The sequence below is a fragment of the Pituophis catenifer genome, unplaced genomic scaffold (genome assembly GCF_029215685.1).
Source record: "Pituophis catenifer annectens isolate HBS135680 unplaced genomic scaffold, rPitCat1.0.hap2 SCAF_8, whole genome shotgun sequence".
NCBI classification, from domain to species: Eukaryota; Metazoa; Chordata; class Lepidosauria; order Squamata; family Colubridae; genus Pituophis; species Pituophis catenifer.
This window is the reverse complement of record NW_027256888.1, coordinates 60,297,230-60,369,318: the sequence shown is the minus strand read 5'-3', so window position 1 is coordinate 60,369,318 and position 72,089 is coordinate 60,297,230. Positions and strand designations below refer to the sequence as shown.

The window sequence follows — 72,089 nt, the reverse complement described above, 5'->3', positions numbered from 1 at the left end:
TTAGCAATTTACTTCAAAAGTAAACAAATAACAGCAAACACGGGAGGATCATAAATCAACACAAAAGTCTCTGAAAAAGCAAGCCTGCTTAAATGGTTTGGCTTTCAGCAGGAGAGAAATCCAAAATCCAAAAGTTCAGAGAGCCAAGTCAGGTTAATCAGCCAGTCCAGGCTCAGAATTTCATGAGCAGAATCCACAAGAACATCACACAAGAGCTGGAGATCAGTCAATTGTTTCCAATGCAGAAACATGGGTCAGAGCTGTCTCTGAAGTCAGGCTGCAGTCAGCTGTCTTCAATTACTAAGGCCTCTCCCTGTATTTAGCAACAAGCCACTTTGAGCTTTTTTGAGCTCTGCACTCAATGCACTGTGTAAGGGGACTTGAGGACCAAAGACCAAACTCCAACCACTCTTGCTGCCCTGTGCTCCACAGGCTTTCATGCTCAATTAACTTTTGTTATCTTCTTCCCGCTGCTGACAAGGAGTACCCAGTCTGGTCCTATGTGAGGCAACTGTTGACCGTTCTAGCCGCTCTTCCTGAAGGTGTGACAGGGCTTTGGAACTCAGGCTGGCAGAGTGGCTGGGGTTTGTGCTGTGGCAGCTGGCTGCAGCATGGATCTTGAGGCAATACTCTGTGGCGCAGCACTGAGGCAGAAGTAGAAACCCAGTGGTGGTGGCAGATGGAGGAGATTACTGAAGGCTACGGGCCTCTACTTCAACCCCAGGACACTACTGTCAAGTGCAATAGAATAGAATAGAATAGAATTCTTTATTGGCCAAGTATGATTGGACACACAAGGAATTTGTCTTGGTGTACGCTCTCAGTGTACATAAAAGAACACATACATCTGTCAAGAATCATAAGGTACAACACTTAATGATAGTCATAGGGAACAAATAAGCAATCAAATCATATTAGGAAATAGGCAATATAAATCGTAAGGATACCAACAACAAGGTTACAGTCATACAATCATAAGTAGGAGAACTGTGTAGAGCAGCCAAAAGGGCAGACATAGAGGGGTGGGGAGGGGGTGAATGGATTTGCCCCTATGGTCATATGTGCAGATATACTGCCAAGTACCTAAATTTTGATCATATGACCACTGGGGTGGATGCAATTGCTATAACTTTGGGAATGGGCATTTGATTAGTTGTCCAGTGCCTCCATAATTTTGAAGAATTGCTGAATGAATGGACTAGTTGTTTATCAGTGTTTACAACTAATCCTGATAAAACTTTTCAGATAGTCACACATAGTCTCAAGGGCAATAGTCCCCTGATCAATTATTTTCTAATAAAAGCATCCAGATACGCCCATTGGTGCTTGCAGGCATTGTGCTCTATGCATACAGGTTCTTAACTTACTGATTAGTTTCTAATGAAACTTTTATCTTGAATTAGATTGCAGTTTTTTATTCTAAAGAAACAGAGGTTGAAAAAGAATGTTAATAGAAAGCTTTTGTTCTCCAGAAAATTATAATGTGAAATCAAACTTCAAAATGCATACATTATTTTGCCTATAATTAGTAAGAAGAGAAAAGTATAAATGTTAAGTCCTAAATTACAAAGAAAACTTTAAACATTTAAGCCATTTTTTATTCCCACCAGGGAAGTGGGCAAACCTTTACTCTGTATTTTTTCTGTCCAAACATACTTTAATCTGAACATAATTAGATTTTTCTTTATATTTGATATTTAAGGGATTTGCACTATTCTTCCTTGACAAATATGTGTCCTATTATATTGGTCACTGTATATTTTTATGGTGACCATATTTTTCTTTGAAAAAAATAAAGGACAAATCTGAAAAAGGCACAAATCTGGAAGAGGTTAATATGGATAAAAAGTCTTTATTTATAACTTTGCTTTACAAAGGAAAATTCAAGAGCAAAACTAAAAAAAACTTCACAAAAATGTATATTCAAATAAAAATATCTAAACTCAAACAGTATATGTAAATATGTAAATTCATTTTAAAAAGACAATTCAGTTTCTATATTTTCCACATGAATGTGAAAGACTGCATTAACTGATAGTATTTGTATAGTAAATGTTAAATGACAAAAAGAACAAATAATGAGTTTTTGAAAAATAATCCAAAGGATAAATATAAATAAATCTAAAGATTTCTGAAATAAAGGACTACGTTTATAATAAAAAGACATAGTGTCATCATATATATCTTGGATACATCTTTTTTGTATAGTTGGGGCTTCCCAATTCTTGCTTGTGAAGTTTTATCCTTAAAGAACTCCATTTTCAGGGACAGCAATAAAATGGTAGGTTTTTGTGGTGTACTTAATCATATGCTATAATTCACAGTTCAAATATATTTGAACTGACAAATATATGAAAACTCTATAATGAGAATTAACAGGTATCATACCTGTGCCTCTTTGGAAATTCTGAAAGTTTTGGTAGTATTCTGGAAAAAGATACAAATGTAATTCCAATTAAACAAGAACAAATAAATCTTCAAAACTGAATAAGTTTTTATTTATCTATGAAATTTGGAGAACACCCAATTCTTGGAGTTGTGGTGTCCTTTCCTGTATCATTAATAGAATGTATGTAGCCAAGTCTTAAACCATATTCCTTTCTCTTTGCAGGTTCCTGAAATCATCTACCCCAATTTTTTTTTTTTAAGTTTGATACAGCAAACTGTTTCAATGACCTTCTTCTGGACAAAACCAATCTTTTATGTAATGGTCAAAAGAAATTAGAGTAGAGTAGAGTAGAGTAGAGTAGAGTAGAGTAGAGTAGAGTGTAGAGTAGGGTAGAGTAGAGTAGCGTAGAGTAGAATACTTTATTAGCCAAGTGTGATTGGACACACAAGGAATTTGTCTCTGGTGCATAACCTCTCAGTATACATACAAACAACAAAGTAGTACAATCATAAGATACCAATAGGAGAAAGTAGTAGAAAAGATGAGAAGGATAATAGAAATACAGTCACACTACATCAGAGGTGGTATTCAGCAGGTTCTGACCAGTTCTGGAGAACTGGTAGCGGAAATTTTGAGTAGTTCAGAGAACCAGTAAATACCACCTCTGACTGGCCCTGCCCCCATCTATTCTCTGCCTCCCAAGTCCCAGCTGATTGGGAGGAAATGGGGATTTTGCAGTATCCTTCCCCTGGAGTGGGGTGGGAATGGAGATTTTACAGTATACTTCCCCTGCCATGCCCACCAAGCCACGCCCACAGAACCAATAGTAAAAAATTTCAGCATAAAGTCTAATGGATTTTACCAAAATTTTGCTTACCAGGAGCAATAATTGGGATATGAGTAATTTTACATTATCTGAATTTGAGTCAAAGTATTTAATTTTTCATACTTTGGGTATTCATAGTTTGGGTATGATCATTTGATAGACTTGTCCATCATTAACCCAACTGTAGTTTCTTCTGATAGCACACTGAAGCACTAACTAAACAGATTTGTTGGTTTCTACATTACACTAAAATGAGCTTAGTTTGTCAGTCGTTGTGTTACACAGAACCAGTAAATGACAGGCTTCTAAGCTAGGGCATTATGAGAAATTAGAATGACAACATGCCAAATTAGTTTTTCAATCCACTTATAAATATGTGAACTGATGGATCAAAACAGGTACAGCTGAATATAACTTCTGCTTTAAGCTGTGTTTCTTTGTCTGAGCCGCTTGCTTGATACATAGCAAGAACATAGCACTTAGAAATAGGTCCCGAGTGTGCTATTTCTTTGTTCTTTTCTCTTCCTTGTACGTGTACTGAAGTAGTTTTTATGGACTCTTAACGTAAAGCTCCTGGATTTCCACACTGTGTGTGCTTCCTTCACATTTAATGCTGCTACTTCTCCATTTTCCATCTTACCTACCTACCCCTTTCAAATAAGTTGCATTTGAAGTATATGTGAGGTTCAATTCCTGCATTCCACTTATCAGTTTCATTCCTTAGTAATGGCTACTAATCATATTAGACTTCCTTCATTAAAACTTCTAGGTCTTGGTTTTTTCCAATAGTCAATGTATTTGAATAGGCTCACGGAATCCCTGAGAAACATAACATGATCTGTTCTTCCCTGTATTTATGTGTTTATTATTGGGTGCATTTGCAACCTGTGAGCCTATCCCAGTTCCAGATGTGTGAAACTTCCATAAACCATCATGTGTTGACAAATTCTAAATATTGCAGAAATATTCAAGAAAAATATCCACACCAAAAATTTAAAAATAATTACTTTATTGATTAACTGATATATCATTTGATATATCAGTTATCAATACTTAATTTAAAATATCAGTAACTTAATTTGATAAAATATTCTAGAAATTAGCCTAAAAGAGATTGCAAGTTAACAGGGACAGGCTGACGTTGTATATGCCTTCCTATGAGGTTTTGGTATTAACCATATTAGATGTATGAGGCAATCTCTACAGAGATGTTGGATATTTATCCTACGGTTGGGTAGGTAATATATAGAAAATCTATGTTTGTGTCTTTAAATGTTATAGGAAGAATGATTGGCTGTGCTATTATCAGGCAGCCATAAAAGTAGACAGGAAGCCTGGGAGCTCCTGCTTCTGTTATTTGATGATTGATCTTCTGAAGAGGGACTGTGTGTGACTGAAGAGAACTGTAAGCAAACTATGTTTTATGTTGGAGAGTGATTATTCGAAGACGTGTTATCATTGTTTTGAGAAACCAAGTTTGTTTTTTCACTAAGAGTAAAGACTGTTTGTTTTTTCACCGTTCAGAGTCTGTGAGTATCTGTGTGTTTAACCAGCAACGTATCTCTTTGCTGTCCGGTCTGTTTCCTACTATGCAGAGGAAAGTTTTACCCACAACAAGAGAGATTCACATGGTGTTCATATTATGGTCATCATAGTACCAGTATCAAGACCATATCTCTCCAGGCCAGTAGTACCTTGGTACTCAACTGCTTTGAAACTCATTAAATTTGGTGCTCAAGGCATTTTGACATGAAAATTTTGTCCTGGTAATTATTGTTTATTGGTACTCAAACCACAAGTTAGAACTTGTCGGTGTTGGCTGACTTGTGATTCATTACATTATTCCTTACAGGAAAATTTTGATTGGTACTCATCGTTTTTTAGTATTCATCGCACCTCCTGGAACCAATTAATGATACATACCCAAGCAGGGGTGAAATCCAGCAGGTTCTGACAGATTCTGGAGAACCGGTAGTGGAAATTTTGAGTACTTCGGAGAACTGGCAAATACCACCTCTAGGTGGCCCTAGAGTGGGGTGGGAATGGAGATTTTGCAATATCCTTCCCCCAGGAGTGGGGAGGGAATGGGGATTTTGCAGTATCCTTCCCCTGGAGTGGGGAGGGAATGGAGATTTTGCAGTATCCTTCCCCTGCCACGCCCACCAAGCCACATCATTCCCACCAAACCACACCCACAGAACCGATAGTAAAAAAACTGGATTTCACCCGATAGCAAGGTACCACTGTATTTACTTTTAATTCTGGGATTTCTTCTATAATTACTACTTTGCTATCAGTTTTATTCTAGTATCCAGTCTTCATTTTATATTATTCTTATAAATGAAGGCAAATATACATATCCTAGGATATTGGATCCTGCTATATTATTTTTGTATTGATTTTTCTGTTTTAATGCTTTAGACTAAATTATTACATAATTTTAATTGGGCAATATATACACACTATGAAAAAAAATAAACATTTAGCAATTTTATGTTACATCAAGCTTGGATTCGGGTATTTTGGTGGTCATAAATATTCCAATGAACTTTTCTACAGTGTTATTTTAAAATGGATGATTTGTGTTCTTTTCATAAAAACCCCATGCAAAATCAATAAAAGTTTTTAATGCCAATTTTAATAAATACCCTCAATGTTACTTCTGCAGAATCCATTACTTTCATTCTCTACACTAAAACTATAAACTGCTGGGTAAATTGAATACAAATACTCCTTAAAAGTATGCATGCATTCCTAATTCTTTAACTTCACCACTGCAGGAAGGATGAATTGAGTTGTCAGATATTATCTTAATGATGTCATGAAAACAAAGCCATTATACTTGATTTCAGCTCCCCAATCTGGTACTTTCCAGTAGTATCGAACTACAACAGCCATAAATCTCAGCCACTATAACTATGGTAGATGTACTAGGTATATGTATTTTTCCCAATCTAGTACCTTTCATTTGTGATGAAATTCAACTCCAGTAATTCCAACTGTGAAGAATGTTGATGAAATCTGACACACTGGGTTACAATCTAATTGCTGTACAAGGCATATATTTTAGGACATTTGTTCCAGGGCATCGTTCTGTAAAGAGAGGAAAATATGTTAACTAAATAGCATGTTATTACATACTGCCACATCAAGGCTGTTAAAGAGAGACCAAAACACTACTTTCTGTAACAGTTATAGAAAAATACATTAGATATCCTACACACCTGCTTCTATTTATGGAATTAAGAGAGGCATACAAAGTGTGTGTATGCGTGCACACACACACTCGCTCACGCATATGCATATATATGCCAACCACAAGTTTACTGATCAATATCTCTTTAATTTTCTAAGAATTGCTCAACAAAGCAAACAAAAACAATTACAAAAGGTCAATTTATTTGAATATGCCTCCCAAATTCCATCAAGCATATCTGAACTGCCTGAACTTCCTGATTTTCCCACACTTGACATTAGGACAAACACTTGTCCATCATCCGACAAACGTTAAAAATAAAATTAAATTTAAAAAATAAAAACAATAATTAAAAATAATTAAAAACAAAACAAACAAGCAAAACAAACAAGCAAACAAAAACCCTCAAAGGACAGACTGAATAGACCACTATATCTTTTTCTGCTCTCAGTTTTCTCTGTTTCTATTCTAACCACATTTATAAATTAGGAAAATATCACTCTTAATCAGGTACCAAAAGTATTTGTAAAGTTGTGTGAATTAGGCCGTCAATCCATTTTCATCTTTTTAAAAAAATAGAATATGGTTAAACAGAAAATACATAGTTTGACCTCAAGTACACTAAATGGCTTGAGATCAATTTAAATTAAAGACCAACTCTTCTTATAATACAGTATCCATAGTTTACAAAAATATTTTAACAGTTTCTTGGTATTAACCAAGAGCCCCTCGAGAGAATCTTAAAACATCAGCCATAAAATAGAAGAAATTTTGGTTTTAGAATATCCAATGTTTATTTTCCATTTCCTGTTTTTATTACTATATTATTTATAATTAATTATTCCTGCCTCCTGGTCTGCTATAGCTGCCCAGAGTCACTGTATTAGTTAGATAGGAAGTATAGAAATTTAATAAATAAAAATTTTATATCTATCCTAATACATTGATACATTTTACCATGTGATGATCCTAGTATCTTGGTAAAATATCTTTTAACATTCTGATATATTTTTGCATGTATATATCTTTTGTTATAGTACTAGTCACGATGGTCATTATAGTACTGCTAAGAAAATGAACATCTGTAAATGTGACCTTTATGTTTTATTATTCCTTCAGTGTCTCCTTTATTTGCAGCAGAATTGTTAAGAGTTCTATGGTACCTTGAAGGCAAACCAGTTTTATCATGCTGAAATTCAGGAAAGCTTATATGATGTAATAAAACTGATTTTTTAAAAAGACTTTTATAAACAAACGTATTTGTTGCCACTGTTGTTATTCTGAAGATATTACATTAAATTATTTTTCTGGATTTTTAAAAGATGGGTAAAATTATTTATTTAGTTATTAGTTATTTATATATAATTTCATTTGCTGTAAATGAGCATGATATATCATGATTCTTAAACTACATAAAATATACTAACAGTTGAATGACTTATTTTTAAAGCACAACGTATGTTTCCATAGCACAGACACCCAGTGAATGGTTGGAAGGTTCCTGAAATATAATTCAAAATTAATATAGAAGTCCAACATTGAATTATATCTGAAAATGATAAAAATGGATTTGCATTCCAGTGTTAATGCACACATTAAGATAATAATGGGAGATTCATACATAGTTGGAATGAGCATTTACTATTAAGATGTGCATTTCCTATTTTAGTTATATAAACATTAAATGATAGCTACCTCAGGCAACAGATTTTGAGCACCATTGAAGGGCAATAAATTGTAATTAAGTTGTCATTATTGTTCTCTTAATGTACTTGCTTCTTTATGCCCAAAATGTTGATTAATGGCAGATCTGGATATCTGGTCTTCCTGTTGAATTCAGAGTTTGAACAGGCAAAATATTTTTAGATGTACTATTTTACATTACTAAAGCATAGAAAGAGAGTAGATACCAAAGATGTAATAGCATTTTAAAATTCTGATGACCATTTTGGCTTTAGATAACATGGTAAACCAAAAATGTTAATGAGCTGAGTGTATTAGGGGTTAAAATGACAAAGCTGTCTTATTAATATGTTCTGCAGCTTTGTGATTTGTGCAAACACTGCTTTTTACTATTGTGTGCACATTTGTTGTTAGGATTGAAAAGCCTGTTAGTAACTTTGGCTCCCTTTGTCCTCAAATATCACTGATTATTAATATATTTCACTTTCAATTGCCAGTCAGCAGCTACACATTGCTGATTCATCCTGCCTCTTTACAGTACATACCAGCAGAAATAGGATTGCAGTTCTTGAGAGAACATGTCTCAGAGGGAAGCATGCAGTATTCAAGGTCTCTACAGGCATTCATCCTGAACTCATGAGGCTTAAATGCATGGTGCGTTGAAGCTTCATACCCAGTATCTGTTCACATTCATGTCCTCTAGAAAACATTGTGCTAAATTTCGCAGGGGAGATACTTTACACATTTTCTTGTGGGCAGCAACTGTGATAAGGCAGAATTCCTGTTCACTAAAAGACTTGCACACACTACCAAATTAGCTAATGGAGATGAGTATACCACCACTTTATCTCAAATTCCACATGGCTTTTTAACCAGCCTTTTTGAAACTAAGTATCCTGCTCCGTTTTGGACTACCCTCCATTTCCGGTTAAGACAAAAAAATGTAGATTTATTCCATCTCATAATATCCATACTCTCCATGAGTTCCAATCTTTGCCCAACCAGACCTGATGCTAGCTATCATCAAGATTCAGTTTACACATAATCTGGATTATTTCATTTTTAGCCTATTTGGTTATTGCTCTCTCATTACATTTTTCGATATATGTGTGTGTGTGTGTGTGTGTGTGTGTGTGTGTGTGTATATATATATATATATATATATATATATATATATATATAGAGAGAGAGAGAGAGAGAGAGAGAGAGAGAGAGAGAGAGAGAGAGAGAGAGAGAGAGAGAGAGAGGGAGAGAGAGAGAATTGTAGGGCAAGAACTTCGTGTCCAACCTGCTTACAATTTAAATTAATAATTCCAGCATAGATTTATTTAGTAAAAAGCAACCTAAAATATTACCATTGGTGCATTTGGGAAAAGCAAGTGGACCTGCTGCAGAGCATTTAAAATATGAGCACAAATGGGAGGTCTCAGCTCAAGGAAATGATCAACCAGAGGTAATATCATATGGTTAGGGATCATGGAGAATTTAAAGGGTGAATAGGTTTGCTAATTCTAGCTGCTTTCTTCAAATACAGATTATAGCTAAGTAATGTTTTACACATTACAACTACAATTATCTATAAAGATTCCCTGGGAATTCGTCTCACTGGGTCTGTTTGTACAGAATAGACAACCAGATATAACCATGGTTTACTGCATTAACCCATTTGCCAGGGTGTACTAAATACACTGAAGCATGAACTAACCACAGTACTACTGTTGTTGTCTCTAAATTCTCAACCATTGCAGGAAAGGCATGCAGAAAAGTCTTAATTTTTTGTTGTCATCTAATGGTTGTCCAGAGTTCTACAGCTGTGATCTGTTAAAATATAAACTTAACTAACTTGATTTGGCAAGCACACTAAACTATAAACCAAGCACATTTTAACCATGCATATTACACAAACCCAGCTATCTGATTGGGTTCAGATTCTGATACATAAACCTCTGGTGGTTGATCTCAATTTCTCCATGGTCTTTGATTTTATTCTTGCAGGCAATTCAGTATGCATGTAAGGGGAATTAGAACACAATTCAGTTCTGAGCAACATATGATTTTTCCATTCTTTACAATATCCCACAGCAATAACTTAATATGCTTTTTTCAATTGCTACAGAGAGTAGTAGAGGGATCCATTTGAAAGGTTTGGCTGGAGTGTACATCAGAAAAGGACCCCCCCCCCCCATTGGACAATAAATAACATTGTGGATACAGCTGCACTCATGATGGAACCATCTCATTTTGGGAGGTGTCTCTCTGTTCCCGCACCACAATCTAATTTAGCAAAAATCCTTTGGGTCTTCCTTGTAGATTTTAGAGAGAGCTGGAAGGACTGCTTGGGATGAACAAACCAGAAAGATAAGTGCTTTACAAACATTCTCTTCTATTAAATGAATGGCTGGTTCTCCCTCAACAGAAACTAGAATTTGAAGTTCAATGCTTCTTGAAAGCTCCAGATTACAGAAGGCTGACTTAATAGTTCAACAATGGACAGTGCTTTATAGCATTCCTTTTAATTTATTATAACAACAGCAATAAGTAAACAGTTTAAGTCTTCAATTCCTTCAATTCCTATTGGATTTATATCATTGTGAATGTTCAACGCTCATCAAAACCATGTTAAAGCTTTTATAGCCTTGTCCAAATAAAGACACATTATTTTCCTTTTAACATAATTGTACTTCTTTGATTTTTCTGTGAAATACAAGATATGGCATAAAATATTTTGGATAAGAGGATCTAAATTTACTATAGTTGATATAAGTGTACGCTAAATGAACTTACCTATTCTGATCAATACATAGTATTTCATATTTACAGCTATGAATGATATTTTAGTAGCAAAGGAAACATTGAGAAGGGTAGTGTTTGTTCAACAAACTTCTTTTCAATGCTGAATTTTCCTTTTGTATTACAGAACTGAATGGGCAATCATCTGTCTGTCTACCATAGCAATAGCACTTAGACTTATACACTGCCCCATAGTGCTTTACCGACCTCTCTAAGCGGTTTACAGAGTCAGCATATTTCCCCCAACAATCTAGGTCCTTATTTTACCGACCCTGGAAGGATCGAAGGTCAACCTTGAGCTTGTCAGGATCAAACTCCAGGCTGAGGGCAGAGTTAATCTGCAATATTGCATTCTAACCACTAAGCCACCAGTGCCATGTTTTTCTTCACCGCTGTGGGGAAATGCAGTTTATTCGGACACATGCTGTATAATGTGTTTCAAGTTTATACTGTTTGGGAAAATAATACATTTCCTTTAGATCCTTAATTCATATTTAAACATTTGTATATTGAGATTGTATATTGAGGCTTGATCTTTTGATTGATATTCTGGTCCCCTTTATGCTTATCTGTCCTTTGAAGCATCTTAGATGAAGGAGAAAAAGCTATATTCTGTCTCTTACCAAGTCAAATTGATCATGAAGGACAAATTGATCATGAATAATTAAAGTTGTATTTAAGAATATCATTATATGTACAGATAATATAGGATATAAACTTTTTTAAAATTTAGCAAAATTCCTTATTCATAGTTAAATATAGAATGACCACTCAGTTCACCAAAGGGATATTTTAAAGGCACACAATCTTGTTTTCTTTTTTAATCCGTTTTACTCTTCCCAACTATCACCAGCTTCTTTTCTTGCTTCTACCCTCCCAATTGTATTGTCACTAATTATCACACAATACAATTAATGTTGTATCATTACTATCACTAATTATTTATCTGATAGGCAAGTGAGCTTTTTCATCTCATTCCAACAGAAAAATATTTTCATCATAAGCACATTAATAAACAAATATATGGGTTAATGTTATTTAAAGTATATGTCTTTTTCTTCCAGTGTTGCAACTGTGTCTTTTTTCATTAATATTTTATATGACTTGGATGTTTTACAATTATATATGAATATATATACTTACACAACAAGAACTATTTTAAATTACGTATGTATGTATGTATGTATGTATGTATGTATGTATGTATGCATGTGTGTGTTTGTTTGTTTGTTTGTTTATCAAATTTGTAAAGCCACCTATCTCACAGAAAACACTCCAGGTGTTCTGACCCAGCTCCGGACCCCAAAGAACACAGCACACACAAAGTCTGTTCAAACCTTAGTTTACTGAATAAACAACGGCTGTTAATTAATTGCATTAACAGCCGCCAAGAATTAAAAGAATAACTGAAAGCTTACTATGGTTGGCAGAATGCCCAGAAGCAATTTGCAGGAAGCTGATAAGCAAGACAAGACACGAAGGTATGTGAACTAAGTTGTTCCTTGCAAATTGCTTCAGTCGGCGTTCCTCCTTAAATAGGCTAAGGGAGTGGCCAATTAGCCCCAAGCCTTACTCTCGAGGAGACCTCCTCCTGAGGAGCCACTCCTGCCTTTTGGCAGCTCTGCATGCCCGTGCATCGAGAAGAGGCTCCTCCTCTTCATCCTCATCACTTAAGAGAGCTTCTGGAGGTTCTGAAGGCCCTGGCTGAATCCCCGCCTCTGGCACCACATCTTCTCCAGCCTCCTCATTGTCCAACTCGAGTGCCAGCTGCACAGGCTGCTGACGCAGCACCACACCAGCCTCCTCCCTGTCTGAATCAGCTATTAGCTGCACAGGCCGCATATGGGCCACAACACCAGGCCTTTTATCAAAACAATCAATACAGTCACTTCACTGGCTCTACCACACTTCTTTTGACCATTGGCAAATCTTGTCATCAAGGCCTTACAAAAAGCCAGCAAGTTTGGGCCAATTTGATCTTCTGATGATGTTTCACAGGCTGGGTGCCATGGCCTAAAAGGTTCTCTTCCAAAGATGACAAATAGCACTTTTAGGTTACATGCAGCCTTATGCATTAAAAACCCCTTTGAAGTACTATCCTGACATCCTTAAAACTAACTTGTAAAGTAGGCCAGATTGGGAAGAATGAGAAATAAAGTCAAAATCTACTTTTGACATAGTATTTCCAAGAGGAAAACATCCTTGGGAAAAATATGAAAACTCTCCTCACCGAGTTCCTGATTCTGGCAGACAAATCATAAACAGATAAAAAGGAGCAAAGAGTAATTTGAGTAGGTTGGATTAGAATGCGGGGGAGGGGGGAGGGAAGAGGATTAAGCTGTTAACTGTAATGGGGATTCTTGTATGGTCTTTGTCCTCTGATTCATTGCTTATCTTAAGATGGGGTTGGGCAGGAATAATAGGTATTTAGGTGACAAAACTATTACAAGGATAAAAGTCCATTAATTATCGAGATGCTGGATTGAGAGTTTCTGTTAACTATTTAGTAGAAGCCATATCTGAGATGAAAATTTATGATATTGTCTGGTTAAACATTCAAACAAAAACTTCTTTAAAAAGAGAAGGGGTGTAAAATGCTACATTCTGTGACATTTTTCTGAACGGATGAATTCTAGCAAAAATGAAGTCACAACAGTACAATTGTTAATTTCATTCTCAAAAAACCATGGTGCTTCTCCTGCATTCTAATGTGGTGCTTATTCAAAGATCAGTCTAATATCTTTCTGGAAGTCTTAATAACTTTAAAGCATCAATTGTATCCATTTATAGTATTGCTCCAGTTATGCCACTCTGATTTCATGAAAGAAATGCCTTTAGAAAAATAAATTGAATTAGCTTCAGTACAGACTAATAGGAAAGTTTGATTTTGAAAAAATTGAGAAAAATACTTAGATTGAAGATTTTGTATAATAAATACGTTTTGCTTTTAAAAACTTGATAAGGGTTACTCTTTTAATTTAATTTCATGTTCCACTAGTATATGATATTTACACTAAGAAAAGTACAAATTCTGATAATTTAACAGCAATTTATTTTCGTTGGCTTGGATGGTAACAAGCTACAATTTTAAAAAAAAACTTGATAACATTTTTTTTCTTTTAAAATTATACATGAAATTTCTAATACTAATTATAAATTGTATATGTTATTTAGTGAAATAATATTACTTGTCTGGAAGACAATTAAAATCCACTAAATAATTGGCATTTGGGGGGAGGGTGATCACTGGCCCCCCAAATGCCAATTATTTAGTGGATTTTAATTGTCTTCCAGACAAGTAATATTCTCAGATATTATTTTCCATAATCTGCTTCCAGAGTTTGGACAAATCCAGTAGAACAGCATGGGATGTGTAGTAGTCAAATGAGAGGAGAAAAATGATTACAGTAAATGATTGCTGTTTAGAGAAAGAAGACCTTCTTTCCAACTGATCAAACTAGTCCTTCTGATTGAGAGATGATGATCAAAATACAACTTTTTGTGCATTAATGTTGGATGATTAAATGGATATACTTAATATCTCTCAGTCCATATTATCCAACCATAATTTTAAAGCCTATCAATGAAGTTTATGAATAATCGCCATCATGTGATATCTGTTAGAATTGTACCTATATACCGGTACTTGACTCCAAACATTTTTGTAACTTCCATGAACAGGTTTCCAACACAGGCAATGCCAGGAGAGGAAGCCTACATTTGCAATTAAAGGGACATTGCAGTTAGTTAATCCACTGTGTTTTAATACAATATACTGGTTGGACATCTCAACATATTATATAAAATAAATACAAATTAAATACTCTTGATACTGTGCAGATTAGGTAAAAAGTTTAGGTCATGATACGATATGTGTTTGGTTTCTTAAAATGTTGCCCAGGGGTGAAATCCAGCAGGTTCTGACAAGTTCTGGAGAACTGGTAATGGAAATTTTGAGCAGTTCGGAGAATTGGTAGCAGAAATTTTGAGTACTTCAGAGAATCGGCAAATACCACCTCTGGCTGGCCCCAGAATGGGGTGGGAATGGAGTTTTTGCAGTATCCTTTCCCTGGAGTGGGGTGGGAATGGAGATTTTGCAGTATCTTTCCCCTGCCACGCCTACCAAGCCACACCTATCAAGCCACACCACACCCACCAAGCCAGGCCAACAGAACCAGTAGTAAAAAAATTTGGATTTCATCACTGATGTTGCCTCATCCCAGACAACTGTGGTTTCTTCAGTGATATCTGAACTACCACAACTAAGGGTGTGCAAAACAATCAGTACAGTTAGTCCTCACTTACTGACTACTATTCCAATTTATTTTATTTTATTCATTTATCAAATGCATATGCCATTCATCTCGCAATGCAAGGAAACATTGAGCTGTTTACAACATATGACCATTTAAAGTTACTATAGCACTGAAAAATGAGATTTCTGACTGGTCCTCAAAGTTGTGGCCTTGCAGCATCTCCATGGTTATGTGATCATGAATCAGGCACTTGACAACCAGCACATATGGTCACATGACATTGTACTTAATGACCACAAATGATTTGCTTCACAGCCACAGCTGGAATTGATATACCTACGTCACCATATAGTCATGTGACATTTCATTTTAAAGATGAGTCATTTAGTAATGGAGTTGCCAGTCCCAACTGAGGTCAGTAAGTAAGGATTAGCTGCACAGATAGTTCTTGGCTTACAACAGTTCATTTACCGATCATTCAAAGTTACGACGACACTGAAAAAAGTGACTTAACCGAAGCAGCATCCCCATAGTCACATGATCAAAATTTGGACACTTGGCAGCTAGTTCATATTTATGATGGTTGCAGTGTCCCAGGGTCATGTGTTTACCTTTTGCAACCTTCTGACAAGCAAAGTCAATGGGGAAGCCAGTTTCACTTAACGACCATGTCACTAACTTAACAATTGCAGTGACTCACTTAACAACTGTGGCAAGAAGGGTCAAAAAATGGGTCAAAATTCACTTAACAAATGTCTCGCTTAGCAACAGAAACTTTGGGCTGAATTGTGCTGAGTTGAGGACTACCTGTATAAAGAACGCTGTTTCTACAACCAGCAGCCTCAAATAAAAAAAATATAGGTGACTGGTTCAGTTAGGTTTACTTCCAAATGAGCCGCCACTTCCTGGGAACTTGTTTGAATTATCCTAGTGACTAAGAAGACCCTGGGTTCAAAGCTGGCCCTTTTTCTCCTGAGGAAGCCAAAAGGTGATTCTGCTATTCACTACAGGTAAAGAAGGCTCTCCTCTACCTCACCCAGGTTGCTATGATCACCTGTTCAGGTTACAGATGGAAGGCAGTTGAGGTAAATCCTCTGGGGTTGCTAAGCAACCATGAGGCACATGTCCTGGCCCTCTGGGAGCAGGCCCTTGGTACTGGGCCTATCCATTGGCCTCAATGGCTGGCACAGCAGGGCAAAGCAGAACCAGCTGCGACACTAGGAAGGCCACATTAAAAGGAGCCTGTGACCCACAGAGGGGTGTGTATTTCCAGTCCTTAAAACCCAAGAACTACATTTATTCTTCTCTCTTTCCGTTTCGGGCACTGAAGTGTCGTTCTGTATTTTATAAATTGTGCAGAATGGCTGAGCCATTTTTTTGAATGCCAGGGTTGTGCCCGAATTTTAAAGTGTATATGTTAGTGGTAACACTTTTCATTACAAAAGTTGTCTCACTTCTTGTATTTAGCCAGTTTCTCTTCATTGCTCAAATGTAGTAAACACTGAGCAACATGAATGACAATGAATAACCAAATGAAATTAAATGGTGCAAAAAGTAAGGTTCTATATTTAGGCAAAAAACCCAAATGCACAGGTACAGTATAGGTGGTACCTTGCTCAATAGTAATAACTGTGAGAGGGATCTTGGGAGTCCTCGTGGACAATCATTTAAATATGAGCCAGCAGTGTGCTGCAGCTGCCAAAAAAGCCAATACAGTTCTAGTCTGCATTAACAGGGTGAGAATCAAGATCACATGAAGTGTTAATACCACTTTATAATGCCTTGGTAAGGCCACACTTGGAATAGTGCATCCAGTATTGGTCACCATGATGTAAAAAAAAAAAACATTGAGATTCTAGAAAGATTGCAGAGAAGAGCAACAAAGATGATTAGGGGGCTGGAGGCTAAAACATATAAAGAACGGTTGCTGGAATTGGGTATATTCAGTTTCATGAAAAGAAGGACTAGGGGTGACATGATAGCAGTGTTCCGATATCTCAGGGGCTGCCACCAAGGAGAGGGAGTCAAGCTATTCTCCAAAGCACCTGAGGGCAGGACAAGAAGCAATGGATGGAAACTAATCAAGGAGTGATTAGCAATCTAAAACTAAGAAGAAATTTCTTGACAGTTAGAACAATCAGTGGAACAACTTACCTCCAGAAGTTGTGAATGCTCCAATTCTGTAAATTTTTAAGAGATTGGATAACCGTTTGTCTGAAATGGTATAGGGTTTTCTACCTAAGCAGGGGGTTGGACTAGAAGACCTCCAAGGTTCTTTCCAACTCTGCTATTCTATTCTATTCTATTCTATTCTATTCTATTCTATTCCAACAATGCTCCATCTTTGTTGATTTTTTTTAAAAAGGGGGAGGCACTATTCCTACATCTTTGAAAACATGGGTTTGGGGGTCTGGTGATACAATAACAGTAAGAGCTTAATTTAAATATCTGTATGCCCAAGAATAGCCCTAACAAAGTAAAACATTAGTATCTGTATCATATCTACTATATATGCTATTCTCATGTTTGTGAAATAATTGAATAAATACACAGTGTTATACAAGCCTACCTAAATTATCTTCTGCTATTCAGTGGGGTTTACATTCAAGTAAGTATACCTGGGAGTGTATCGTTAATTTGTTTCTAATATAGCAATTATTTTTTTTATTGCAAACAGCTTTGTCATGTGATGCACTTTTCTTTTTGATTCCATAATTAAAAATGTAGGCTAGAGGAAGGGCAGCGTTCAAATTGTTCAATACTTCTCTGCAAGCAGGAGCTAAATGGCCATTAGGTACATCTTCCTGAGCCCTACAGCTAAATTATTCCAGAGTTTTGATGGTACAAACTTATTTGTAGCTAAGGAAGTTTGAAGGACAGGGAAAATACACGGGATTCGGGTGAACTCTGAGCTGGGATGGTGAGGAACAGAACATTTCTAAAACAGAGCAGCAGCATTATTAAACATCAGATTCTGTCCCTATTTCATGCCAAAAGGTTTTGTCTCTTTAAGGTGGCTTGTCAAAGGGGCAAAGAATTTTGCAAACAGGCTTCTCCACCTTTCTCTCCTAAATCGAATGGTTAATTAGGAAAAAAAAATGAAGTTTTCCCACTCGACCTAATTTTAATACCTATGCCAAATCTTCCTCCTCCCCACTCTTCTGCTTAGAATGGGGCTTTCCCCTCCCCCGCCCCTTTTTATAAATAAAAATAAATAAATATCCGTTCCTCTAGAGGTCTTTAACCGGTTTTTCAAGCCCGGCCTTCGAATGTCAGCGGCGGCGGCGGCAACAGCAGCAGCAGGGCTCTAGAGTGAGTCACTGTTTGGAAATGGAGTGGGCGTGTGTTTGAATGTAAGAGAATGAATGATGTCAGGAAAAGGCTGTGGTAGACAGGGGAGGTGGGGACAAGCAAAGAGCATGAAGCTGGCTGAAAACGGAACAGCGGTTTCGGGAACAGAAAGGGTTTGCTCGCCTGTAGTCTCTTGTCTTTCTCTCCTCCTTCCAGGAGCCGCTCTCAGGAAAGCTGGAAAGCTCTCCAGCTGTTGCACGGCCGGCCTAACGGTCCAGACGGCATTCCCCGGAGGCGGGGAGGGAAAGGTGTGCCGACTAGAAGTGACGGGGTGGATGAAAACTGGGAGCGGAAGACCGGGTGGGCAAACTTTCTTCTAGCTGTTTCTCCTTGCGGCTATTAGCCCAGAGGTAGGAGTGTCCCTGTTTGTAGCCAGAAGGAACGGCAAGTACTTTAGAGCCTGGAAGCTCTAAAAAGAACTAGTTCATGCTGGGTTGCTGGAAGGCTTTGAGTTCCTGCTCTGAGGCTATTGCCTTCGTTTAAAAAAAAAAAGAAAACAAAAGAGGTAAGTTCAAGAACTTGATGTGTCAACCAGAGGTTTAATTCTGGGTAAGGAAAATTGATGCTTCAATTGCTCAGTGTGTTTTCCCTTTAAAGAAAAAGGCAAAGAGCAAATCTTAGGTTATTGGCAGATAGCAGGTTTATAACAGATTTTTTGGCTGTAACATATATAAGAGGAATTCTCCTAATGAGGCTGACTTCCAGAGAAGGGTTTTTTTTTTTTTTTTACAATTTGCTGTGTAGGTTAAAAGTTGTGAGGAACTGTCAAGTATGTTTTCATTAAGGAACTTTCAAAACAGCCAGAAACTTCTTGTTTTGATCTTATTGGTACAAAATATTATAAAAAGTTAAATATAGACGTTTCCTTTGGAAACCTCTCTTATAGGTAAAAGTGTTCAGTTATTGTGAACTAATTCAGTTCTAAGACATATCTTAACATTCAATTTATTTTCAAGATTTTGGCCAATGAAGAATTTGTATATTATAATGGTAAAGGGACAATAGGAAATAGCGATTGTGAGCCTTGATTTTTAGTTTGTTAAAATATAAGCACTAATAGCAATGTTTGCCATATTACCGTGGTTTTTTATATAATGGACATATTTGGAATATATAATGGTCCTAGAAAATGACCATGTGTCCTTAGAATAAAAACAAATGACTCTATATTTTCATGTTAGAAAAAGTATAATTGAAAACAGCTAGTTGTTAGAATTTTCTGTAGATTGACTTGACTTGATAGACACCTGGAAAGCATAGACAGTGAGTTTTGATAAATGTTACTTGCCTGAAGTCAACTTTCCCCAAGTACATGTACTTAGTGTACTATAGTGTGCATCTGAGAAAGGAACCTGGAGATAATTCATTCTGTAAAAGTCAATAAATGGTAGTTTGGAATGGCTGGAGAATTGCAGCCTATGTGATAAAATCAGCTGTATGAGGAAGAACACTATAAAAATAGGTACATATATAAAAGCAAATAGGTTTCCTGTTACTTTGATGTGTGTACCTTGAAGTGTTATCAGGCTATTCTCAGAAAATACAATTTTTTAAAAACAAAAAAATAGCTTAGAAAGTACACTACTGATGTTTAACTCATGTTTAACTTTGGCTGTTACATTCTTTTCCTAACTTCATTTAATTATTTTAAAAATATCTGATAATGCAAGTTAAGCATGATTGTTGCCTTACTCTGTACTTTCTTTGTGGAAAATATAGATGTTCCAGTCTACAATGTTTCTACAGTGGTTATATGTAACAATTAAGTGCAATATTGTTAATTCTTCTAGTCATTATTTTTTAATTTAATTGTTTAATTGCATTATATAAAAATATGGCATTTGCTTTAATTGACATAATACATCAGTTTATTTATAGATCCTCTGAAATTTCTCCGTTTGGGTTGTGCAAACATACAATAGATTCAGTAACAATTGTAATGTTTGTCAAAGTATGAATATCTTTAGATTTCATTCTACCATCCTACAGAAATAAACATATAGCACCCTTTTATGAGCATAGGTAACGATAGCCAACCACTATTTTCTAAAATATTTTCATACTAGAAAATTAAAACCTCATCAGTTGCGGAACTAGGATCCAGTTATGTCTTTTTCATCAATAGAAACACTAAGAGATCACAATACATTTCCTCATGTCCTTAAATCTTCTGTGGAGGTTTGGGAAATCTGAAGCAGGCCAAGGAAAACAAGAGAAATTCAGATAGGAAGAAAAACTCCTTCCTTTCTCTTCTTAATGCATTCTGGATTCTCATTCTTTTTTAGGCCAAAAAAAGAAGCACATTTGATTCACATTTCAAAATTCATGGCTCCATGTAAACAAGTCATCTGACGTATATGAAAGGGTAACATGAGAAGAAGCCCATAAAGGTGTAACCACTGAAAGCAATCATAGTTACAAAAATGGATATGTTCCTGGATAAGTGGTTTGAATACAGCAGCCAAGTAGACACTCTAATGCTTTAGTTCTGCCAGCACCAACTGCTCAGAAAGAATGGAAGCATAGTTAGTGATGCCAACTTTACGTATATTCCTCTTCCCCCCCCCCTTAGAAATATATATTCAGGAAAGAGAGAAAGTAGATGAATTACCTAGAGAATAACTCATTAACTATCACCAGCAGGAAAATGCTGATACATGAAATCAAATCAATTAAGGCTTCATGTGATCGGTTCTGGCATTACAGGATCACTTTCTTGAAAACACAAAAATTGATTCTAAACGTCAATGTAATTGTTAAATAGCTAGTATTGTGTTCATTTTTTTAGCAATACTATTTTTCTTGACAGTTTTAACAGTTTTAAAACTCATTTATTTCAGCAGTCTAATGAAAGTGTGAAGTATAAAGAAAAAGAATGTCAAGCATTCTGACATCTAGGTAGAAATAAGATGCAAAAGTGTAGCTCAGCTGAATGGATTTAGGCAAAAAATAAATAACAGGACGCTCAAAAATTCTCAGTCCAGGAATGTGTATTTAGTATCACAACCAAGTGCAGAAATGTTTTTTTATGCAAATACTTCTTCATTATCCACCAAGCATTCTCATTTAGTTCCTTATTTAGTGGGAAATAGAATAAACAGCTTAATTATTTTTTTAAAATCTTGCTAATCTTTTGTAACTCACCAGAGTTGTATCTGTAGATTGTAAGCCACCACCTGATTCTCTGGATGTATCAAGAGATAAATGATAACAGTTTATTCATAAACAAGGTATTTATTATAATGCCTTCCTATTCACTGATAAAATAATCGCAAAGCAGGGAAACAAATTTATAAAAACAACTATTTTATAAATTGTTTATAAATTAATAAACAGTGTATAATATTAATAATAATTAATATTATTTGACATCAATAAATGTCAAATTGAGCTCAGCTGTAATTACATGGACAGATCCATATTATTATTATTTTTGGCAACAATAAGGAAGTGGTTTGTTACCATCTTTTGAGATGTTTTTCAGTTTGCCTGCCCTCTTGTATCTTGATGTTCTCCCATCCAAGAACTGCAAGTAGTGTCAATTTACCATCATTTGTTCAGAGATCATTTGAAATTATGGCAGTGCTGAAGGGAGTAATGACCAGTCCCCAAAGCTATGACTGTTATAGCAATCCTGCAGTCACATGATCAGACTTCAGGCACTTGGCAGCCTGCTTACACTTATGACTGCACGGGTACTTCAACTCCCACTACTGGAGTAACTGTCCCCTGTCTATGACCTTTTGGCTCCCTGCATACTGTGGCCCTTGCTGCCCTAGATGATTTTCACTGTCGTCTTGCTCCAACTGCTGATGAGGCATCCCTGCCCTGGCCCTTTGTGAGGCAGCTGCTGGCCACACAAGGCTTAGTTTCCCAGGTTGCTTCCAGCAATTTCCTTGTGGGGAAGATGGCCTCGTGTGGCAGCAGCTGCCTTGCTAAGGATCAGGATAGGCATATCTTGTCAGCAGTGGGAGAAAGAAGGTGGTGAAAGATGACAGGAGTCTTGGAGTGCAGGGCAGTGAGGGCAGCTAAGAGGTAAAGTCACATGATGTTGTGCCTTATAATTACATCACTTAACAATGGAAATTCTGGTCCCTGTTTTGATTACAAAATAGGGGATTTTGAGGATTACCTGTAACCAGGTCCAGCCTTGCTAAGTTATTTGTGATTAGTTAAGTCATCTGCTGTAACTATAATTAAAAATTCTTTAAATATACTCACATCAAAAAGGAGCTCAGAAATAGATGGTTTTGGTAGTAGCCTCATTGCCATGAATAATCTTTCCACAGAGATATAGATTTTTCAATATTGTTAACGTTTAGAAAAACTGCAAAGTTCAGTTTTATCAGTGAGCATTTCACTAATACCTTGTGCAGCACTGGATCTTGTTTTGGCTTTCTTTGATATTTGTTTCAATTATTAATGTAATTAATAATTAATGTTATATTAATAAATAATTTCATTATTAATTTCATTTTTAAATAATTATTATTAAATATTGGAAGGGACCTCCAAGGTCCCTTTCTATTCTGCTATTATTCTGCTATTGTCTTACTGTTTTCTGGTATATGAGCTGTCTAGACTTTTTTTTCAAAATGACGGAGGTATAAATATTGCACACCCCAAAAAAATACTTTGTGAGTTGGCATTGAAGACTCAACACCAACCATAACCAGGGAATTTAACAACTGTTCCATTTGTAGGCTATGTCTTCTTATCTGGGTAGATGAATAGCAAAGAAGGCAATGTAAATCTTTATAGGCAACCACAAATATCTTGAACTTAACTTAGTAGTACAATTCTAGGACAATTCAAGTTTACAATATACAGTATAAAGATCTTGATATAGTTGCCCCTTGAACAAGCTATTGGCGCATACATTTTGCACTAGTTTCATTTTGGGACTTCAGTAAGTATTCTTCCTATTATAATAATCTCGTTTTGGGTTACTTGTGAACTGACTAGCTGATGGCTAATGAAGCTCAGGAAGGTACTGTTTGCCACTGAAGCCATGAGACCAGGGATGAAATGCTCCCGGTTCGGACTGGATCGCCCGATCCGGTAGCGATGGAGGCGGGTGGTTCAGAGAATCAGTAGCAAAAATCCCTTCCCCCCCATTGCCCAGCTGAGCCGCGCAATCATCAGAGGCTTTTTTATTTTTAAAAGCATTTTTTCTACAACCTCTTTGGCCGAAAAAATGCTTTTAAAAGTAAAAAAAAAAAAAAAAAGCCTCTGATGATCGTGAGGCTCAGTTGGGATCATCAGAGGCTTTTAAAAGCATTTTTTCTACAACCTCCTCGGCCGAAGAGGTTATAGAAAAAATATTTTTAAAGGGAAAAAAAGCCTCTGCTGATCAGGCAAGTCAGCTGGGATCATCAGAGGCTTTAAAAGCATTTTTTTTACAACCTCTTCAGCTGAAGAGGTTGTAGAAAAAATGATTTTAAAAGTAAAAAAAATAATTGGCCACGCCCACTCAGTCATATTACACACACACCCCACCAAACCATGCCCACAGAACCGGTAGTAACAAATTTTACATTTCACCACTGCATGAGATTCTATTCATAATGGGGGTTCTAGAAGTACCTCTAGATTATCTGTTTGCTCCATTGGGGAGAGACAGCTCTGTTCAAAGCTAAATGAAGAAATCTCTTTCCAAAACACTTTTTGTAGTGGGATTTCAGCCTCAGCTAATTTTGCCACTAACATCATCATCAGTGGTTAGAATGCAGTACTGCAGGATACTTCTGCTGATTGCTGGCTGCCAGCAATTTGGCAGTTCAAATCTCACCGGCTCAAGGTTGACTCAGCCTTCCATCCTTCCAGGGTGGGTAAAATGAGGACCCAGATTGTTGGGGGCAATATGCTGACTCTCTAAACCGCTTAGAAAGGGCTGTAACAGCATTGTGAAGCGGTATATAAGTCTTAAGTGCTATTGCTATCATTATTATCATATTTTATCTCCTATATTGTATTGTCCTCATAATATCTCTATCTCTCTCTATAACTCTATCTAGATACAGTATATTACACACACACACACACACACACATATAATATGTGTATATATGTGTGTGTGTGTGTGTGTGTATGTGTATCTATATCTCTATATAAAATGATACCTTATTTAAATTTGTATATCAGTGATTGCATGACCTCTGTGTATGCCATATGATAAATAAAATAATTTGCAAATCTGGTGGGCTTTAATTAGCTGGATTGGAAGTATTCATGAGTTATATTATTATTTAATTTTTTTCTCCTTCATACCATATACCTGAGTGTGTTCTTATGCTCTATATAATTGCTTAAGTATTTTTATTTGACTGTAGGGATACTAATGTCTTAAAATCAGGATACTGATGTCTTAAAATCAAACTTTACTTTCTTTAAACTGATTTATGCTTTCAGCTACACTCCAATTTCTTAATTGGCCATTAATTTCTTTTCTTTTATTGATTTTATTTGCAGATTATTTATAGAAAAGATTTCTGGTTTAAGTAGATAGTTATGTAGTAAATACAGATATTTGTGAACACTATATAAATGTGGAATATATGACACTTCATTTTAATATGAATACAGTGCTGCTGTATGCTAAGCAGATGCTGGGAGAATGACTTGGAGGATGACTCTTAACAGAGATGCTGCTGTCTTTAAGATCTCAGCCTGTTAGGAGGATTATTGTACCATGGACGCTACTGTCCCAGATTATTTCAAAAGACATTAAGAATCACAGACAGTACTGTCCCAGCAGATGCTCTGCAATTTATTTAGGAACTGAAACAGGCATTGATAAGAAAGTTTCTGCAAGACAGATAAACTACTGTTTCCTCAAAGCTGCATCTGTTCAGAAAGCTATTTAACTATATTGTTCATTGCTGTTTAACTGCAAACTGATTCTTAGGCCGGAATCATTTTCAAGCTTACTGCACAATCCTATTGAACTCAGGAAACCTCTGATAATGTATAAATCAGATGGAAAGCAATTCTATGTTTAGTTTTGAGGAAGTCCCCTATTTTCAAATAAGGCACCTGATTTTACAGTTTTGTAGCTCATTTTTTTCGCTTATATCTGCCTTTTTACTTTTACTACAGACATTTTCTCCGCTCTAAACCTTTCTCTCTGAATATACAATGCAAACTAATTTCTCTTGGGAAATAAGTCAAGAAAATAATTCATGAAAAGACATGGGGAGCACTAGCTTTAAAAGTATGAGCTAGGCCAGTGATGGCTAACCTTTTCTGGACTGAGTGCCCAAAGCGCACATGCAGATACGCAAATGCACGTGTGCGTGCCTGAACCCCCAAAATGCAATGCGCATGTGGCCCCCGTGCATGCGCCCTGTCCCAATCATGCACACATGCCCTCCCCTGCACACCTGCCTCCCCCCGCACATGCGCCTATGCGGGGGAATTATTTTCAGAATTAATTTACAAATACACAAATGTTTTATTCTTCCAGGAAAAAGTAACTAATAATTGGACTCAATTATTAGTTGGACTCAACTATAATTATAATTGGACTCAAAGTCTGTTAGATTAATGATATAATGATATTATAATGATATAAACAGGACATGAAGTGAGGATTTGTATGCATGATTTGTTAAGCAAGGCATAATATCCTGATTTGCACTTAATGATACTAAGTCCTAATGAGTGAGTGCAGACATCATGCTGAACAACTCAGCTAATATATTTGACCTTGAGACTTGAAAGAATGTAATAAAATATTAAGTGACACTTTTTCCGCAACTATTCAAAGTTACAACAGCACTGAATGACAGCACTGGTCCTTGAAGTTTTGACCATCACAGCATCCCCATGGTCATGCAACTGCGATTTAGGTGCCTGGTAACTGGTGCACAATTATGGCGGTTGAAGCATCTCATGGTCACATGATCACCATTTACGATCTTCCCTGCTAGCTTCCAACAATAAAGGCAATGGGGAAGCCAGTGAGTCTCAAGTCACAGTCATGTGATGTTGGGCTTAAGAATCCCACATTATTCTCTTAAAGATTGTAACTGGACTTGCTACTCATAAATCAGCATAATGGCATGAGTTTTTGCTTAGACCATTGTTGTTTACCACTCCCAATTATGATTGTTAAGTGAGGAGTACATGTAAGGAGGGAAGATAAACAGGCAGGCAGATAAATTCAGAACCTTATTTCATTAATAGAACTGAAAGAATTGTGCTGATTGTATCTTATTGTAGAATTTACATTTAATAAATGTTACTTATTTATTATATGCACAGAAAAAGCTTTTGGATCTGACAAAAACAATTTTTTTACTTAAAATAGTAAAAATCAATGGCTTCGTTCATGATCCACTGAAATTCTTTTGAAATTTGATTCATCAAGAATTCATAAGTGTGTTCTCAATTTCTCTTTATTATCCTTTTTGCAAGTAGAAAGGTCTAAAGGCAGGAAGTCTTAATTTGAATTACCTGCTTTATTCCTTAAAAAGGCAGGGGTTTTGGTAATAAGTTGTGGAAGATTTTTAAAAAGTCAGATGTTTAGGACATAAAGCTGACAAAACTTTGAAGAGAGGTGACATTTATTTATTACTAGCTGTACCCGGCCACACGTTGCTGTGGCCCAGTCTGGTGCTTCCGCTGGGCTAAAAAAGCAAGGCTGAAGTTCCAAACTCTTCACGAACATTTGGTGGGCGTGGCCAACTCGACGTCACTCACTTTCATCAGTCACATGACAGCCCCCGAGCCATGCCTACCCAGCTGGTGATTAGGACAGAGAACCGGTTGCTAAAAAAATGGGAACCACAAAATCCTCCCTGTCTCCCCCTCTCTCTTTGTATCTCTCTATGTCTCTCTCTCTCCCCCCTCTGTATCTCTCTATGTCTCTCTCTCTCCCCCTCTGTATCTCTCTATGTATCTCCCTCTCCCCCTCTCTCTGTATCTCTATGTCTCTCTCTCTCCCCCCTCTCTGTATCTCTCTATGTCTCTCTCTCTCCCCCCCTCTGTATCTCTCTATGTCTCTCTCTCTCCCCCTTTCTGTATCTCTCTATGTCTCTCTCTCTCCCCCTCACTCTCTATCTCTATGTCTCTCTCTCTCCCACCCTCTCTCTCTGTATCTCTGTATGTGTCTCTCCCCCCCATCTCTCTGTATTTCTCTATGTCTCTCTCTCCCTCTCTCTCTCTGTTTATCTCTGCCTCTGGCCCGGCCTTTTCTGCATCCCCCGCCATCGCCCTTACCTTTTCAGGGCAGGCTTTCGCAGCTCTCTGCACCACAGCAGAAACTCGGGGGGGCCCTCCGTCCTCCCTACACAGATGTTCTCTGGGGGCTCGACGGGGAGACACATAGCAGGGAAGGGAAAGGAGGGAGGGAGGGGGGGTGCGGCGTGGGTTTGAGGCTGGATGGGGCTTCCCACCTGAAGGAAGAAAGCTGCAAAGCCAGGAGCCACGCACACCCCACTGGACCCCTGCTGCACAGTTCTCCCCCGCCTGCCAAGGGCAGAGGAATGATTAAATCCACCGCTCTTCCAGGCTAAATGAAGGAGGGCCGGCCATCCTCCCTCCTGCCTGTTTCCGCCCCCCCCCCCCCCCCGAAACCTCCCCGGAACCCTTTTTCTGCCAGAGGGTGAAATTTTTGTGTAGGCTCCGTGAACTGCCAGAGCGCCCACCTGGGAATCAAAGTCGGCGCTAGTCAAAGGCGACCCCGAGGCTCCAGTTGCCTCCATCTCCCGCTCACTGACCGGATTCGCATAGCGCTGGTTAGCGGCTGGTCTTTCTGGCCTCGGGGCCGGTGGTAGCGCTGGGCCATGCGTGATTCAGGCCAGGTGAGGGATGGAGGGTTCCCGCTCTGCGGACCCAGGCAGCCTTGTTGCCAGATGTTCTTTGGAGGAGCCAAAGAGCGGCTGGGGAGGGGGATGGGCAGCAATGGCGGGCGAGGCTAGTTTGTGGGGTGGCCGGGGGAGGGGGAGGTCAGAGCCAGGCTCGGGTGGCCCCGCCTCGGGTGGGCCCCGCCCAGCCCTAGAAGCGTCGGCTGTGAGGGCTTCCCGGTGGGGAGCCGGCTGCCTACCTGCCGAGCCTGGTGGCAGGATATGGCTCTCAGGCGTCTCTGCCTTCCAAATGCGCAGTTTCTTGGAAGCAATATGGAGAGTCTAAATATAAAGAGCAGAAATCTGTTGAGTGTAATCAGGGCTGGGAGGCTGCCATGTTGGTTCTACGTCCAGCAGATGGCGCTGTTTTTCAATGTTTGTCAATGTTTGTCAATGTCTTTCAATGTTTTCCAATGTTTTTCATGTTTTTACCTGTCACAGGTGTGACGTATATAATATAGGTATATAAAAACACGCCCTTAGTCGAATGCAACGTTGTGTCAAAATTTGAAAGCAATCGGTGAAGAACTTTCGGGGATGTGCGGTTATGTACAAACGGACATTTACATTTTTATATATATAGATTACATTTATTTGCCACCAATCTCGCCATGTGGTTATCCTGGGCAGCTTACATCAAAATGTTTAATTATAAAATATGTAAATATAATAATAAAGCAATATGAATTAAAAAATGGTGGGGTGGCAGCAGGGTGCATGGGAGAGGGGAAGTGGGGTCAGTCTAATAGCCATCTCTCATGTGGTACTCCTCCATTTAATTCCCAGGCCAACCAGCAGAGCCAGGCCTTCCTGGACTTTTGCTAAAAGGAGCAGCCATAAAGAAAAATTGGAGCAGTGTTACCATATCATCCATGATTTAATGTTATAGTATAAAAATATTTCCTTGTGGAATATTTTGAAGTGGATGGTTGCCAATGACTAACTGATTTGCATTTTAATCTCATATTTAGCAGAATTGGATTGCTTGTTGAATTGAACCCAGCTTTTTGGTTGCAAAATGTAAATGGTGGTTGCCTATCTATGGCACAACTTCCATATGGAGTACAGTTGGACTCTTTCTGATTTGTTCCTGGAAACTTGTATGGTTTCTAAAAACTCTTCATTATATATCTTGTTATATTTTAAATGCTGAAATAAGTGTTGGGGGCAGGCAGTGGTGAAATCCTCTGAAGTCTGCTACTGGTTCTGTGAGTCTGCTACCAAGCATATGCTTCATGCGCGCCTGAGGCACGCCTGCGCAATGCTAAAAAAGGAATATTTTGAAGCCTTCTGAGTCTGCAAAGGTAAGTAGAACAGTGAGGGGGGGAATCCGCTGTGCCACACGATTTAGATTAGCTGGAAAGCAGGAAATCCAACGATTCTAGCTAATATAAATAGCGCGTCACAGCTGATTGTCGCCCAGCTGATCATCGGAAATACCAGTTCACCCAAACCAGTAGCATTTTTTACTACCGGTTCAGGAGAACCGGTCTGAACCGGTAGCATTTTACCCCTGGAGGCAGGCATGGTGAAGATGGAGATATAGATGTTAGTACTTGGCTTCTGATTAATATTATACCTTTTTCTAATAAGATTAGTCCCACTAATGCTAGTGTCTATCTGAATAGGACTCATAGTATGCCTACTGTGCAAGATATGATGGATTAGTCAATCATTTGGAGGTAGGTGGTCCCACAAATAATCTGACCCTGTGCCATGAATTGTTGTTCAGCTGATAACCAGCATCTTGAATTGTACCAGGTAGGCTACTAAAAACCAATGCACCTTGTGAAATAGTGTTATATATGGTGCACCAACAACTACCTATTCCACTGTGTTTTGGACCACTTGCAGCTTCCAGGTGGTCTACTAAAAGTTAGCTCCACATAAAACACTATAACAGTAATACATAATATATACAATAATGATAAGCAATTAAATTGCAGTTGTCTTTTTTCTGTAAGTCAAATATTAGTTAAAATGTCTAATTTGTTCATTCAGTCACCTACGTTGTAACCAGATTATTGGAATATTATCCTTGAGGATATAAACATATATGCATTTACTTTGGAATAAATCCACAGAATCTATTTGGATTTAAAATTATGGGCAGACTGAGTAGAACTGGTTATTAAGGGTAGATTTCTAAAATTAGTTAAATGAACTGCATACAATATAATTGATGTTATTGGAATTTCAGGCATGCAGGAAAAGGGATTGTTTTAGAGTACACTAAGCATGATTTTTTTTCCTGTACACGTACACACACCTATGAGTAGATATAAAACAGAAAAGAGGCAAATGCATATTTGTTTATGTTCATTTATACCTAGTTTTCCCATAGATAGATTTTATTAAATTTGATGATTAATCAGCATAAAAAAAGAAAGGGTACAGTAACAAGCAATATGATTTTTTTGTACTTTTAGAGCTAAAATTCTTGAATAAAAATATATATTTTCCCTATGATTCTGTGAGATAGGTTGGGCTGACAGAGAACAGCTAGCCCAAAATCACTTATTGAGTTTACCAAGGGTAAGTTTGGACTAGAACCTGTGTTTATTTATTTAATTATATTCCTAGTGCAGTATATATCACTATCTTGTATTGAGCTATATAAATTAATTACCATTTTCCAGAAGTAAAACCTTTTTGACAAAGTGTATTAATAAGATTGTCAAACAGGGTTAGAGAATCGTGAAAACAGTCTAGATAGCTGCAGCTGCAAGATTTCAGCCATCTTTGATTTTCTTTACTCCCCCGCAATTGCCTTTATTTTTAAATACAATTAAAGCATAACTCAGTGACTAGAACATACATATATTTTGTACATAGTCCAGCTGTGGCTTAATTCCTGGCATTTGCAATCAGTGTTAGCAGGGCTGATAGGGGAAAAATGTGAAATGTGGAAGCCAAAATTGGTTGCGTTTACATGTCATCTTAATTTATAAACCATGGGTTACAGACTATATTGGTTGGGTTCACAGAAAATGCAATACCAAGCAAACCATCTATTTAGATAGATGCAAAGAAACACAGTTATAAGCAAAATAACATTTTCAAATGTTTGTTCCTAATGAAAATGAAATACAGTTTTTGAACTGTGTTGTTTTCTCTGAAGTAATATTTCAATAACTATTAAGCTTTATAGAACATCCTGTTAGCCTCCCTAATCAAATATATGACTTCTTGAAAGGAAATGTGTTTCCTAGGAACTGAGGAAAATCATTGGCAAGAGCCATAATAAATTACTTGGGTCACAACCATTTATTTGAAAATAAAAATAGGATAGTTCTTTGGCACCTTAAAGAAAAATACGGTGCATTATGATGTAATTATTTTGTTGACTATTGTACACTTGTTTAGAAATTGATATCTTTTAGTTAATGTATAAGATCATTGAGTTCAATTGCCCAGATATAGGAGTTATTGAATTAATTCACGTATTCCTCATATCTTATTAATATCTTTTGGAGCATCTTCTCCATCAATTTGATTAAAGGATGATATTCCTTCAAACATATTCCCTTGAGACTTATCTGAACTGGGCAGTTGTCCTGTTGCAGAATGGACTAGTAACCATTTTTAGAGAGAAACAATAGACGACATTGCCTTATATTCATTGTATTTAATTATAAATGCAACCTTAGGCAGATTTTCCTGCTGTGTTTTAGAAATACTCTTTTCACGATTCTTGCAAGTTCTCCTTTCTTTGCAGTTATCTTTGCTACAAAAGCTGTAGTAGCAGAAGGGCTATAATACTTGCTTTAGAAACCAAATGTTGCTGATTCAAGATCCAGCAGAAAATATATATTTTTTAAATTACTAATTTTCACTCCCTGAGCTAGATACTTTCCCCTAGCCATGTTATTTTTAAATGTCCAGGAGTGCATCATTTTTCCTACTCCAGATGGAAGGATTTCACCTCAAGAAAGTTGTCTCATGGGAGTGTAGTGTATATGTTAGTCTGCATTGCAATCTGAATAGCATTTGAACTGTTGCCAAAGTGTCTCAGTCTGAACAAAATCTTTCCAAATTAATTTAGCATCAAGCAAACATGAACACAGGACAGGAATAGTTTAAGGATGCTTTAGACATCCTTAGATGTGTAGACATGCCATAAAATTCTGACGGTTGGCCAACTAGCCATATTAAAAGCTTTATTTAATATCCAATGTTGGCTGTTTACTACAAAATTTATGAATGAAAATAACAACTTGACACAAAGATTAGTAATTTTGTGAAAATCTGAGTAATTTAAATGGCAATGGTTGCATATCTTGAATTTTGTAAATCGATACTTATCAGTGGATAGAAATCAATACAAATTTATATTTAAATATATATTCCTTTTATTCAGGAAAGTTCTTGAAAAGGTTGCAAATAGCCAAAGTATTGTGTAAGGAAAGAATTTTAAAAATTATTTTGATCCAACAGATTTTACTGAAAAACTTATTTAAAAATAGTATTTCCATGGTTTATTTGCTGCTCCAATTGAAACTGATTCTAAGTAGCCTGTATACTCTACTTTTCTAAATAAAGTTGACTTGTGGTTTAATATTAAATGTAAATTATGAATGGTACTTTGTTCTAAAATACATACATAATACTAGTAATAATAATTTTATAATAAAACTCAGTTATCCCAAATTCAATGTTTATTTATTTAATTAATTTATTAATCAAATTTACATACCTGTTCATCTCACATGAAGTATTGTTTATAGTGATTTCATAGTGGCTCTTTAGAATTTCAGAAATACTTGTTCAGAAAGTTCAGAACTAAACTTGGGGTCCTCTATATAGAAATAATCTGCTTCTTAAATTGAAGCATTTCTATTCTGCAATAAACTGCAGTTTTGAACAGTGACATATAAGGGAAGAGCTGAAATTTTAAAAGTTTTATTTTTTCCACTTGGTTTAGTGTTACTATGAAAGATTCAAGGAACAAAGGCTAAAAAAGGGCATAGTTGGTATTGTGAAATAGTTTGGCAAAAATTAAATAGAGCATATTAATAATACAAAATGGTGGGAAATACTTCTTCATTGATGATACTTTTAAAATTGCTAATCAGACTAGGCAACAATAGTTCTACATAAAAAATTCCATGCATCTGAATTCTGATGACATCATAATCAATTCCAACTGAATTACCTCAGACCACTCCTGAATATATGCACCTTAAGGGAAGTTGTGAAGTTGGGGCATTAAAAAGAGTTACTTGTTAGTCACAACAAGCATAGGATTCAGAAGAAAGAGCATCTAATACAAGGTCAGTAGGAAAATGAATGATTTTTCTTAGACAATACTTATTTGATATATTTTAATCCCCCGAAATTTGAATAAATTATTTTAGTTTATCAGTATAAATTTATAATCTGTAATGTTTTACTATAGTACTTACGGGTATTTTTAGAATATTTTTTTCTTGTCTTTCTGCTTTTCCTATACCTGTTACCAGAAAAAATAAGTAGATGGAAATATATAACTTCAGCTACAACTACAAGTAGGAAAAAGTGCTTGTTTGTGGAAGTATCCAGATTTATTCTCAAACCTATTTCTTGGTACTGGGTTAATATTGAGTGTTACATATAGCACACTCTTCAGGTTTATTCATATATTTCTTCCTCATATATCTGTCTACTGCTGTCTGTCTCTCTCTGTTTTACACATATACACATCCAGGCACACACATCCATATATACCAGGGGTGAAATGCTACTGGTTCGCTCCTGTTCAGGTAGTGATAAAAACTACTGGTTCGGGCGAACTGGTAGTAAAAAAAAAGCTACCAGTTCCTCCAAACTAGTATTTCTGATGATCAGCTATGCAGCGAGGTTTAGCTTTGCTAGAAAGCAGGAAATCCTGCTTTCTAGCAAAGCTAAACTGCGCTCCACAGCTGATCCCCCCCCCCCCGCTGTTCTACTTACTTTCCCCAGGTGCACGCGCAGCATGCACCAAAAGGAGGTTTGGGAAGGTAAGTAGAACAGGGGGGGGGGATCAGCTGTGCAGCACAGTTTAGCTTTGCTAGAAAGCAGGAAATCCTGCTTTCTAGCAAAGCTAAATCGCGCATCACAGCGCAATCCTTCCTCGCTTCTACTTACCTTCCCAAGCCTCCTTTTGGCGCGTACTCCATATGTGTGTGTGTGCAGAGTGAGCATTTGGCACAGTGCGCATGTGCGTCCAGCGAACCAGTAGCAAACCGGTTTGGATTTCATCACTGATATATACCCATACCTCCCCACAAACCCAGACACACACAAAAAACACACTACAGTATTTCTTTTGTGATCAGCAGTGTTGTGCAAAGTATAGAAAGCAGAACAGAAATGAGAAAGCAATCTAGTTTATACTAAAATTATTTACTATCCCATACTTTTCTGTTCTTATAAATCATCCATGCTTCCACCAAGCACATACACTGCTTCAAAGATTGTATTTTGTAATCAGCTGCATCCAACCTCAACTTTCTCAGTTTATCCTTTATGACTATTTACTCTTTTTCATATGTTTATTTTTCAGTTCTTAATTCATTCTCCATGCTGCATGCTATGCTGCAGAGTAGAATTTTATTTATTTGTTGGTGCCTATCTCACAAGGCTACTCTAGCATAAAACATGCCTTTTCAGATCCACTATACTGTAGTTGTTTTACTGTATTCAGACAGTTTCTAATATAGATTTTACTTATATAATTCAGTAAACAGATTGGTTATTTATATCTATTTTATTATCTTTTTATAATTTAGTTAATAATTGCTAATCCCTAATCTTTGAGTATACAAGCAATTTATTTTATTATGGATACTTTTATGTCACTTGATTCAGGTGAATATAAGTGGTTTACTGGTAGTCCTCAACTAATGACCATTCATAAATCTTTTAAAGTTACAAGAGCACTCAATAAGATGACTTATGACTGGTCCCCAAAATTATGGCTGTTGCAGCATCCCCACGATCACATGATCAAAATTTCAGCACTTGGCAGCTCACCTGACTTACAACCACAGAGGCGCTTGAATCCAGTAGTGGATTGCAAAACCCATCACTACCAGTTTGCTCGTGTGCACGTGCTTGCACGATGCTTCTGCGCCTGCACAGAAGTGTCCGGCGTGGGTGGGCGGAGCCTCCTGCCTCCGCTACCGGTTCGCCGATCCTGATAGAACCGGTAGCAATCCATCACTGCTTCAACCCAGTGGTGGATTTCAAAATTTGTTACTACCGGTTCTGTGGGTGTGGCTTGGGAGGCGTGGCATGGCTTGGGGGCATGGCAGGGGAAGGTTACTGCAAAATCCCCATTTCCTGGGACTTGGAAGGCAGAGAATAGATGGGGGCGGGACCAGTCAGAATTTTTACTACAGGTTCTCTGAACTACTCAAAATTTCCGCTACTGGTTCTCCAGAACTGGTCAGAACCTGCTGAAACCCACCTCTGCTTCAACCCCCATTCATGAGTTGGGGGGAACTATGACTATGTCCTTTTGGGCCCTGCACTCCATGCATCCTGCTGCCCTAATTGACCTTTGGTATCTTCTTGGTCCCACTACTGAACCAGTATATCCAACCTGGCCCTTTGCAAGGCAGCTGCTGATCTAGAAAAGGAATATGTCCTCATGAATATACTTGTACTACTATATTACTTCTCTGCTTCCTCTTTTATCACTTTGGGTGTTGACGGAGATACAAAGTTCCAGTTCTTGCTCTTCTCAACCTTTGTCATTTGATGCTGTTTATAATGAATTATATAACATGTCAGACTAAATAGCAATGCAATCTATAAAGTTATAGTAAACATTCCAATTAATTCATAAAGTCTAAATAATAGTCTCATATATTTCTTTTGTATCTAACACATTCCTAGTTCCCAAATATATGTTTAAAGAACCAAGATTCTAACAATTTTTAAAAATATTAACAATGAAGATGCAGCTTCTATTCTTAAAAATAGCTGGAGAAGAGAATGTTTGTATCTGGTCCCCTCCTGCCACATTTAATGGACAATAGTGTCACTTAAGAAGTACTAGCATATAGTACCTCTTTTTGATCTATTTATAAAGTGATTAATGCAGGTGCTTGGCAATGAATGTTACCTGTTGTGAAATTTATAGGAATGTGCTATATTCCTATGTGACTTGATAACCTCCCATAGCAATAATAAATATAAATGACACATCCTAAAAATAGTTCAGTCACCATTCCTTTAACAAAATGTGAGTGACAACTATTCCATTCACTGGTTGTTGACTCACTTTTTAGGTGAAGTAAATGAAAGTACATATTACTCAGCTCATGCTCCTCCTTTTAATTACTATGATTAATCTAACCCTTCTCATTTTTCAATTAGGTACTATTGCAATGCTGATCCCTATAGCCAAGAAATAGTGAAGTAGTTCAATGCCATTTAAGGTTGAATTATTAAAACTATAAGAAAAAAAACTGAATGAATTTTTCTAAAGCAGCAACTCTAAATATTAAACATACATTCAGATTCTCAGTATAGTTAAAAATACAAGACAAATACGTGGCAAAATATTTTTAATGCACGTTCTGGAGCAAACAGCATTTCTGCTTGGGCATGAATAAACACTGCACATGTTTTTTGTTTTAATATGTAATTGTTTATCTTAATAGATCCGATAATGCCACTTAGAAAAACCTCCTTGCTCATTTCTGTTTACTTTTACTGAGTTTTTCTTTTAAAAAAGATTTCACCTTAGCAGAAACAGTATGTAACTGGAATGCTGTTCCTTTATAAACAGTTTAAAAATTGAACAAACAATAAAACCAACAAAATGTTAAGAATTAAGGTATCTAAATTGAACAATACTTTAAAAAGAAAAATATAGAGAAGGTAAATGAAGGCAGTTTGTTTCTTAGATGGCCTCAGCTTCAGATTTTTCTTTGCTCTGAATGTTTTCAAATCTGTCTGACAAGATATACAGACAGATTTGTTAATGTATTTATTGTATATTGCTGCATAATAAAGTAAAATACTTTATAAGTAAAACTACATAAATATAATATAAAAACATAACAGGCAACAGGAACAACAATGGTAATGGGACAAATACAACATTAAATCACAATAATAAATAAAATAGTAATAAGACACTAAATTGTTAAAATGCTTATATGGTTCTTACAATAATTGAGAAAAGAAAGGATAATTTGACAGTGAAAATACAATAATGTAGGCATCAGGTGAGCTCCCACTTGATCAACCACCTCTGAAAAGGCCTTTCTTTTGTATCTTACCCACTTTGCCTCATCAGTTGCCCTCATCAGTTGAGGGTATCTGGAGAAGATGTTAAGTGAAGATCTTCAGTAAATACGGAAGGAGGAGCTGTAGGCCTCAGAGTTTAAGGCTTTGTAGGTTCGTACTGGTATTAGTATTTTGAATAAGGCCTAGAAACAGATTTTCACCCTGTACGGATGGCTAAGCAGTAGAATAATGTGACTGTATCAACCAATCCCAATTGGCAACTCATTTGACTGATTTTAATCTAACTGAAGTTCCCAAATCACTTCCAAGGTAGGCCAGTTTATAACCAGGTCATTTATAAAAACTGCAGGGATGTTTGTCCCAGCTAATTCATTGTTACAGACAGAAGGAAGTTTCAGCAATAGAAACTATTTTAGGCCTCTAGTTACTGTACTAGATATAAGAATGCCCTAGAAGGAATACAGTATTTTCTAGAAGATGACAGGCATCGCTTTTACAAGAGGAAAAAAAAACACAAATAGTAAAGCTGTCTTAATCTTCATGCAGCTAAATTATCCTGCCCAGACAATGGTACAAAACATGAATTGCCTTACCTATATTAAATGAAAAGCAGTAAAGCTTTTCTGCATATTATATCAGTGCATCCCCTTATCATCTCTTTCAACTTCTCTTTCAATGGTTTTGTGTAGGTGCTAAAAGATTTGAGAAATAAAATAATTGTCATGGAGCAGAATATTACCAGCAGCATCTTTTGAAATTAACATCCAGGTAAGGCTATGCTTACTCTAATATATGCTCTAAAATATATGCTTTCTGTTTTTACTGTCTAGTTGATGGGATGCACCAAACAATATGTTGATTTAAATGATAATCTCTAGGTGGAGATCCTATTTTACATAGAATACCATGAATGTGATTAGAGTAAAACTGAGTCTTGTGTTTGTGCTTATGGCACACTGGATATAAGAAAGGAAAATGACAGAAATATACTATATTAGGTTTATTGACAGAAAGAAACTGATAAAAAGTAATCAATGACAGCAAGGATCAGTTAAGATTAAAAGAAGCAGAGGAAACAGTTGAAGTGTGCTTTTGAGAAAAAATTAGAAAAAAATGGAATGGAGTGAAAAAGTCTAAAGAAGGAACCTCCAGCAATGCAAAATTAATTTAAAAAAGAAATAAAAGTTAGGAAATAATTTAAAACTTGAGGAAAATCTGGAAGGAGTATTTTAATACATTTGAGAATAATAGTGGAAGGTCAAAGAGAGAATTTGAAACATGCCATATACAGTATGTTAGCAGCCAAAAACCAATTAATGAGTAATGGAGTTTTATGCCTGAAAAATAGAAGAGCTCCAGGTATAGATAGTATAGCAACCAATGTTAAAATATCGATGTGGTTTGTTTAGTGTGCAACCTGTATAATATGTTTGCATGTGATATATAAATCAGAACAAGTAAATGATTTTATCTAAATATTTGCTTAAAAGATAGTGAATAATATATTGTGAGAAAAGAATATTTGTCAAAAGTGAAAATCTATATAACAGCTTGTTTCTGCCCATTTTTCTACATGGAAATGAGAATTAAGTCAGCAGAAACATGAAAGTTGAATGCAATGGAAATTAGATACTGAAAAAGTGTGTTGACAAAACAAGAGGTGGGGTCAAGAATGAATGAGTATTGACTGAACATTGATTGAATACAACAAAAGAAATTCATTGTAGTAGTTTAATCATGTAAAAAGAGTGAATAAAGTTCAAGATACAAAATAAATATATGAAGATAGAGTGGATGAACTGAGGGAAGAGGAAAGATTTTAAAAAGTGCTGTTGGGTAAAGTTGTTAGCCCCCTCAAAAAGAGATGAGAACTTTTAAAACAAATGATAACAAAATTATTATTCATTATTGTATTCCCCCCTCCCGTTTCTATATCATTCAAGGCAGGCCAAGAAAGAGGGACTGGCCCAAATTCACTATTAGGCTGGCTCTCACTTATATTGAAATGGTATGATAGTAGCATGATTAGTGTGCAAGAATACAAAAATATGAACGTATATACTGATCGCATTGGTGTAAACCATGTTAACAATATTTTTAGCTATATTAATGCAACAAATTTGTTAGGATTATTATGTCTTTTTCTGCCATGCCTAGCATTACTTTCATCAGAATGGAATAGTGCAGTGATGGCGAACCTTTTCCGGACCGAGTGTCCAAAGTGTGCGTGTGTGTGTGCGAATGCGTGTGTGTCTGTGCATGAACCCCCAAAATGCAGTGGGTATGCGGCACTCTTCATGCACCCCCACACATGCACGCAAAGCCCCCCACATGTGCCCTACCCCCCTACATGCTCCCTCCCACCCCGGCTCATGTGCGCACGCCCCTGCATGCACATCATTCCTGTGCATGCGCCCCCACAGCACATCCGCTTGCCTCCCGCACATGCGTGGCAGAGACCCAAAGACCAGCTGGTTGATGGGAGGGACATGCGCATGTGCAGCGGAGCGGAGCTGAGCTGGGGCGATGGCTTGTGTGCCCACAGAGAGGATGCTGCATACCACTTTTGGCACGCATGCCATAGGTTCACCATCACTAGAATAGTGTTTAGTTTAACGACCACTCATTCAGCGACTGTTTCAACTTACGATTGCGCTGACTAACACTTGAAATCAGTCCTTGTAGCTGCAGCCATCACAGAGGCCCTGCAGTCATACGATTGTGATCTGAGTGCTCGGTGACTAGCATATAATTATGACATTGCAGTATCCCAAAGTGATGTGGTGCCCATTTGCAACCTTCACTGTCCCTTACAACAAGCAAAGTCAATGAGGAAGTCAACAGGAGGTTCCAAATGGCAACTAGATGAGATTTGCTTAACTTTGTAGGATTCACTTAACAGCAACCAGAAGTGCCAGAACTGCAATTATTAAGTGGCATGATCACATTTATGACTGCATTGTTTAGTAACAGCAATTCCAGTCCCTATTGCTGTTGTTAATGAAGGACTACCTTTAATGGGTTTGTACATATGTATGTCTCAGTTCAGATAGCCTATCCAGAAGCATATAGGTTGAGGGTATCAAAGTATAGCATGAATTACGAGGACAGTTACACCATGAAAGAAATCCACTCTCTTTCTAGCCTTTAGCATCTCATCCAGTGTTTCTTGATCCCTGAATGTATACTCCATTATAATGGTTTATATGAATCATTAGTTGTATCAATTTACTGTTTTTCTCTTGTAAAATGAAACAATGATTTATAGCTAATGTTTATAGATTATAGTACAGAGCAAAGTGCTTGGTTTGAGGTAAGGCTTCTCTCTGCCTTGATCTGATTGTATTCTCCAATGTCTTGAAAGCTGTACTTGGAGATCAGTCATTTGTCCTAAAATAGCCTATGGTCTATAGCAAAAGCACAATGCAATTGTGTTCCATTTTTTTTAATGCCTGACCATCTTTTTTAAAAATGCTATCTATGTATATTAAGCCAAAAAATATAAAGAGGCTTGCAAAAATCATTTTGTACTGAGCAATATAAGGACACAACAAATTCAATTAAAAGTAACAGTAGTCATTTCCATATTTATTTATTTAAACTTAAACCCTATCACAATCTTATGACTTTCAACATCTTACAGAGAACATAATACCTCCAAGGTCCATTCCAACTCTGTTATTCTAATATACAAAAGTGAAAGCATCCATGATACGATTAAAAATAATAACAAAAACCCCAAGAACAATGAAAAACTTAAACGGTGGCACAATGTTTTGAGCATTCTTAATATTTTGAACAACATTTAAATTAAGAGAATGCACCCTTTTCCTTTTGGATTTCCATTTTTAGTTTTTTCTGAAAGCCTGCTGAGAGAGGGCGAGTCTGATCTCCATAAAGAAGGGATTCTAAAACATGGGCACTACCATGGAAAAACAATGCCTCTTAGCCTTGCCCTCAACTTTCCTTCTAAAAGGGTGGGATTACAAGTGTTTCCCTGCAGAAATTAGTGGCTCAGGGTGATTCTGCCTGGAGCAGGCTGACCCAGATGCCAAGCCATAAAGTGGCTTATCAGTCAGCATCAGCCTTTTAAATGTATCCAGAAACCAATTGGCAACCAGTGCAAGGATTGCAGAATTTGTGTTATGTATTCTCAATGCCAAGAAACAGTAAGCATGCAGGTTGTTGTGTTCTAGATCAGCAGTCCCTAACCTTGACTTGGCAGAAGGGATGGTTCTGCGCAAGCAGCGGGCGAGCGTGCTCATGTGCGCAGCTCCATTTGGACAAGTAGAGCTGCATACACTAGCATATTCACCTGCCACTTGTGTGGCCCAGTTCTGAATGGGCCACAGCCTGGTACCGGGTTACGGCCTGGAGGTTGGGGATCCCTCTTCTAGACTAATTGCCATTTCCAAGTAATGTTTTAAGGGCAGTCCCATGTAAAGCAGATTCAAGTAGTCTAACCTGGTGGCAGTGAGAGTGTGAGTTATTATAAATGGTTCCTCCTAAACCAAGTAAAGTTGTAATTGGTACACCAATGAAGCTAAGCAAAGGCTCTTCTAATCATAGTCTCCACTTGCTATTCAAGCAGGAGCCATGAAGATCCTCAAATTGTCAGTTTACTCTTTGCAGAGACTATTCGCCCACGCAGAGATAATATCAGCATTGATAGAATCCTATTGTATAAACAGCTACTTTCTCTCAGTTGGCTTTAATTTGAGCTTGTTCTGTGGCATCCAGACTTTTATTGAATTTTGCTTTCCATAAAGTATTTGTAACATAGATTTACCATTACTGAAGTAACTGTCCTATTTTTGTATTTGCGATATCCTTTTGGCTGATTATTTTATGTACAGTGGTATGAAAATAGATATGAGTCAGTTTAAGCATTGTAAAGCTATAGTGACTAGAATATTCAGACCATATTCCTTTTACTGCTTGTTTACTATAGATTGTTCATGGTATTTCTGCACCCCCACCCTCCAGCATGAAGGCTGGAGCATTCTTCAACCAAATCTAAGGGGGGATATTTAATATAGTAAATATTGTAAGGAACATTGTAAGTTCCTTATACCATGCTTTACCATTTATACAAACACATTATTTTAGCACATAAGAAAGTGCAAATCTATATGCCTCTCTCAAGGGTGGGCAGATTACCTTTACTACCGGTTCGCAATGAGGCCGCACGCATGTGCAGAAGCTTCCTGATGACGTCCGGGTCAGGGGTGGGTTCTAAATTTTTTTACTACCGGTTCTGTGGGCGTGGCTTATTTTGTGGGTGTGGTTTGGAGGTCATGTGACTAGGTGGGCATGGCTAGCTGGTCAGAGTCATTTCTGGAAGGTCCTTGCACTTACGACCAAGTCCTCGCACTTTCGACCCGACTCATTTGTTTGCTTTTAACACTGATCAGCTGTAGGACGGCCCTTTGAAGCCCCGCGGCAAGAGTTTAAACAGTTTTTTTCCCTCTAGTCATCAGCTGGGACTCAGGAGGCAGCAATAGATTGGGGGTGGGACCAAATAAAAGGTAAGGAGGGAGGGCGGGGGGGGGGAGAACCAGTTCGGTGACATCATATTGTCACCGCTACTGGCTCGGCCGAACCGGACCGGACCGGGAGGAACCCACCACTGGTCCGGGTCCATGGGCAGAGCCTCTTGACAGTTTTACTACCGGTTCTTGCGAACCAGTCCGAACCGGGGGCAACCCACCACTGGCCTCTCTTCTCTTTTTAAAAAAACCAAACCTTTTCTGTATTCCACAGAATAACAACAAATGATAGTTGATTACTTTTGTTTATCTAATGAGTTTCCCCCCTCTGTTTGTTCAATCCTAATGCAGGAAGTGTACAAGAGCTGACTAGTGTTTCTAATGATGAAGGGTGGGATTTATATTTTTTTTGGCCAAAGGATGAGTCCAAGCTCTCTAATAATGCAATACATATGTTGCCTTGGTTCACATAAAACAGGTGTCAAACTCATGTCATCACATTGTTGTCACATAATGTACTTTTTTTTTCGTGACTTTTTTCCCCTTTGCTAGAACGGGTAGGCACGGCCAGTGAGTGACGCATTCGGCTCATGGGTCGCAGATTTGACACCCCTGACATAAAACAATAAGGCAAAGTTTAATCATACCGTACTTTACTGACTAAGCCACAGTTAGTTACATGTGCACAAATAATAAGCCCTAAATTATAGTTTACAAAAAAACAACATGCTTGATCAAAAACATTTAAGCCACATTTTAGCTCAGCATATCAAATATTATTTGGTTTATTTGTGCCTGTAACTCCAAAGAGAATTAAACCTAGGTTGTCTAAACTTTTATGTAAACTGTTATTGAACTAAGGAATCCTCCTAAATTCATGATTCTCTGTTCTTTTTATTATATTTCTTTTTTATTATATATCTTTTATAATGCAAAATGATCTATATGTGGATATATGTATGTCTAACAGTGCTAATTATTGTATCCTAAATGTAATTTCAGGTAGCATGTTGATGATCCTTAAAAGAAAAATCTACCGAAGAACCAAAGCTGTAGCTCAAAGTGGGACCTACAGTTTCTGTATGCTTTGTTAAAAGAATAAAAGTGGGCGAAAGTGAATGAGGAAGACTTTAAAAAAAGAAGTGAAAGATATTTTTGGAAATTAAACTAGAATCCATTAATCACACATATTAAACCTGATGGATACCATAGAGACAGCAAAGCTTGAAGAACATATGGAAGGCCAGACCAATGAAACTTCCAATGGTTATGCTCGACCTGCTCTGACTGTTAGCGAGGAAAACAAGAATGGCAGCAACAAACCAAAGAGTTTATCCAATGGTTTGCGAAAAGGTGCTAAAAATTATCCAGAATACATACAAATTTCCATGCCCACTGAATCTAGAAACAAGTTTCCTTTGGAATGGTGGAAAACGGGCATTGCCTTTGTATATGCTGTCTTCAATTTAGTTTTAACAACTGTCATGATCACAGTGGTACATGAGAGGGTACCTCCCAAGGAGCTCAGTCCTCCGTTGCCAGATAAATTTTTTGATTATATTGATCGCGTGGAATGGGCTTTTTCTGTATCAGAAATAAATGGAATTATCCTTGTTGGAATATGGATAATCCAATGGCTGTTTCTTAAATACAAGTAAGTAGGTTTTTTGCTTTTATTTTTTCTTATTATGGAAACAGAACTTTAGATGTTTTAAAATGCACTGTATACAATGATCTACAAAATCAATAGATTTGAGATGCTAATAAAGATTTTTGCAATTACAATAATGCAATTGTAGAAATAAAGAATCTGCATTCTGAATGTCAAAATATAGCAAATACCTTCAAGTCGGGTGAAATCCAGCAGGTTCTCACAGGTTTTGGAGAACCGGTAGTGGAAATTTTGAGTAGTTCGGAGAACCGACAAATACCACCTCTGGCGTGCCCCAGAGTGGCGTGGGAATGGAGATTTTGCAATACCTTCCCCCAGGAGTAGGGAGGGAATGGGGATTTTGCAGTATTCTTCCCCTGCCATGCCCATCAAGCCACACCATGCCCACCAAGCCACGCCCACAGAACCAGTAGTAAAAAAAATTGAATTTTACCACTGCTTCAAGTTGGAGAGATGTGGATAATATATGCTAACTGGCTAGGTAATTTATAGTTTATGAATTGTAATTTGCACAGAATAAGATTAACAGATTAGGATAAAACTGGGGTTTGCTTCTATTGGTGGAATGTTGGATAGAATGTGCTGAAACTGTGCTTATCAAAGTAAGTTTGGGAATTTAGCCTATTTTATTTATTTATTTACTTGTATGATGTAAAAATTTATATAGATATAAACATATAAAATAAAGTCTTAATTGGTAGAAACCATGATGAATGGCAGAGATCAATATCTATCTAGTATCATATTTATGATGATTATGGCATATAGTGACTTGTGACTTGGAATGTAAAAAAATGATAATAGGCATGAAGAAAAGAATTAGCAGATGAAAATAAAAGGATATATTGTGGGTATGTGAAACTAAGAGAAAGGGGAAGATTGTAATAGATCTGAATGAAACTGATCTACAGGTAGTCCTTGATTTAGGACTGTTCTAAACTACACAGAATTTTTTTTAAAAAAACATCCTTGAAGTTATGACTGCAGCATCACCCCTGTGGTCATGTGATCATTTGTGAGCGCTGGGCAGCCTATTTGCATTTACAACCTTACAGTCTTGTGATGGTCTTGTGATGGTGTTTTGCATCATTTTATGCTATTTAATAGCAAAAATGCCCACTGGATAAAATAGTTCAAGCTTATGACTATGTGGTTTGCTTGACAACTTAGTGGCTAGCTTAACGACCAAGAAATAGATCATTTTGGAAAGATAAGAAGTAAAAGAGAAGAGAGTGAAAATCGGGAGGTGACTTAGTGGAATAACAAAATGAAACGTAGGCTGTGGATGAAAAATGGTTATTGCTACAAAAAATGAGAATAAGAGAAAAATAAAAATGATGAAATAATTTCAGATGAAACTGAAATGGGGTAATGCTAGAAGTAGAATAGATCAGTATGGAAAAAAATAAGTTTGTTCCAAAATATTTGATGAAAAGCATATCATAAATGCTGGAAGTATGTTGAAAATGGCAGTGGTGAAAATATAGATAAAAATACAATGATGATGGTGGTGGTGGTGATGATTTAAACTAGTATGCCACCTGAATTTCAATAACCCTGGGCATATGCTATAACTGGAATAATGTTAAAATATGGGTGTGGTTTGCTTAAGGAATCATTTTGTCAGTTGCTTATCAAACATGAAAACTGCATCTATGCTTGATGATGGAAAGAATGCCATTACTTTTCTCCTTGTACAAAGTAAAAATAAATGCAAAACACATTTTTTAAAGTAATGACTTCGGTAATGTTTTGATTGAGTTACAAGAGGTGACAATAACATTTGACAAGCGCAGTATGACTTTGTGGCAGAAAGATATATGCAAGCAACATTTTTGCTCTCAAGTTGTTCATTGAGAAATATGTACATGTGAAAAAGTTTTTCATAGGTTTGTTTATTTAGAGAAAGCATATAATAATGAGTAGGCTTGAAATACTGAATGCTTTGCATGAATATGGAATGAATGTTGATTGCTGATTACCATAGCAATAGCACTTAGACTTATATAACGCTTCATAGTACTTTATAGTCCTCTCTAAGTAGTTCACAGAGTCAGCATACTGTATTATCCCCAACAATCTGGGTCTTCATTCTACTGATCTTAGAAGGATGGAAGCTTGTATCAACTTTGAGCTGGTCAGAATCAAACTCCTGGTAGTGAGCTCAGTTAGCCTGTAATACTGTATTCTAGCCACTGTGCCACCACACCATAAGAACAATATAAGTGGAATGTTTATTGGATGTGTCATGGAATGTTTATTGGATGTGTGTTGGCCTTTATGTGTAGACATATAAGAAATGTTTGTAGGGTAATTTGAGGTATGTTGTTTGGATGTATGGATGTGCGTGTACTTTTGTATGTAGATTATGCTGTATTGTTTTAACTGTAAACAGATGATTTGTCATGAATGTTAGACTGTATGATGCAACAAGGAGCATAGCTCTAAACATTAATGCACTGAAGATGAATATAATTATGTTTGAAAAGGAAGATTTCAATGAGCAATTATGAGTTATGCATAATTGGCAAAAAAGTAGAACAGAAAAATGAATTTGTGTTTCCTAGTAAATAAGATAGAAAATGAGTGAAGAAATAATAAGATGGTGAAATGCTGGCAGAAAGAGAGTAGATAATTTGTGATCTGTTATGAGAAATGAATATTTGTTAAAAGAATGCAGAAATAACACTATAGACCTCACTTTGTTATATCAGTATTAAAACTGGGTATTTCATAGAAACATGGATGCAATGGGAACAAGAGATCTAAGTGTATGTGAAAACAAGGAGAGAAGGTCATATATCATTGAAACGAGAGACTTTGGATGGATAAGAAGCTAGAAAAAAAATATGGAGTTTCATTTTTATATATGACGATTGCAGTGAGCTATTATATGTGAAAATATTTGTCTTTACCCAAAATGTATATGAAATGGATAGTGAAAATGATGGAATTTGTTGAAATGGACAAATTGACTGTTTTAATTAGAGCTAGGACATTGTCTAAATTTACTGCTAACCCCTTATTGACTTTTTATGGAAAATAGAAAAAATGATATTATGAATCATACATGATTTTGATTAGAATAAAAATAATAGATTATGATTACATTTATTCAATGCTGTAACCTTAGAGTAAGAGGTTATATTATATTTATAACTGCTGTAAAAGAAAATCGGAAGTCACTTCTTTGTAATTTTTTCTTTTCTTTAATTTCTACTTAAATTACTGCCTCTACTTTTGCTTTTTTCTTCTATTTTAAATTTTTCCTTTTTTTCATTCTAAATACCGGTATTAGTTCTTGTTAGTTTTTATTCTACGTGAAAATGTTAATAAAATCTATAAAAAAGAATGAATGGGTGCTTAATGGAATACAGAAATGAGTAATTTGAAAGGAATACTGTGGTAATCCTTGGTCTTGTGATGTAGATTCATTTTATAATGAATTAGGACTGAATGCCAGAAAAATATATGAAGGAGGAAATATAATCCAGCAGGGGGACAGAGAAGGCCTCTGGATGAATTGGATTGTTCTTGTTGAAGTTGATGGGGTAATAAAAAATAAAGAATAGGTAGTTTAAAGAAAAAAAAGAAAATGTATGAAACAAGTTGTGGACAGGGTGGAAACAAGGATTGTTTAAAAGAATAGAAAGATATTAATAGGGTATTGAATGGTTTATCTATATTTCTTGTCCTTATCTCATGTCTATAATTTCTTTGCTTTAATATTTCTTACTTTCATTCTGCATTTTGTATAACTTGCTTACCCTGAAATAGAACAATATTATGGATATGTATGCAAGTATATGTTTAGAAATAAAAAATTATTGTTGACCGATATTTTGTAAATAATTCTTTTTTCCACATTAAGATATATATTAATAATAGAATCTGTAATGGTATTTATATATTGAATTCTTATGAGAGTACAGATTATTTGAATTAACCAAATGTGATTTAGGCTGCATTGGCTGACTACAGTAGAATTTGTTACTATATAGTTTTCAGTAGCATTATTACTGTTACCTTTAAAGAAAGTGAGGATAACTCAATGCGGCCACGCGGGTGGTTATGGGCGCACCTCGTTATGCCCATGTAACACCTCTCCTGTGCGAGCTGCACTGGCTCCCAGTGGTCTTCCGAGTTCAATTCAAGGTGTTGGTCACCACCTTTAAAGCGCTCCATGGCATAGGACCAGGATATCTACGGGACCGCCTTCTGCCACCAACAGCCTCCCACCGACCAGTTCGCTCCCACAGAGAGGGACTCCTCAGGGTACTGTCGGCCAAGTTATGTCGGCTGGCGGTACCCTGGAGGAGAGCCTTCTTTGTCGGAGCTCCTGCCCTTTGGAATGAATTGCCCCCGGATATTCGTAACATCTCTGACTTCTGGGTCTTTCGCTGTGCCCTTAAGACCCTACTGTTCCAACAGGCGGGGCTGTCTAACTGAATGTTTTAATATTGGGTTTTAAAATTTGGCCAAAACTATTTAATGATTTTAATTAATTTTAACTACGATATTGTATATTTATGTTTTAATCTTGGCTGTACACCGCCCCGAGTTCTTCGGGAGAAGGGCAGTATATAAATAAAATTATTATTATTATTATTATTATTATTATTATTATTATTATTATTATTATTATTATTATTATTATTATTATTATTATTATTGTTCATGCATACTTATGTCACGGTCCCTAAATAAAGATACCTTCCTGCTTCACTCTATCCAACAAATTCATTGGTTAAAGCAAGGTAATTGATTCCCATCTCAATATTTTGGGGAGATAGGGTACCTCATAATACTATTGAAATTGCTCATTCAAGGACCTTCTCAATTAAAGCAGAGTAGCAAATCAGAAATGTAGTAGGTTTTTCTTTTTTTGTATTATTTAAAAGCTAAGCCTATGTTAAGTATGCATGCTGCTAACTTCTGACAATCCAAAATTCTACTATGAAATGCTCAGATATCGTTTTATATTACTGTAATGTCTAAAATTATGTTGTGCAAAAAAGGTCCAATGTTATGATTTTCATAGCCACTAGCTAAATATAGAAGAAAAGTACTATTTTAGATTTTTTTTTTCTCACCCTTCTGAAACTAATATAATCAAAACGTAACTTTGGAGCAGGAAGTGGTTCTTCATTTTTTTATATAAATTTTATTCCACTGTGTTATACCTGCCATTATAACATCTTTTTTCATAGGCATGTTGTATACTGCTAGCATTATGCCTTAGAATTCTTACCTCAATATGTTTGTGTTTATATATATTTCAGATCAATAGTAGGACGAAGGTTCTTTTTTATATTGGGAACTCTGTACCTCTATCGGTGCATTACCATGTATGTCACCACTTTACCTGTACCTGGAATGCATTTTCAGTGTGCTCCAAAGGTAAGCTGACTTTGTATAAATATATACAAAAGTATGAAAGCTATTGCTTAACGCATTGTAAGCCCGTGTAATTGTAAACATATCCTTAGAAGGATTATATATTAACTGTACACACACACACACACACAGAGTTTCATAGATATCATTATGCTACTTCATTTGTATGCTTCCCAATCTTGAAGGTTTTCAGAAAAGACATGACACCTTCATGTACATTTTTTTAAAAATGGCAAAATCAAAATATTAAAAATTGAGAAAGAAAAAGCCATGTGTTCACAAATCCCAGTTCCAATCAAAGCAGCCCCTCTGCCTGTACAAGATGGAGCATACATTTTGACAGCTCAGGAGGGACAGTGAGGCCTTGAAATCTCCACTTGGAGGGAGTTTCAAGAAAAGAAGGAAAGCCATCAGCCAGCTTCCTGGGCCTTCTCAGATGGCAGTTTCATAAAGATAATAACCAGGAAGGAGTTGACTGTATTAGGTCTGGTCACATTGACAAATGAATATAGGAGAAGTCAGTCTTAGATAACTAGGGCCAGAACCATGTAGAACCTTAGTTTAGTTTAGTTTAGTTTAGTTTAGTTTAGTTTAGTTTAGTTTAGTTTAGTTTAGTTTAGTTTAGTTTAGTTTAGTTTAGTTTAGTTCAGTTTATTGTCATTGCACCTTGTACAACGAAATTAAATGCCATCTTCAGTATACATTATAACTATAAAAATAAAACACAAACACACATCCTTCACATTCTATACAATTGAATTGAAAACCCCTGATACTGCATTAATATTACACTACATATTGCACTACGGTAAAATTCAATAGTTACTGCCTTGGGATAGAAGCTGTTTTTCAGCCTATTTATCCTTGTTTTTATTATCCTGTGCTGTCTGCCAGATGGTAATAGTTCAAAAAAAGGGTCCCCAGGATGAGATGGATCTTTAAGAATGTTTTGAACCTTCTTAAGGCAGCGGGAGCTATAAAGCTCTTCCAAAGAGGGGAGAGGGCAACCAATGATCCTCTGGGCAGTGACGTTAACCCTCTGGAGTGCTGTCCTATCTGCCACTGTGCACTGTGCAATTGGCAAACTATACACAGGTGCAGTAAGTTAAAATACTCTCTATGGTGCAGCGGTAGAAGATCACCAGCAGTTTTTCATTCAGTTGTTTCCTGAGAAGTCTCAGGTAGTATAATCTCTGCTGGGCCCTTTTGACCAGTGCTGCAATGCGAGTGCCCCAGGTCAGGTCCTTTTTTATGATAACACCAAGAAATTAAAACTGGCCACTTGCTCCACTCGGTCTCCATTGATAAGCAAGGGCTGATAACCCGCACTGCACTGTTGGACATAAATACAATTGAGAGAGTCCAGAGATATTTTACAAGAAGAGTCCTCCATTCCTCTATCTTCAATAAAATACCTTATGCCACCAGACTTCAAATTTTGGGCTTAGACAACTTAGAACTACGCCGACTTCGGTCTGACCTAAGCGTAGTACATAAAATTATCTGCCACAATGTCCTACCTGTCAATGACTACTTCAGCTTCAACCACAACAATACACGAGCAAATAATAGATACAAACTCAAGATAAACTGTTCCAAACTTGATTGCAGAAAATATGACTTCAGTATCAGAGTGGTCAATGCCTGGAATGCACTACCTGACTCTGTAGTTTTTTTCCCAAACCCCCAAAACTTTAACCATATACTGTCTACTGTTGACCTCACCCCATTCCTAAGAGGTCTGTAAGGGGCGTGCATAAGTGCACCAGCGTGCCTACCGTCCCTGTCCAAATATTCCTTTTTACTCTTACTCTTTTCATGTATTCAAATTATGTTTATACTTTTACCTGTTATATATGCTTGACAAAGCATAAATAAAATAAAAATAAATAAAATAAATAAAATGAATTGCATGTGAAAGCTAATTGTCAACCAGTACAGTTCTTGAAGCAGCAGAGTCACTCAGGTATATCAGGAAAAATCCATCACAGTCTAGGATGCCATTTTATGTAAAAGATGCAGCTTCTAAATGTTCTTCAGGGGCAGTTCATTACAATATTTCAAATAGCAAGTGACTAGGGCATGAATGACTGTGAGAAGAGCCTCTTTTTTAAAAAAAAAATTCTTTATTTACATTTTCGGTTAAAAAGAAAAGACAACACAACGTAAAAAAGCCTCTTGATTCATCAGTAGCCACAATCAAAATGCTGTACAAAAGCTGTCATCTGCTTAGTGAGAAGAAACTCTGAATTAAGAGGAGCACCAAATTACAAATTACTTCTGAACAGGGAAACAAAACTCAGTTCAGAGTGAAAATTCTGAGGCAGTCCACAAATTAAAGTTTTACAAGTAGACTTCCCCTTCCCTACCAATTGGAATTGATCTTTTAGAAAGGAGGAGATTCATTGTAAGACAATGTCTCCCCTTATTCCAGCCCACCAGAGAAGGATGCTATGGACTGAAGGCCTTTAAGAGATCAAAGAATACCAGGAAGGTTGCTTTTCCCCAAACCCAGCTTCTCCAAAGATCATCCACAAGTATGACCAGTACAATTTGTACACTGTATCCCGGACTGAAACTTGTCTGCCAAGGATCCAAATGGTTTGCTTCGTATAATAATTAATGATGCTCCATTGGCTTTTAATTGTTGTGAACCTCTTTGCTGATTTTCACATAGATACTATAAAATGTTATAAATTATTTTGTGTACTTTTATGCATTTTATTATTTTAATTTTAATTTGTGTTGAAATGTCAAATGTACCCTTTAATATAACAATTCCCCCTCTTTTTTACTTAATTCTAGCTAAATGGTGATTCTCAAGCTAAAGTTCAGCGAATTCTGCAACTAATTTCTGGAGGTGGCCTGTCTATAACAGGCTCACATATCTTATGTGGAGATTTTCTATTCAGTGGACACACTGTAATCTTAACACTCACTTACCTATTTATTAAAGAATGTAAGTTTCAATATTTGCATTTTTTTCAAAAATAAAAATATTTTCACAAAAATGTTTAATGCCAGTACCAGGCTAGAAATCAGAAGACTATGAGTTGTATTCTCCCTTTAAAAGTCTATGATTGGTCCTGGGTAACTTTGGGCCAGTCATTCTCAGTCCATGATGTCGGGCTTGGGCAATAAGTTAGTCAATTCCTCGTGCAACCAATGAATGTACATTTAGTTGATCTGGAAAAAAGCAGACCATACACTTGTAAGAATATACTAAGAATTAAAAATCACATCACTATAGTCCTCTGTTCTCTGAATATATGTGTAGCTTATAATCATTCCTCATAAGTTTTTCATTCCAAGGCCCTCATCATCTTAATTGCTTTTTGGACATGTTTCAGAGTATCAATGTCCTCTAAACTGTGGTGCCCAGAAGTGGATGTGATATTCTAAGTACAGTCTGCCCAATACAGAGTAAAAAGAACAGTGATTTCTTGTTATCTTGTATCATTCTAATGATACAGCCTAGGATTCCATTCCATCCCCTTCCATACTTTTTTTTTGTTTGCAATTGCCTCACATCCTAGGCTGACTCATATTTGACATGTGATCCACCTACATCCTTTTCATGCATACCACTGTCGAATGTAGTCCTTTCCACCCTATGCTCACACCTTTGTTTTTTCCTATCCATTTACTGGACTCATCTTGTTGGTTTCTATCTATTGTTGCAACTTGTCATATTCCTCTTGAACCTTGATACTGTCCTTTATACCTTTATGTTTAAGTCACTTAAAATATATGTTATCATCCAGTAGTGTGCTTTGAATAGTACAAAACTCTGCAGTAAACCACTTGACACTCACTAATGTACACCTGTTAGATATGTTTGTTCAACCAGCTCTGTAGCTAGCTATTGACATTTCAATTAGATTTTCATGGAAGACCTTGTTGATTACATTCCTGAAATCATGTATAATTTATCTATTGGCATGCCTCTGGATAGCTAAACTGGTCATTCTATCAAAAAGGGAAAACAGTTTGTTTTACCATGTTTTTCTTGATAAAACCATGCTGGCTGCTGCCAAGCAATGGATTCTTTTCAAAATTCTCAAAAACATTCTGCTTAATAACCTATTTCAGAATTTGGAGGGGAACACATATATGCATTTAGGCATATACATATACATACTTGCTTGTGCCTATAATTACTTAGTCTCCCTTTTCCCAGTATTGAAGATAGCAGGACCATTTGTCCTTCTCCAGTCACCTGGCAAGACTCTTTTTTTCCCCATATTTTTTATTATTAACATAAAAAAAAAAAGAAATTAACATACATAACATACATGAAACATAATATATAATATATAACAATATACAGAATACAAACAATCAACAAGTGCTCCCCCACCCCTCGGGATCATTCCTGCTTCCAGAATCTTAAAGCTTCTTCTGGTGGTGGTATCCCTCTTCCTCCAGAAAACACATATATTAGGAACTGTTTCCAGATTCCATTGAAATTGTTTACCTTCATTATGCCCCTCCTTACTTTAATATTGCAAGTCAATTTATCATTTATGGCAATATCCCATACCTCCTTATACCATTCTTCCAAATTATAAACACCTTGTATCTTCCATCTGGCAAGACTCTTGAATATAACTGTAATTTTGAACTGTAGTCCCCAGAATAGAATATGATTGCCCATGTTTTATATGATTTTTTTTTTTTGACAGATTCACCTCGTCACTTTTGGTGGTATCACTTGATTTGCTGGTGTATGAGTGTTGCTGGAATAATCTGTATCCTGGTAGGACATGAGCATTACACTGTAGATGTTGTCATTGCTTATTTCATCACAACTAGACTCTTCTGGTGGTATCACGCAATGGCTAACGAAAAGGTAAGCAGCAGCCATGCCAACTTTAAATGTTAAAATGAATTTTAAATGTTGGGCTTGAGATATATATGTTCAACCATATGCATATGTTAAATCATAAGCCAAAGTGCATAAAGTAACTATCAGTAGCCACATATATGAAATTAAGAAGGTCACAACTAACTCAGTTGCTCATATATGCCAAGCATCAAGCAAGGAACTCTTCGAGCTCTTCATAGGAAAACAGCAATACAAATAGGGCTAAATATTCCTTTTTCACTAAAGTAGGACCTTAAAATTTTACACAAAAATGCAATTTATAATAGTAGGTGAGAAAAGAATATATTTACAGTAGTTAATTGTGTTAAACTTTAACAGAATGATACAGTGACAGTGCTTTCAGTTTAAGGAAAAGAATATTTCTGGTGGCTGTAACTGTGTTTTTAATGCAATCTAAACATGATTTTAATAATTTTTTCTTAATACAGAACTTGAAAATATCATCACAGACTAACTTTCTGTCTCGAGCATGGTGGTATCCAATATTCAATTTCTTTGAGAAGAATGTACAAGGCTCAGTTCCTTGCAGTTTCTCATGGCCAATAACATGGCCTCCTGGTTGTTTCAAGTCTTCCTGCAAAAAATATTCCCGTGTGCAGAAAACGGGAGAGGACAATGAAAAATCCACCTGAAGAAGATGAAGGCAAAAACATGCATATTATTTTTCCTTTTTACCAAAACACTTATGCTATAACCAAAGCTCTCAAGATGACTAGATTGTTTATTGAAGAAGTGGAGCAGACTCTGTGCAATTGATCTGAGAAAAGACTTTTGTAGCCATTAGAAAATAATAGCTATCCCTTGGTATTTTTTTATAGTCATATTGTACAGTTTCATCCCACTCTTCAGTATTAGTAGACATTGGCATTCGATGACACTCCAGTGCCAATATAATACTTCCTGAGGAAAAGAGCCAGGATGTTGGCTTCTTAATGAGATTAAGAGGTGCCAAAGTACACATCACACCATCTGTTGTTAAATATCATTCACCCACAGAAGCTCTGAAACAAAATATCAGCTTCAGATTTCTGCAGTTTGATGAGCAAAAATAATTTTTTTTTTAAGGTAAAAGGCACAATACTGGTCTCTCAAGCTGAGAGTGACAGAAATTGGCAGGCAGAGGTGTTAAATCCGACTGGTGCATATATAAGGCCTGTTACATATAACTGGTAAAACCAGAAGAGAACGTGATCTTTTATATTCTTTTATGGGAATGAATTATATTATGACCCCATAATGCCACCACTGTATCTACTGGTACATGCTATCCTCTGTTAACTTTTTTTTTTATGTGGTAATTTTATATATGAAAATAAAACCTATTTTACCTGATGATACTGTAAGCTAGAAATAATGTCTACTAATGTCATCAATGTCCTAAAAGAGAAGAGGTAAATTAATTTATTGTTAAAATAACATACATATGTCAAAAGGATTATTTATTTTCTACTGGTCAATTAGTTTGCATGATTTTGCGGCAGATGTACTGGATGCATTTTTTGAACATTAACATTCACAGTTAATGCTCAATAGATGAATTATATGGAGAGTCTGCAATCATAGCAAATATTGACCATCCTTCAGACAACAATTGAAAAGATAGTATATCACTTAATAAAGAAAGTGGTCTAATAACAATTTTCAGCATTCAGAAGGCATCTCATAATTTTGAAGGGGTTGTATCCAGTCTATATCCATCTGTTGACAAGAGCGCCTTTGAAGTTCCTATTACCAGAAAAGGAAAATAAATGATTTTGGTGCTTCCCTTCTGCCTTTTTTGCCTTTTCCCCAGATTTAACCTAGTTCATTAAGTTCCCCTTCAAAACAGCTTGGGAGTGATACAGAAGCCTTCAGGGAAAAGGGGAAAACAATAATTATCATTCTACTAATGAAAGCCTCTCCTGGATTAAAAACGCCTTCTGCGCAAAGTAGCAGTAGAATTGTCAATATTCTGTTGTGATGGTTACTGAAATACATATGCATATCACCATACAATACAATGCATTAAAAATAACAAATTGAAATAAGCATTTAAGACCAAGAACAACAGCAATTCATACTTCCTGGCTTTAGTGTCATCTAAATTGGTGTCTTGAAAATATTTTTTCAATGTTTTTTTAAATTGCATTCACTAAAACATTGAGGTAGATATGATGCATTTACTGATGAATATCATTTTTGCTTTCCTTTGGCATTTGAGTTGTTATGCTAAAGTTTTTCCACTGAATATTTTGTTTCACTATTACCTAACACTATTTATTATTAAATGGTCACATGGCCAATCTGATATCTTCTTCTTTTCAAGGATTGTTTGTTTGAACAAAGTCTCTTTTTATAATATAAACTTAGTATGTTGGAACACCTGAAGTATTTATTAAGCTCATGCACACAAAAATTTACATGGCCCACTACTTTTGTTCAGTTTGGCTCAAAAACCAAACAATGCTACTAGAATTACAACCTATAGCAATTAAATAGATTGTATTTGTCCATATTATAATATGCTTTTATAATGTGTCAGTAAAGGCAATATTCAGAAAATCACTATTCACATTTGCTTTAATTAATATAACTTTTAAATATTCTGTAGTTTATAATTACATAACAAGGAAATAAATTAGAAAAGTCAACATTAAAAAATTTGTAAGATCAAATTTAAAAAAAACAGATGGAGTTTGGTGAAAATTTTCTGAAAGCTTTTGTTTTTCACTAAAATTTGTTAACTAGAAAAGGTGCTACCAGTTTGCTTCTGAATTTTTGTTTTCATAGATTAACATAACTATTGTATACAAGGTCATATAGAATTAATTTTCAGAAGATCACAAATTCTGGTATAGCAAACAATAAAATCTAATCATAGATTATAGTAAAAGTGTGATATTCAAATCAAATGCCTTATTATGGCCTAATTTGCTTTCAGGATATCTATGTCACATGGAAAACTATACCTTTTAGTCAAAACATAGATGTCACTAACAAAATGAGAAATTCAAATTCAGAACTTAAAATACAGATAAATTTGTTTTTAGCTTCATCTTAATAGGACACAACAGCTGGAGTCCAGAAATACGGTATATGAAATTAAGATTGAAGCGTAAAGAAGAACTCTTTGCTACACACACTCACATATACAGATGCAGAATGTAGAATTCGTGCTGGCTGTGAATTCTGTTTTGATTCATTCTCTCTCTCTCTCTCTCTCTCTCTCTCTCTCTCTCTCTCTCTCTCTCTCTCCCTCTCTCCCTCTCCCTCCCTCCCTCCCTCCGTGTGTGTGTGTGTGTGTATGTGTATGTGTATGTATGCATGTATTGGCAATTTTCCAAAGACCACCTCAAGCGACATTTTATTATATCAAGTGCCTTTCAAACTAGGCTAAAAATGTATGTTTCAAAAATAAGTACTGTAACAATATAGAAGACAGCTTACTTCTACAGGAAAATTACCATAATTAGACTCAAAACTAGTGATAATAATTCAGGAGAAACCAATCTAAACAGCTTCCTAAAGTGTTGGTCCTTTAAAAATAATATAGAACAGTGTAGAGATTCTCAGTCATCCAGGTCATGGTTGTCCCAAAGGACCATTCCCAACTATCCTCCTCATTCCATACCCCATTATCCTGTCAGAGGTGAAGAAGCTTCTTGGATGAGAAGCGAAATGACTTCAAAAGAAAAAACAAGTCTAGTTGCCTCCTGAAAAAAGCACCTTTGAACATAAAACAATGGTTCTCAACCTTGGTCTGCAGATGCCTTGGGGGGGGGCACTATATCATCATGGGGTAAAAGAAGGCTTGAAGAAATGCTATGATTTAGATTTTGAGTTAAGTCTTGGGAGTCCGTGGCCATCATCCGTGACCACAAAAGGTATTTAAAGGGGATCTATAGTGAAGAAAGGTTGAGAACCACTGATATAGAAGTTTGAAGTGGAAACAGTTTGAAAACATTGTTGATGGCCTAAACTTGGAGTCCCATGTGTGGACACTAATAATTTCCTTGTAGACATCTCCTTTAATGAGAGTCATTTTTATGACTATCAGTATTCCCCCATCACAGCCATTGTAATGATACACTGTCAAAATTTGAAACGTTCATATTGGCAAAACAGATTGGAAATCCCCAATCATACACATTTCTCTAAATTTTATAAATAAATAAATTTGTCTTATTATATGGCAGTTAAAGAATGGTTCAGAGAAAGCCCATTCCAATGAAAAAGATACATTTGAAATTGCTGCTGAAAACAATCTAGAGAACATAACACATGTTTTCTATGGTTTTATGGGCAATGATTTTGAAGGAAAAAATGTCATGAAGCAGCTTTCATCCTCACCTTAAGCCACACAATTTTTTCTTGTTAAGCGCCATTCAAGTATTTTAAATACAAATGATCCTTAACAAACAAACACTATCTTCATTAATTTTCAGTGAATTTAAAACAATCCTATCATTTTAAAGATAAAATAGGGGAAAATCTAGTCTTTAAGGTTAATATAGTGCTGTGTTTCAGAAAATGCACAAAGAGAAAAACAAATCCACCTGAAGATACTTTTAAAAAGTAATAGAAATTTAAATATGAGAAATGTTGAGCTCTCACTTTCTATTCCTTTTTTTTAGCACATAAATAGTTATGTTCAGAAATAGCCTCTATGAAGTAATCCTCTGGGATGGGATAAACAACCTGTGGCTATTTAGTTGTTTCAGATAACTATAATAAACTGTTAATTAACTGTGCTGGTTTGTACCATCTTGCCAATTAGTACTCTAAAAAACAAACACTCTACCTGAAGGAAAGGATTTTAAACATTATTGATTGGACAATGGTTAACCATGAGAAAAAATAATTTTAAAAAGTATGTGTGTGTATATGTATATACTTATATATAGATATATCTCGGTATGTTTGGGAATGTGCTGCTTCAGATTCTGAATGAGCTTCATATTTATTACACAATTATTTATACTTTTATTTCCTAGACAACCCTTTTAGGTTTCTTATCCTTAAGTTATCCTACAAAAGAAAACCTAGTTGATGCCTCAGCCAAAAGATCACAACTTGTGAAGGCCTGATCTCTGCTGTTACTTGCTATGTATTATAATGGGAAGGTTTTGAAAATGACTAATCATAGCTGAAATACAATAGGAGGATAAGACAGTTTAATGAGCAACTTAGCATACAGCACAAGGAATTGAAATATAAAATATAATTGTTAATATTTTAGTCTGGACTATACTAAAACATTTAGAAATCAAACCAAAGGCAGAGCTTAAATCCAGCTGAAATGGAATTTGAAATTATTAAAAAGTGGATTTAGATGGGTAACAATGTAGTAAGACAGTGATCAGTGGTGGATTGCTACTGGTTCTCCCTGGTTCTTGCGAACTGGTAGTGGAAATTTTGAGTAGTTCGGAGAACCGGTAAATACCACCTCTGCCTGGCTCCACCCCCAATCTATTGGCTGCCTCCCAAGTCCCAGCTGATCGGCTAGAAGGAAAACAACTGTTTAAACTCTTGCCATGGCACTTCAAAGGGCCGCCCTACAGCTGATCAGCGGTAAAAGGCAGTGTGGTGGTAGACCAGTGCGCTTCAAAAACAAATAGGTAGCCCGGAACGCTCCAAAAACAAATGGGTAGACCGGTACGGCTCTGCAAGCAGTTAAAAGCCTGGTAGACCAGTATCTCTGCTAAACCCTAAAGAATTGTCACATGACTATCAAACCACGCCCACAAAATAAACCATGCCCACAGAACCGGTAGTAAAAAATGTTAGAACCTACCCCTGATAGTGCTATATATGCGAAAAGTTAAAAAAATGAATTTGGCATATTTAAAATTCTTATTCTGATGCAGTTCATCTTTTTAGTAGTTTCTACCTCTTTTTTAAGATTATTCTTTAAACAAATAAGTGTCCACTTGACAGGTATCCATATAACTAGTTTCAGTTGAACATATTTTGTTAGGTATGTTTTTTTAAAAAATATCTGTAATACTGGTGAAGAGCTGCTAACAGCATTTTTGAAATAGTACTATTTTAGGTGCTTATTCATTCAGGTGCTTTTAGGTATTCATAGCAACCTAATTCAGGAAGAATAATATGCAACCCAGCTCAGTATATTAAGCAAGATTAAGCCTGATTTGAATGGCCTTAAGTGAGCTTGTTTTTGTACACAAACACACATGCTATTAAAAGATTTTAATAGAAGCCATAGCTGTTTCTACCATTATATGTACATATATATTTATGGTTATTGCTCTTGATCCTACCCTTGGTAACCCTGTAACTAACAGGTAGTTTGCAGTAAATATTTTTGATATGTTGAATACTAAACCCAGGTGTATATATTATAGGATCTCTATGGAAAGCATTGCTTTCCGTACTGTTCAGTATCTTTCAGCTTTAATATATTTTCTGTTGTAGACCATAAAGGCTCAAATAAAAAATGTGATGTTTGCATTTTAAAGAATTTTATTTATTAGTAGTAATAGTTGTATTTTTGCCATTGCTACTTGTCATTTTATATCTTTTGGGAGTTTCTCAGGAGGAGAAATATATAGCAAACAAGATTTGTACATCTGCTCTAGATTTGCAATTGTGGCTTAATTTATTATGGGATCTACAGTGACAATTTAGCATATTAGAAGAACCATCATGTTAAGTAATAGAATTATTTATTTTGGACGCAGAGTACATTATGTGATCACAATTGTATTTATTAGCATGCTTACCCATGAGCCTGGGCTATATAAATATGCTAACACTTCATGAGAAAACAGCAGGGATTATAAATACTGATTGGGTGGGATTCGCAGATTCACTATCCATGGTCTGCTTAAACAATTATTTTAAATGGGTGGAATCCAAACTCAAACATGGTTCACAAACTAGTATATGATTTGTACAAGCAAACATCTATTATACACTATCAGCTTCATTGGTTGAATGTTAGTTAAATTTGCTATGCTCTCCTTCAAAAACAGTGATATAGATGTAGCCTGAGGAGCTTACATTAAAGGAGATTCTGAGGAAATTATTTACTGCTTTTTTTTTTTTTTACTGTCAATAGCCTTGAGAATGCAAAGGATAGAGGAATAATAATAATATGCCCCCCAACTCCCAGTGAAATAATGATAAATAATTGGATAAGCCTATTAAAAACCAAGACTCCCCAATCTTTAGAAATTGATTTGTTTGATTTGGACAATAACATTGGACAGCCGGAGTTTAAATCCTTCTCAGCAGTTGCTTTGGTCTTTTGAAAAAAGGGGAAATCTTTGGTATCACCTATATATGCATGGAAAATTTCCAGAGCCTCAGTTGAATGGAGATGCCTGTACAAAAAAATAAAAATAAGAAAATGACTTTCTGTAACTCTAGTAAATTATCTACTAAATTTTATCCCCAGCAATGTTGGCCCTGAGCAAGACTGACCTTTACTTAAGATTCTGGGAAGTTATCATCCTTTCACTGAAAATGTTTTTATACACACACACACACACACACACACACACACACACACACATTTAGATGTGTAAATTCTGCCTTGATAGCTTCATAGGTGAGATTTTTAAAAATTGTTCACAACTAGCAGATGATAGATACAATTTTAACTGTACTTGGAAGGTGCTATAACTCTTCATTTTTAGATCACTAGAGATTTAAAAATGTGCTGATTTTTTAAAAAATCACTGATCCTCCTAGCTATATAAAGGACTTTGGACACACTTTGGTATATACTGCAAGGAGCCATTCGAGGTATTAGTTTGTTTTACCAAATAAAAATAGAAAATTTCATATTCATGTTTATAAAAATTAGGTGCTAATCCTCATTACAATTCTGTATTTTTCCCTGCACCTTTGTGCTTACATAGAATCAGTACTCTATGAACTGCCCAGTTGCTTCAAAACAGGTTAGTAAGAAAGTGTAAATTGAGGACCATAAACTGAGATAAGGAGGAGAGATGTTGAACAAAATTTGAAGGACCATAAGTGTCTTAATTTGTTTAAAGTATCCTAAAGAAAGGACACAGATCTTACTTGAGAACAACTGGCACCATCTTTCTAAGAGGATTTGAGAGGGTTGATGGAAAAAGTCACAACATATTACTGTAGTATTTGTGTCACGTCACTATGTTTATATTGCATAAGAAAAATATTTGGAAATGAATACATTCTTAAGACCGTTTTTTTAAATGTTTGAATGAAAAGTACTAAGAATCTGTAACTACAATGCACAATCTGACTTATGTACTGAAATTATTATTTACACAAACATTACTTACTTTATAAAATGGACCATTATATTGTTTAAAACTATTGATTGATTAAAAATTTTGGGGTAGTTTTATTTACTATGTGAAGTCCAGAACAGACATGGAGTAAAACAATTGATAACCATTACAATCAATTTTAGTATCATCAATATTATTAAAAAGGGAGCCTTCAAATAAAAAGACACATAATTGTGCATAAGGATTTAACTGTTGAAGGTAATCAGACTTTGCCGGAATTTGTCAGCTAAATACAAGTATATAACTTTTTAGTTATTATCTCTGTATCAAAACATTCTATATTTAATCTAAGAATTCTTGTCTATATATATTATTTATATAACTTATTTATCTTAACATATTCAAGTATTCTAAATCAAGAAATCTTGGCATATTCAAGTTGTAGCATTTCAAAGAAAATGATCGGTACTAGCATAAAGTTTTCACAATCTTTTAGGAAATCGCATTTTTAAACTGGTCTAAATTTGTAATTTAATCTAATTGCTAGTATATTTTAATCTATTTTAAAAATATTTTAAAATGTTAATATCTGTTATTGTGTATGTAAGTGTTTCTTTAATAAAGTATAATATTTTTAAAAAACTGCTTTTAGAGACTAATATGCAATTATACTGGGAATATCAATATTACTTGGTCAATGCAATTTAAAAATGGATATTATGCAGACTTTTAACAACAGGTTATTGAAGGAAACAAAATGAAGATAGTTTTAAGTGATTTTTATGTATAATAAAGTGCTGTACAGAATAGGACAAAATAACAATTGATATAATGTATTACAATCGTCATGGAGCTCAAAACAAAAAAGGGCATGACCTATAAATCTTAATGTCCTATAGCCGTGATGGTGAACCTATGGCACGTATGCCACAGGTGGCACACGTAGCCATATAGGGCACGCAAGCTCAGCTCTGGCGTGCATGCGTGCGCCAGCCAGCTCATTTTTGGACCTTCTGGGCCCACTGAAAGTAGGGAAACAGGCTGTTTCCTGCCTCCGGAGGGTCTCGGAGGGTGGTAGGGAAGACCTGTTTTTCTCTCTTCCCAGGCTCCAGAACCTTTCTAGGAGCTTGGGGAGGGTGAAAACGGCCTTCCCCACCCCTCCGGAGACCCTTCGGAGGCAAACGGGCCATTTCCAGCCTCCGGAGGGCCTCGAGGGTGTGTGGGGAAAGCCATTTTCGCCCTCCACAAGCTCCTAGAAAGGCTCTGGAGCCTGGGAAGAAAGAAAAAGAGGCCTACCAGGCTCACCGTGCCATCACATGCCAGAAGCGGAGGGGAGCGGGGAGGTCAGGCGTGCATGCGCGGGGGCGGGATGCATAGAATTATGGGTGTGGGCATGTGTGCATGTGATCCCTCCTCCCCCTCCCCTCCTGGCACACAATGGCAAAAAGGTTAGCCATCACTGTCCTATAGATTCAAAGTAACAGAACACAATTTATTTCTATGGGTTGCTTTTATTACAGACAAAGGACCAATGGTATTGGTCATGTCCATGTATTTAGCTGATTATAAGAATGCACCGAATACCAGTTGCTATAGAACTGTGATGGCGAACCTACAGTAAGTGGCACACAGAGCCATCTCTCTGGGCATGCGAGCTGTTACCAGTTGCTCTTCTGGGTTCCAGTGCACCAGCCAGCTGGTGTTCACATGTGCAGGAGCACCAGAAACCGGAAGAGCAGCCGCCCTGTGCGCACTTCTGGTTTTGTTGCACTCTTCTGGTTCCTGGCACGCCCATGGACACCGGCCACCTGGTTTTGTTGTGTTTGTGCGCGTGCAAAGACCAGCTGGCTGGTGTGCATGCTCACGCCAGAAACTGGAGGAGCTGCTGCCTGGTCTTCTGGTTTCTGGTGTGCATGTGCGCACAAGGACCAGCTGGCTGGTACGCATGCGTGCACTGGAAAAGCAGCCACCCGGCATGCACATGTACACCGGGAGGCTGCTCTTCTGGTTTCCGGCACGCACGTATGCACACATGCGCTCCCGTTTCAGCACTCGGTGCCAAAAAGATTTGCCAATACTGCTATAGAACATACATGGCAAGATTGTATTATATTTAGTATGCCTATATTGTGGACTATAGGAACCTAATGCTGGCCTCAAGGGGCTGCCCTTAGGCCTCCAGGGCTATCATACAATTTTGTGCAATGGGCTAGGCATCTTCCCTAACCTGCTCACCAGCAAAATGGCAAGAAATCTTGTTTGATCTCCAAAGCTGGCAACATACCAGACAGCTTTATTATTAAATTAGTAGTTTATTTTGGAAAGCTATCAGTATCCTGTTGTTGTGGGGATAGCACACACACTAGCAATTGTGGGCATCGTGTGACCCATACATGCCCCATCCTGTTATCAGGTCCATGTATGCATGGGTTGCTTACTTTCATGTTTCTCAGTATCTTTTCTCCAAGATACTCTTCTATTCACAACTACTCCCTAAAAGAAGATTCTGCAGCTATGTGAATCAAATTCAGTCAAAATGCACAACCTGTCCCCATACTGTATTCGTTAGGATAATGTGTGTAGATCACAGTAATACACATAAGTGTGTTATCAGAGTAGATGGCACCTGGGCCGTTTCTGGGGTCTGAAATAAATTCTCTGACAAAAGTGCAAATCTTACTCTAGTTCATAACTTATTTAACACAATAAGAAAACATTTTTAGAAAAAATCCATTTCATTTTAGAAATGTACAATGCTTATGCCAATGACAGTTCCCTTGGGGTACCCAAACTCCATGCACCTCCTACAGTCAGCAAACAAGCACTGGGATAAATACGCCTGATTTTATTTTATTAAGATTTTAATAGAAATAAATAGTATATTTCAGAGCAAAGTACAACATCAAAAAAACCTCTTAACTATGCTTCCGGATACAGACACTGAATCATTAACAATTTACATGGGTTGTCTTTGCACAACATATTAGGCGGGAGGGACACTCAAGGATGTATATTCTCGATCGGTATATGTTCTGTGGAACACAAAACTCCATCTAGAATAGAATAGAATAGAATAGAATAGAATAGAATAGAATAGAATAGAATAGAATAGAATAGAATAGAATAGAGTAGAATAGAATAGAATAGAATTTTTTATTGGCCAAGTGTACATAAAAGAAAAGATACTTTCATCAAGAATCATAGGGTACAACACTTAATGATAGTCATAGGGTACAAATAAGCAATCAGGAAACAATATCAATATAAATCATAAGGATACAAGCAACAAAGTTATAGTCATACAGTCATAAGTGGGAGGAGATGGGTGATAGGAACGATGAGAAGATTAATAGTAATGCAGACTTGGTAACTAGTTTGACAGTGTTGAGGAAATTATTTGTTTAGCAGAGTGACAGCATTCAGGGAAAAAACTGTTCTTGCATGTAGTTATTCTGATGTACAGTGCTCTATAGCGTCGTTTTGAGGGTAGGAGTTGAAACAGTTTATGTCCAGGATGCGAGGGGTCTGTAAATATTTTCACAGCCCTCTTTTTGACTCGTGCAGTATACAGGTCCTCAATGGAAGGCAGGTTGGTAGCAATTGTTTTTTCTGCAGTTCTAATTATCCTCTAAATGGGATAGTGGGAATTTCAGCTAGCTGAAGGGTTTGGCTTTGCTTCAATAGAGACTTATTTGATGCTTTAAGCCTTGCAAAAGCTTGGGCAATAATATTATTGTTCAAAGTCAGGGCGAGTTCATGTTCCATTCACTTATTCCTAGAATGCAGCTCTTCACATACTTTGCAAAACTTTCTGTAGCCTTCAGGTTGTATGCTTCTGCTGTTGGGCTAAAACACAAGCACCCAATATTTGATTCACTGTCTGATCATAAAGAGACCATAAGACGTGGGAGACACAAGAAGGAGCTTCAGCTAGACAACAGTTTAATAAATCATATTTGAGTCTGAAGGAGAAGGGATGCAGAAGCATCTCAGAGTCCCAGGATTTGGGGAGAATAAAAGTGAGGGGTGGGAGAAGTACTTTGAGACATGCATGATTCTGTTACAGAAACCTTACAATATAGGGCTAGCATTCTTGATTGTCCTTCTTGTCTGGATTACGTCACAAGTCCTAACACATACATTTAGCTTGGGCTGTTAGGCAAAACCAATTTGGTGATGGTTCAGTCTGTGGTTGATTCCTAAAAACAATGTTAATTAGCAATCATTTTAGTTAATAATGGATAAAGCCACTGCACACATTTCTTCTGCAAAACATTTGCTTGGCTTCCATAAAATTATTGTCTGCTTATGGATAACGATCATGGGACTTAATGGTGATTACATACTGTAGACATATCCTTCAAAAAATCTAGTATTTAAAATATTAATAGCCTAGGATGACTAATATGCAGCCAGAGAATTTAAGAAAGAGGTTTATTATTCCTTTATTGGCCACACCAAAGCCTGGCGGCCAAAACGTGGAATGTGATAAAGCCATTAGCTGGGCCTGAACACTTGAAAGATTCTTCAGTAATATTTATAGTGAACAAGGATCTAATTAGGGTGTGGCTATACTCTCATTTTTACCAGAGTTTATGTACTCAAGATTTTACATAACTCTTATTTCCTGCTTTGTCTACTACCTCGAGCCAAAAACGGGCTGGTTTGCATAACGTGGTATGGTAACTGCCTTGTTTACAGCGCTGGGAGCCTAGCTAAATGATCAGGAAATAAATATTACGATGGCAAATTCCATCCATACGATGGAAAAGGCTGTATCCAATTTCTACTGCATTTGTATTTATGCTAACAAAAGGACACCGATTTGGAATTTCTCCTTCTTTTCCCACCAGTCCAAAAGCGCTTTTAAAGAAAGATCCGTTTTCCTGGTTTCTATTTTTGTGCTGAAGAGAAGGAGATCTGTGTGTGTGTGTGGGGGGGGGGGGGGCTGCCCTTATATATATATTGCCTTGTGCCTGATCTCGCGAATTCCTTCTTTTTATCCCGGGCTCGTTTTATTTTTACTTATTTATTTCGCTCCATCTCACTCAATGCTCTTTCCTCCCCAACCCCCCCCCCCCACAACCCCCCACCCCCACCCCAATTTCGCAGACCCGCTTGATCTCCGAGGGCCGCTATCGTGTGCCCATCAGCGCCCACTGCTGCCGCTGCATTGCACGGCCTTCTAACAACCACCGTTCAGCGGTCCCCGTTTCCGCGCTGCAAACACAGCGCGCGCCGCGTCCCGGCCGAGCCGACACATCGCTCCAGCTCCGGCGGATCAGAGCAGGGAAAAAAGCCCCCCCCCCCCACTTTGACTCACGACGTCACGGGCTCGGGGGGGGGGGCAGTTTCCTGCGAGCTGTCATTGCTCCTTTCCTCCCCGCAGGCAGCCAATCAAAAGAGGAGCTGCTGCAAGCGGCCGGGGAAGCGAAGGCGCGTCCACAATAGCCCGGAGAATAAGAGGATGGTCTAATAGCGGACGCCCCTTAAGCAGGTTGCTCGTTGGCGCCGCGCTGGACCTGCTGCTGGGTTCGCCATTTGCCTCGGGCAGGATGGCCGCGGTCGCCAGCGCGGAGGAGCCGGCTTCTTCTCTAGCACCAGATACCGTTAGAGCGGCGATGCTCGGAGCCGCCGGGCTGCTGCTGGCGTTGTGGTGGCTGTTGGGCCGCCAGACTCTGCAGCGCCTTCCACCTGGCCCCAAGCCCTGGCCCCTGGTGGGCAACTTTGCCTTCGCCCTGCTGCCCAAAAGACTGCAGGTCCTCGGGTTCTTACCGACCCGCAAGAAGGAAGGGAACTGCGACCGAGCCGAGGATGGAGGGCCGACGCCGATGCATGTGCTGCTTACCGGGCTGGCCAAAATGTACGGCAGCATCTTCCGAATGGACTTGGGCAGCCGCCACGTCATTGTGCTTAGCGACTTCGAAGCTGTCCGGGATGCGCTGGTCACTCAGGCCGAGGTCTTCAGCGATCGCCCCAGTATGCCCATGGTGGCCATGCTCACCGAGAAGAAGGGTAACGGGGCCGTGTGGGGCGGGCAGTGGGTTCGACAGGGCGCAGGCTCTTGCCCGGGGATGGGGGGCTGCAGGGCGGTCAGGAACCGGGTCTGGTGGGGCAAAAAGACTCCAACCGGAGAGATTACCCTGTCCTGAAGGCCCCTGCCCAGCCCTTAGTTTGGCACCTGTAATGAGGGAAAGGGATACCTTTACTCCTTCCCTAAAGCTGTTTTTATTTTGACCTGTGGGTGTGTCCCATTTGGTTTAGACACACCCAACAAATCATGGTTTCAAAATAAAGTAGCACAAATGTCTGTAGCCCCAGTTGAAACTGGAATCTTTTGATGCTCTCTCAGCCAGGTTGTTTTCTTGCAGAGGTTTCATTTCCCAAACTGGGTAATATCATCAGTGCTAGTAAGGAAATCAGTGCTAGTAAGGAAACTGGTGGCTTGCCCTGTCAGTGTTGGCGGGAGTGGTCTTGCTGGTTAATCTTGGGGTTAATCTCTGCTTATCTGGGTGTTGTGCAAGTGAGCAGGTGTTTAGGTCTTTTTCTTTTTTCTTTTCCTTTTTGATTGTCTCTTTTGAATAGTAGTAAGTGTTGTTTGTCTCTGTGTGCCTATTGATGGCGGATTTGTCTGAGTGTCAGGCTTCTAAGAATTCTTTAGTGTTTTGGGGCTTGGCTTGGTCTAGAATGTTTCCCAGTTGAAAACATGGTTAAATCTGTCTATGTGTTGTGAAATTAAGAAAATGTCATCACATCTTCTGACTGCTAGTTGATGTTCATGAAGACAGATAACCATATTTTCAACTGGAAAATGTTCTAGACTAAGCCAAGTCACAAAGGATTAGAAAATTCCTGTATATCATGAACTTAGACTATCACTTGGCACATAGCACCATCAATCGGCACATGCCAATCACTTGGCACTTAGGCCATCAATAGGCACAACATCCACACCCATTTAAAAGAAACAGCCAAAAAGACCACCCTAAACACCACTTTACCAGCAATCAACACCTGGATGATTAAGGCCAAGATTAACACTAGGCCAACAATGAATAAGTAAACAACACTCTAATCCGCCAGGCTGGGCTATCAATATAAAGATTTTAATTGGTTTTAAATTGGGTTTTTAAATTCGGGGTTTTATAATTTGGGCCTATTATTTAATAATTTTAATTATTTTTAAATATTGTCTGTCTTTGTGTTTTTAATTAGGCTGTACACTGCCCTGAGTCCTTCGGGAGAAGGGCGGTATAGAAATAAAATAAATAAATAAATAATCAAGAAACTACCAGCTCAGATAAGCAAACTAACAGTAAACAGCCCAGTTAGGAACTACCTAGTCCACTCCCACCAATACTGACAGAGCAAACCACTAGTATATAAAACGAGAGCAAACTTGATTTATTTACTACTACTGATGTTACCTAGTTTGGTAATTGAACGTTTGCAACAACTAAGTTTAGAGAGCACCAAGGACTCCACAGTTAGCACAATGTGTGAACTGAGTCTTAGGCTTCTATTATAGGCACACTTTTGAGGCAGTGAAAGATCAGACTTTTAACCAATTGAATTGCATAGTATGTAAATATTACAGCATTCTGCAGCATACTTACCACGAGGCAGAAACTGAGTAGGACTCGGATAAGCAAAGGCTTGCTAAAATGACCGAAATTAAAAGACTGGTGTAAATAAGGAGTTTTGGGCCACCTTTTCCAACTAACAAATTACATTAAAGGGTGTATGGATTTGTGATCTACAGTTCACTTAATCAGCTGCATAAAAGGGTTAGAGTTAGACTAATGCAGGATTCATCTTAAGTGTCCTTTTCTCCATACAGGTGTGGTGTTTGCGCCTTATAATCCAGTGTGGAAAAAACAAAGGAAGTTTTCCCACTCAACTCTCCGTCACTTTGGATTAGGAAAGCACAGTCTGGAGCCTAAAATCATTGAAGAATTTAAGTATGTGAAAGATGAGATCCTGAAACATGGAGAGGAGCAATTCAATCCTTTCCCTATTATTGGCAATGCAGTGTCCAATGTGATCTGCTCAATGGCCTTTGGTAGGCGCTTTGATTATGATGATGCTGAGTTCAAGAACATGCTAAATCTTATGTCACGTGCACTGGTGTTCAGTCTGAATAGTCAGGTACTGTTGGTCAACATTTGCCCATGGCTCTATTATCTTCCTTTTGGACCTTTCAGAGAATTCAGGCAGATTGTGCTGGATATCACAGCTTTCTTGAAAAACATCATTAAACAGCACAGGGAAAGCTTGGATGCCCAGCATCCCCGAGACTTCATTGATATGTATCTTGTGCATTCAGATGAAGAAAAGAAGATCAATGGGGAAAGTAGCTTTAATGAAGATTACCTGTTCTTCATTATTGGAGACCTTTTTATTGCAGGCACAGATACTACATCCAACACCCTACTCTGGAGCCTTCTTTACATGTCCCTTCACCCACAAGAGCAAAGTACGTGGCATTGGATTTTATCTACATTTCCTACTGAACCTACTTTGAAGTCAGTAATTCAAAGCTTTTCTATTTGGGTGGGCGGGCTGGACTTTCTGTGTGGGTGGGGTGGAGCCGGGCTTTTCAAAATGTTTTAAAAAATAAACAAGGAAAGGGAAAGAGAGCAGCATTTTTTGTTGGTTTTGCTGTCTTTCTTGGGGTGTGCTTCTTTAAAGGAAAGAAGGGAAAGTCTACGCAAGGAGCAGGAGAGCTGATCAGAGCCTCTTGGCAAAACCTCCTGCTTGGACTTGGAATAGGCAAGATATGTCTGTCAATGTATTGGGAATGACAATCCTATGTATGTGGTAGAATTAGGCATTATGTATGTTCCACAATGCAAAG

At 37.1% G+C, this 72,089-nt stretch overlaps 2 protein-coding genes across 2 annotated transcripts in view; both read left to right on the top strand.

The window, feature by feature from the left end:
• The first annotated feature begins 18,628 nt into the window (after positions 1 to 18,628).
• On the top strand, positions 18,629 to 55,706 carry SGMS2 (sphingomyelin synthase 2). Its single transcript, XM_070948542.1, has 6 exons — positions 18,629 to 18,996; positions 44,053 to 44,704; positions 50,005 to 50,122; positions 52,925 to 53,078; positions 54,805 to 54,971; positions 55,436 to 55,706. The coding sequence occupies exons 2-6, from the start codon at positions 44,250 to 44,252 to the stop codon at positions 55,637 to 55,639; spliced, it is 1,098 nt and encodes a 365-aa protein (XP_070804643.1). The 5' UTR covers positions 18,629 to 18,996; positions 44,053 to 44,249; the 3' UTR covers positions 55,640 to 55,706.
• A 13,081-nt stretch (positions 55,707 to 68,787) lies between these two features.
• The window catches only part of CYP2U1 (cytochrome P450 family 2 subfamily U member 1), an 11,364-nt gene continuing 8,062 nt past the window's right edge, over positions 68,788 to 72,089 (top strand). Inside the window, exons 1-2 of the mRNA XM_070948722.1 lie at positions 68,788 to 69,247; positions 71,073 to 71,708. Coding sequence (XP_070804823.1) covers positions 68,788 to 69,247; positions 71,073 to 71,708 — 1,096 coding nt within the window. The remainder of the gene's footprint in view (positions 69,248 to 71,072; positions 71,709 to 72,089) is intronic.

Excerpts from the sequence above, each read along its gene's own strand:
- SGMS2 (XM_070948542.1), top strand. The coding sequence starts at position 44,250 with ATGGATACCATAGAGACAGCAAAGCTTGAAGAACATATGGAAGGCCAG. Across the intron at positions 44,705-50,004 it reads TGGCTGTTTCTTAAATACAA|ATCAATAGTAGGACGAAGGT; the intron begins GTAAGTAGGTTT and ends TATATATTTCAG. Across the intron at positions 54,972-55,435 it reads ACGCAATGGCTAACGAAAAG|AACTTGAAAATATCATCACA; the intron begins GTAAGCAGCAGC and ends TTCTTAATACAG.